Here is a 72089-nt window from a genome sequence, read left to right on the forward strand (position 1 = left end):
TTACGAAGCAATCAGGTATTGGAAAGTGTTTAATAGAAGTCACCTTTGCACGGTCAGCTAACGTGATATTGCCAACGCCAACTAGGGATCAAATGGAAGAATGGAACTACTCTTTGGTTAAAATGTTATCTTCGACTGCTTAACTACACCTACCTTTATTGAGAAAGTTGATATAGTATTGCTTTATTGGTTTTTTCCCTTTTAGGGTTCCGTACTGTCATGACCTTTTATCTCGAGAACGCGTGGAGGTATCGAGTTGAAATTAAAACCATATACTTACTCAGGTCTTCAGTCCCTTGAAGCTGTGAAAAAAAAATCAAACTTCTAACTTAACGTAAAGAAGATGCGGCCGTTTATGCCTCAAAAACGTATATTTCGACACTCTCAAGGGAATCTAAATTTATAGGGTACTTCCCCAACGGGGGGGTAGGTCAACACCTAGAAGTATGAAATTTGACAAGTAATATCGTCATATAAGTACTAAAATTATAGGAAAACTAAAAACTGTAAATAAAAAAAAAATGATAAATTTGTACGGAACCCTCGGTGGGCGAGTCCGACTTGCACTTGTCCGGTTTTTAATGTTTTGCACTTAATATACCTGCCTATGCCTATAATAAAATAAAAAAAGATTATAAAGGGGCCCACTGACTATCAGTCCGCCGGACGATATCGGCCTGTCAGTTAGAACAAAAATTTGACAGTTCCGAACAACTGACAGGCCGGTATCGTCCGGCGGACTGATAGTCTGTGGGCCCCTTTATTAGTATCGTACTTATTGCTCATTTTTGATTTATTGCACGAGAAGAATATTTTTTTCCCCTCACTAGCTCGGAAAGTTGTCGTTTATCCTTCAATAGAAGCGGGGAAAAACGCGTTTTATCCACTAGTGGGGAAAGTAATTTGACCTTGGATGGAGCATGACAGATAACAAAAAGTAAAACGCTCATGATAATGGTTCGTTCGATACTAAATATCATTAAATAAATGGTTTGAGAATCTAATGAAAAATACCAAATTTAGCTTTATTTAATGATTTTAAGTCATAAACCTTAAAATTCCATAAGAAACGTTTGTTTTTTATAATGATGTTAAATATAATCCTGAACGCACAAGTTGAGTCGATGCAATTTCAAAACGCATCGTTGACATTTCATACATCAGAAATGTCAACATTGTCAACAATTTTTTTACCTTTTCTCACCGACTCGCGTAAAAATACACAACTTTCAGAGTTTTCTGTTATAATATCGTAAAGAAATGAGTGATTACAGTGATGAAGATGATCTAACGCCTGTGGATGTTGCACTTTCCTCGCTATAGTGAGGTGAAAAGTTTTGTGTTACACACGGGCGCAAATGTATTTTACTTCTCGTGTTTCAATTCTACACTCGCGGGTAAAATACAACTTTGCACCCTTGTATAACAAATAACTATTATGATTGCACAAATTACAACACAAAATAAAACATTTTTATACTTACCTAAGTTAAATCCACGTTGAATCCTCTTTGAATTTATAAAATGAAATCTATAAAACGCTATTGTATTTTCATCACCCAGCAATGAGTGAGTTAAGTTGTTAGTTTCAGATAAGATAATAAGCATAGATATTTTTATCGAATTTGCAATAAGTGGATTCTCTGATAAGTGCTTTCTATTTCGCTGCTTAACTTTTATTATAAATACCGTTAGCAGACGATTAACTTAGTCGTGTCATGAATTGGCACTTTCACATCGGACTTAAGATAAGCAACTTCTTAAAAACTGTCTCAGCTAAGATTAATGAACGGAAGACCGCTGCTAGCAATTGTTTTATGTTTTAGTGGCTTGCTGGCTTGGCATTTTCTCGAAAAGTCTTCTAGAAATCATGTCGTCTCGGATATGGGTATATTTGGTATCAGTGCATTCGGGCGCCTGTAGGGCATGTCGCATGCCAAATAAATGGACATATATACATATATACGATCGAAAAACATTACCTTCCCTCTGATGCGGTCGGGTAAAAATACTATTTTATACATTTTTTTTACTGAAAACTTATTTTTACCATCAGAAGGAGGGTAATGTTTTTCGAGCGTGAGTATGTATATAATTATGTCCATTTACTTGGCACGCCCTACAGCCCAAACGGCTGGACGGTTTTGGACATATGTGGTTGAATTCGTCAGAATTGTGGTAGTGACATAGGCTATATAAATTTCGAAAATGGCGCCCGCAAATGAAAAAAAAAATTCTTATGATAGCAATATGGGTAAAAGGACCATTTCAAAAATATATGTAAACAGTCGGGTTTTTGTTTATTTTAATAATAGTTGCAGTTTAATGTAACAGAAAAATATACTGCTTTTCAACTTGATGTATTTACTACTTTTCTTATTTTTTGATATATCTGGTTAATTATTTTTAGAAATTATATAGAGGACATTTACAGATATTTGGTATAAAATTTGGAATAATCCATTCAGTTATTTTTAATTTAGAACAGATCAAAGTCAACACTGGATTGTGAAATTTTTTAACGTTTTCTAATAGTTTCTTAGATCAAGTAGTGAAAATGTTACAGTCTGTTATATATTTGTGATCTACTAACTTACAAAGCCCTTTAAGTGCTTAAAAGAAAAAAAAAGTTTGTACTACCAACTTTATGACGTCACAGCAACTTCCGAGATGACATGAACGAATAGTAACCTAAAACCTGTTCCGCCGCCCTACTGTTTAGTATATCATCATCTACTTAGTTATCAATTATCATCATTAGATGTAAACTACAATAGTTATTTGTTATACAAGGGTGCAAAGTTGTATTTTACCCGCGAGTGTTTTAACACACGAGAAGTAAAATACATTTGCACCCGTGTGTAACACAAAACTTTTCCCCTCACTATAGCGAGGAAAGTGCAACATCCACAGGCGTTAGAACATCTTCATCAACTGGAACCACTCATTTTTTTACGATATTATGAAAATGAAAATGAAAAATGATTTATTTGTGTACCAAAAATGCAGCTTATTACATAGTAGAATTAAATTTTTAAGAGTATTCTATTCTATTGTTAGACAGACTAGGAATAGTGTCCTGAGCCCTAAACTAGGTAAACCTGTCTTATAGGGATCAGGGAACAAACCACCCATTATAACAAAAAACTCTGGAAATTCTGTACTTTTACGTGAGAAGTTATTTAGTAAAATTTTTGTTGACAATGTTGACATTTCTGACGTATGAAATGTCAATGATGCGTTTTGAAATTGCATCGACTTAACTTGTGCGTTCAGAATTATATTTAACATAATTATTAAAAAACAAACGTTTATTATGGAATTTTAAGGTTTATGACTTAAAATCATTAAATAAGGCTAAATCTGGTATTTTTTATTAGATTCTCAAACCATTTATTTAATGATAATTAACATCGAACGAACCATTATTATGAGCGTTTTACGTTTTGTTATCTGTCAAGCTACTTAAACACGCTCCATCCAAGGTCAAATTACTTTCCCCACTAGTGGATAAAATGCGTTTTTCCCCGCTTGTTTTAAAGGATAAAAGACGGCTTTCCGAGCAAGTGAGGGGAAAAACAATTTCCAGTCAAACATAACTACTTATTGTTTAACAGGACTGTATGTAGGTATAACTACCTCGTTAATAAAAACTTTTAATTGCATATACCTACCTGAAAAATAAAATCTACTCGTGGACTAATTTAGAGGAACGCAAATAAAAGGTTTAATTACTGGATTACAGCACCTAAAGTAATTTCAAAATTAGTAATTAAACTTTTTTTGCGTGCCTCTATCCATAAGGGTACTTACCTTTATATAGGTAACAAACCAACAGACGGACTCACGCCTACTACTATTAACGAAGAACAACGCAAAGAATACTTAACAATTTTCTACTCGTGCCAGTAGTTCTAGACTTCTCTGTAAAAAGTTCCCCGATGCGCTGCCTGGTGAAATATTCAACTTGTTAGAAACTGCCCGTGGAGGCTGCTAATGAAAAGAAACCACCTAAAAGAAATCATGAATATTGAAATAAAATGTGTGGGTATTACTCCACCGCTACGGGGTGAAGTTGCGGGCTATTATAATAATATTCTGTGCTTGGTCAGCGTAGGTATTGCAGTCTACATTTTTATAAGTAGTTAAGCTGGTAAAAATGGGTCACGATATTTTATTCAACATGCATATGATGCATGTATTTAGTTTAATGCTGTGTTCCTGGTGGAGAAAGGTCTTAAGCATAGGCAGTGTTGGCTACCCTGCCACTGTTGTTGGATCCCTTGATCTAATTAAGATCTACAGCGAATCCTTTTAAAAATTACATTAAATATGTATGAATCCTTAAAAACGCTAGCAACGTGCAATGACTGCTATCTACAATTGATATTTTAATTCGGCTTGATTGACAATTACGAGTGTTCCTTTCACATCACACTATAATTATCCTACGAGTAGGCCGATAAATTCTTAGATAGATAGTGGTGTTATTTAAGTAACAGATGACCAGATGAGAAACTTCAGCACGAATATTCACCGAGCCTACATTGCCGCGTGGAACGCTCGAAGGGCGACAAACTTTGACAGGGCTACCCTTTTTATTCTCAAGTTACCTATGTGATTGAACTCATTGGTATTCTTCCCGGGTGCCCCAGTTTTATACCTAATAAAAGACACGTAGCTTCAGAAACACAGGATATTTTTACCTACGTCATTTTAGACTAGACGAAGCCATTTGTTTCATGTCTACTTTGATTTTATTTTAGAAATATAAATATATTCGTTTAAACCTTTAACAAAAAAAATAATAGTTATACATATAAATATTAACGAAGAATGCCCAATAATTCATCCAGTAAATAAAATGAGAGCTCGTTAATGAATGTTGTTTTTCGTAATGTTTGTCGTTTACAAGCACAGTGATTAATTTGGAACGTGCAAACAACTCGACGGCACATGAAAACAAAATCGGACAAACGATCTACATATTAAATCCTTAAGGTCGAGGTTATTCTCCATCGGCCATTTTTCTTAAGTAAAAGATTAGAGGTGAGTTTGCGATATAAAAATATATTATAAGGTTATTCGTTTTAGCTACAATATTAATTTTGATGAACTTTTTATCATTTGGAATTTGGTAATTTATCAAAGTTAGCATAACAAGGCTCAATTAATTTATTTCATTTAAAATATTAGTTAAAATTAAGGAATTTATTTTGAGCAATTAAGACTAAATTAAATTAACTCAAGGTCTTATCGACTATTAAATAAGTATAGGCAATACAAAAAAATTTGACTGTATGGATACGATCCACAAATCCTGATGAGTAACTAGTCTTAGTCAGGTGCCGTAAGTACTCAAATCATGCAAATCATGATGAACTACTGAAATTCAGGCACGAAAGCAAGTTTTATAATTGAGTTGTGTAATATTTATATTCATGATGTGTTATCATAATATACCGTCTTTGAACTCAAAGGGTCAAATGCGTACGTAACCACTACATGAGGTGAAATTTTAAATAGTGCTCATATATTTTTAGTTTTTATAAAGGGATTTTTGGTTTTACTTACTTAATATTGTGTGGTCTTGGTGATTTAAGTATTTATCCGTTTATAGCTGACTCCAATAAAAAAAAAAGCTATTCATTGAGAACCTTTTTTAGGGTTCTGTACCTAAAGGGTAAAAACGGGACTCTATTACTAAGACTTCTCTGACGAACCGTGATAACTAGACAGTTAAAAATTTTCACAGATGATGTATTTCTGTTGCCGCTAAAACAAAAAATAGGTACTAAAAACCAGCCAAGCTCGAGTCGGACTCGCGCACGAAGGGTTCCGTACCTTTACGCGAAAGACGGCAAAAAATCACGTTTGTTGTATGGGAGCCCCACAAATATTTATTTTATTCTGTTTTTAGTATTTGTTGTTATAGCGGCAAAAGAAATGCATTATCTGTAAAAATTTGAATTGTCTAGCTATCACGACAGACAGACAGACAGACAGCGAAGTCTTAGTAATAGGGTCCCGTTTTTATTCTTTGGGTAGGGAACCCTAGTTCGGTGGGCGAGTCCGACTCGCACTTGTCCGGTTTTTTTTCTTTGAATGGACACATTCCGAACGACCGAAACGTCGTTGTAAAAGTTCTCCTTCGAGCATACTTGTGCTTGCGAGAAATTTTCCGCCTGACTCCCACACATTCATGCAGAAATAGAATTACTGGAGCTATATAAAATTTACTACCTAGATTCTAGGTAAAATTTGTTGTAATGTTTGTTGAAATTGTTATAAATCTGTAAATTAATAAAATAAAAATTCTAGACTTCTTTTGTTTCTTTTCGGAAATGACAATTATTTGAACCCTAATCATCATACGAAATCGACAGCGACATAGCCTCATCAACGCTGCAGCAGTTACTCTGCGAATGTAACCTTAACTAATGTCAAAATTTCTGCTTTACTGGCTACTGTATAAATAAAACGCTACGTGCGTAACAGTTACACCAAGACTCCGTGATGAGTTATGAAAAATATTTACTAAAGTTTTGCCATTACCAGTGCAAAGAGAAAACAAATTCTCTACTTGCGGCATCAGGATCAACTAAACAGATTAAGACAAAATACCCTAGTTTGGTGGAATAAGGGGCAGATTTAGTGGAGCCATAAAATCAATGCGCGGCATCGACTCGCCCATCGTTCGACCCTTCCTCGCCCGATTCCATGGGAATAGGCACATGAACATAAGACGCCGTATCAATTTCCTAACTTACTAAGGCAACCCATAAACGTAAGCTGCAAAGTAAACTAACCTATTCAGTGTTTGTTTCACTGTGACTGGCATAGAATTTTAGATCGGTTAGGTGTTAGGTTAGGTAACTAAACGCCATTTCACCACGACACACCATCGCCACGCCCCATTCACTAACCCGGGGTTAACCGGTTAAACCTGGAGTTACCATGGTTAGCAGTACAATTTGACACTGGGTGAACGATTTAATCGGTTAACCCCGGGTTAGTGGGATGGTGCAAGTGGCGCTTAGAAGGAAAATACGAGTAGAATAGAAAATATAGGAATAGAGGGAATATCGTCTAAAGTTATAGTACTAATTTTTGAATGAATAAGAGAAAGTAATTTAAATTCCGATGTCCAAGTAGGTCCTGAGTTCCATCTTAAAAGTCCATTTACCTACCTACGTTTTTATACACTGGCAAATTCACATTGATCCGAATTCGTGTCATTTACCACTCACATCCCCTCGTCCCCAAGAGAGATTTCCTTGTTTCTCGAGTCTGTAATTCGAACACAGATATCTAATTGTGTATGCAGCACTGCAAACCGAGTCAAATGTTTGAAATAGGTAATCAGTCTTCGTCAAACTAATGGCAGAGAATTACCCGAACATCCAAACTTCTTAATACGATACTTGAAACTTGTACAAGGAAGATATCCTTGTTCTGTTAATTCCTTAATAATTTATTGACGAATATAATAATACATTTGAATTCTAATACTTAATAGTTTATGAGCAAAATACGTTTTATCTACTTGAAAGTTTGCCTTATATTCTACGTGAACTAGCTACTGAGTAACAAATGTATTTGCATTTGGCGTCATATTCATCATAAGCCAAGCAAGTCGCTCCACGAAATAAGTATTAGAATGAAAGCATGCCAATTTAAATTTCACGCAACATGCTCAGATTCCAGGGACACGATTTTCCTTTCTGCGAGCGTCATACAAATGCGCGTAAAAGGCAAGTACATAGTCAAGTTGCTTATACACTTTTACAGCCAAAAGATCGGGAAAATAAAGTTCTTTTATTGCCGCCAGTTTTACAACCCTGGTAATAGGTAAATTCCACGAACTCCGAGAAATTCCTGACGTTGACGCAAAGTGTGCCCTTTTGTAGCCTTTTCACTGTATAAAAACTACCGTTTCCATTAGGTACAGTAAATATTTTTTTATAAATATACCGTTTCTAAATTCCATATAATAAAATGACGGTTCGAATGTCCCCATTTAAACCATAGCCTCCGCACCCCAAGATCCTGCAGTTTCTACCGTAGGTAACTGGCAGTATTTCGTATGCTTCCAAGATATATTATTTTTAGTTAATTTGTGTAAATTATCACTTTGTCTAAGTTGAGTAGATATTATACATAATGGTTGGATAGTAGGTATATATATATACAATAATATCCGGATTTATTCCTTTACTGTAACATATAAGTAAACGTACATATTGACAAGTTCATAGAAATTAACAAATAATTAAAAAGTAACTGAGGCGTATTCTAGTTGTAACAGTTTATGTTTATGAATCATAGCTTATTAGATCATATCCATAACAAAACAAATTCATAAACTGTTATTTCAAGTAGAATACGTATAGCTAGTTTTTAGGGTTCCGTACCCAAGGCGTAAAAACGGAACCCTATTACTATTAAGACTGCTGTCTATCTGTCTGTCCGTCTGTCACCAGGCTGTATCTCACGAACCGTGATAGCTACAGTGAAAATTTTCACAGATGATGTATTTCTGTTGCCTCTATAACAACAAATACTAAAAACGAAATAAAATAAATATTTAAGTGGGGGCTCCCATACAACGCCGTTTTTTGCGTAATGGTATGGAAACCTTCGTGCGCGTGTCCGACTCGCACTTGGCCGGTTTTTTGTATATCATAAGTAAGTTAAGTAGGTACCTAAATAATTTAACAAACAATGATAGTAATATTCAAAAATAAGCGTGACAAAGCAATTTTCGTGTCGTTTAAATGCACGAACGACTATATGATAAACACGGGGCGCCGGCCGGCCAGCCGCCTTGTATGTACTATGTACCTTAATACTAATATATAGATAACACGCTAGTGTCGCGTCATCCGTGACTCCGAACGCTCGGCTGTCAGTTTTGTTAAAAGTGTACAATTTACGAAGCAAAATGGCTCTTTCCTTGCAAGATGCCGAAGTACAGTCGTACATTGTGTATTCCGCCATATTGGCGTTAAAGTTGTTAGCGCTTTCTACGATGACCGGTATGAAGAGGTTCTCTAGGAAGGCGTTCGCGAACCCAGAGGACGCGGCCTCGGGAAAAGGGAAGGTGAATCTGAACGATCCAGAGGTTGAGCGCGTACGGCGGGCGCACCTGAACGATTTGGAGAACATCCCTGCGTTCTGGCTGTTGGGCGCGCTGTACGTGACGACCGGCCCCGTGGCCGCCTGGGCTACGCTGCTGTTTCGCGTGTACACCATCAGCCGTTTCATCCACACCTTCGTCTACGCTGTCGTGCCTCTGCCCCAGCCTTCTCGCGCCATCGCTTACTTTATACCTTACCTTATCAAATGGTACATGGGGATCCAAGTGATTCTGCACTACGCTACAGCTCTTTAAATGTGTGGATAAATTGAAAATATAAGACTGTAACGTTGTTTATGTTTTTTTTTAAGGGCTCCTTACCTCAAAAGGAAAAACGGAACCCTTATAAGATCAATAGTGCGTCGGTCTGTCTGTCCCTCTGTCGCAGCCTATTTTCTCCGAAACTACTGGACCAATTAAGTTGAAATTTGGTACACATATGTAAGTTTGTGACCCAAAGACGGACAAATGTAACGTAAACAAATGAATTTTAAACACGGGGCCCAATGTTGGGGAGTAAATGACAAAATTAAAAAATAAACTTGTTAATATCGTGTTACATATCAAATGAAAGAGCTCATTGCGAAAATAAACAGTTTAGAAGTTATTTAAGAAAATAGGCAAATAATTACCATTCCCCCCTTTATCTCCGAAACCTATTAGAAATGTGCAGTCACGCGTGAGTTGGACTTAATTACTTAGTTTTTGATCCGACCCCTACGGGTTTTTAAAGACATTTCACTCACGTTCCACACAAAAAAATACATCGTTAAAAATTGTGTAATGTACGAAACTCTTGGAACGCGAGTCCGACTCGCACTTGGCCGGTTTAAAAAAAAACATTGCCTACCTCTCTAACCTTTTACGGTATGATATTATTTCGAATTTTACCCAAAGTCCTAACCTGTTATCACACCAACATAATGCAGATTAAACTTACTTACACGATGGCTATCATTTTTTTAAATAAATTACTAACCTACCTAATTAATTATCTGTGAAAAATAGACGCACAATAAAATATAAATACTTATCGAATTTCTTATCTGACAGTGTCAAAGCTGACATATACGCTAACGTCTACATAATTTACTTTCTATATACATCTCGCTCGCACTAATATGCGAGTGCGAGCGAGATGCAAAGAAAGTAAGTTACGTTGTATGGAAAAATCGGTTAATAAACGAATATTCACCGAATTTTCATACAAATAAAAACCGGCTTTTATTCTCGATAGCGTTTATGTCAGTGCCAAGCTGGTGGTTACACTTAACACTTAGCAGCATATTTTATAAATAAATGACTGCCTACTTGGCATCCAACAATGATTACTTAGCTAATGATTGCTCGCAAAATATGTAAAGGCACTTCTCAAAGGCGATAAGTAAGAGAAGTTAGCAACAGGCCAGTACGCCACTTTTGATGAAATAATGTAATACCTATTTAATTTTAACTAACTAAATAATAAATAGGTAAATAATAATATGCAGTGTCATGCCAGCTCAGATCAATGACCTTTCATTAATAACAGACGCGTGACGTTAATAGTTGACAAAACTAAAATGCAGGCAATATTTAGGAGATGATTTTGACAATCTTGACACATTGGCGTTAGCCGTACGACACTCAATATAGGTTCCGGAACCTATATTTGATGGCTCACGATCGAACGCCTGGTGCCATATCTACCTCCCTTTACTATTCAGATAACATGTGGATAAGTAACTTTTTGAATAAGAATTAGGAGTACAAGTAAGTACATTTGTACTTACATAGTTATACCTAGTCACATTTTTATGCTTTATAAGAATTGTAAGTACATAATTTTCATTCTTACATCGTTTCATCTTACTCGTAGATGCTTTGCATTCTGACTGTCAGTAACTAACAGGCAAATTCGAACAGTGCACCTGACATTAAAACGATATCTGAATATGTCAGTTAGTTATCAATATCATTGCCATTGTCATTCGCGCGTGCGTCTCGCTCGCGCTAATATATTTACCTATGGACAAGTCTGAGCGAAATGAACGCGCGAAAGATAACTGACATCATTCAGTTATCGTTTTGATGTCAGGTGCACGTTCGAATTGGCCTGAAACTTCTTTGCAAATGAAATAGACAGCTAAACCGGCTTGAATAATATTGTGCAATTCACTAGTGGTTCGACCGTCGCATTGAGCGCACCGTTGTTTGTATCGTTCATTGACTCCTTCTAATTCACGTTCATCATAATGGCGCTTTCCTTGCAAGATCCCGCAGTGCGATCGTACATTTTGTATTCAGCGATATTGGCATTGAAGTTAATAGCACTGTCTACACTGACCGGTATGAAGAGGATTACAAGGAAGGTGTTCGCGAACCCAGAGGACGCGGCCGCGTTAAAGGGGAAGGTGAATTTAAACGATCCAGAGGTTGAGCGCGTACGGCGGGCGCACTTGAACGATTTGGAGAACATCCCGGCGTTCTGGCTGTTGGGCGCGCTGTACGTGACGACAAGCCCTGTTGCCGCCTGGGCTACGCTGCTATTCCGCGTGTACACAATCAGCCGCTTGATACATACTTTTGTATACGCTGTAGTGCCCATGCCTCAGCCTGCTCGCGGCATTGCCTTCGGTATCCCTTACTTTATCAAATGGTACATGGGGATTCAAGTGATTCTGCACTACGCTGCCGCCCTTTAAATTTCGGCAGAATTTACTGTAATAAATTGTTGAGTTGAAACTGGTTTCTCATTATAATATTACTTTGTGTATAATAAGTGTTTTTAATTTCGCTTTAAACCTTGACCTCTTGCTCCGTTGTCGTGTTACGCTGCGTCTTATCATAGAGTAACTTATACTAGAGCGGTACTGTCATAGTAAATTTTGTAACCCCAGTAAATTCACTGCCATCTGTCGACATACTTTAAAACTAAAAATGAAGATTTATAAAAATACGATAGAATGTAAACTGAAATAAATATCATATACGAAGGAAAAAATGACCAAAGCCTCCAGTGTCCAGAGCTGGAAACGAACCAGCGTACCCCGTTTACCGGTTCTTAGAGTACGATAGAATGTATTTAAATATAGATAAATGATGTTTTTTATTTGCATTAATTATTTTTATGATTTTGACCCATGTTCTTTCACTGATATGCGTTAAAATTGTTAAATAACAAAAGAAACCGTCAACGCCATCTATACGACTGTAGGCCAAAACTAGTAGCGCCCTCTGAACGAGAAACAAATTTTCTTGATTTTCGAGGCACGTTTTTTCCTTAGACTGTATCCATCTATTACGGAGTTATATCTATCTTTGGTCTTATGTAAGCGAACAACTCGCGAACGCGAAGCGGCGCGGCATGGCGGGCCCAGGGCGTTGGCGTTCGCAACGAGATCGCCCACGTAGGACACTTCTATAGGTATCAAAGGATTGATTCACCCCTCGCCGCGCCGCTTCGCGTTCGCGTGTTGTTCACCTACGTAGTACGCTGCGTTATACTGTGCGATTAACTTGACAGATGGATTTTATATTGTTTATTTCAACGTTGATGATTTTAAGGTCAACAGACTCAACAGTCAAGGAATTTAATTAATGTACCTTGTCAAAGTGAAAATCATCATGAAATGCCGCTAAAAATCTCATTCAAAATTCAAAAATATCCATTTTTTTTCTGTAATTAGGCCTTACGGGATCTTTTACAATATGATAGTGACATGAAGAATAAATAACAAAATTTATAAATACAACAGCTAATAAACTGGGTAAACATTACCTATACAATAAAATCATATACCTTTGAAAGAGCAATTCTTGTATAGGTATACCTATTTCGAGGATCTCGGAAACGGCTCTAACGATTTCGATAAAATTTGCTATATGGGGGTTTTCGGGGGCGAAAAATCGATCTAGCTTGGTCTTATCTTTGGGAAAACACGCTTTTTTGACTTTTTATATGTTTTCCGAGCAAAGCTCAGTCTCCCAGATATTATTCATAAATTCAATAATTTTATTACTACACTAAAGAGATGTCACTTCACACACGCCATCGCTGTTTAATGGCAGTTAAAAGATTCCATAATTCCTATTTAAAACACCAAACGAATTCAAGTAATCAAAATACATAAGTAAAAAAAATAAACGAAAAAAGATGCGAGCACAGGTACTTGAGTTCATACCGCGAAATTTTTGAACGGCTCCTCAACATTATCTAACTCGCTCCTTGTCGAGTTTTTCTTTTTCTGAATTCGAAGTGATACCATGATTTGTTTTTAGATTTCCCTAAAAGCAAAGCTTCTAAAAAGGTGAGATTGAAGGTCAACATCCGACAAATAGGTACAAGCATGCGATATCCACAATACAGAGCCGCTCAAGCAGAAGGGGTTCAGGAGATGAAGTTTCGAGGACCGTCACCGCGGCGCGGCGTTTCGTTTTGTGAGCCAGTCAACTGGAAGCGGGTACGACAACGGAAAAATACTTCAACCCGTGCATTATTAGTATCGTAAAATGTTTTAGGGTATAATATACGAGCAACTGACAAAAATGAGTCGTCGTCGAAACTATTATGTATACTTATAAATATGATTTTCTGGCATAATCGTATATAATTTAATAAAATAAGGTTTACACGTGACACGTGAAGGTACTCAGTCTGTGTACGCCAACAGCCGATCTGAAGCTATGCTGTACTATGAATACTGTGTGTATGCTATGAAATAGTACTTACCTATTTCACATCGAGAAATTTTGTAGCTTGCTAATTAATTTTTTATTCATACTTAGATAAAAAGGTGTCTAATAAGGTGCAAACGTGTCATGTACGGTCACAGTCATAGAAAAATAAAACAAGTACATGAGTGAGTAGTTACTTTGACACAAAATTTACATTGCAATAAAATGTGACGTTTTCAACCAAAAGGTACCACATTGTCGCTTGTTGATAAGGTTGATTTCTAATTGAAGCTATATGAAAATAACGCCTTACTGACAAGCGACAATAAGTACCCTTTTGGTTGAAAATGGCACAAATAGACATATTTAAACAAAGACAATGAAATATGCGTGAATGTTAGTGTATTTCATTAAAAGAACGCAGTCAGCGTTCTACATCTACATACATACTACACATTATACCTAATAAACAAAGAGGTTGATAAAAAAAAGTTTGCCTCGAACGTTAGCAACAAATAATTTCCCATCTTTTAGGTTTAGTTTAAAGGAAAGAGGAAACGGAAACAATTGAAATACCGGAGGACTTACGAAAATAAATTAAATTATCTCGAATTGAAATAAACCTGGCTTTTGCCGCCATTTATTTGTTGACTAGCTATGCCAACAATTTGCTACCTTACGACACATTTTAGACGATAACAAAATTTAATCTTAACGGTCAAAGTTATTTTAAGTCTTAAGTAAATACAAATCTCTTAATTCCCGTGGAGTTTAAATCTCTAATCTCCCTGGACAAAATTCTGTTCAAACAACTTCCGTTAAGTAGGAACTTAGTTAAGGAGACAAGGTCAACTCTAGAAAGGGTTTACTTTGTGACTTCTCCCACTGTCACTTTAAATGTACATAGGTAATCTTTTTTCACACGTACTTAGATAACTTTTTTCTTTGGAATTAAGAGGGAGCTAATGCAAATTTGTTGTTTTTATATTACATTATTACACGTTTTAGTCGTTTAGGCGTTTTGGCATCCTTAGCTGTAAGTTTATGCATGTCACTGAAATAAAAAATATAATAAATAAATACTTAAAGGCAAATGCAATGAAAAAATTCACACGGCAACTAGACTATATTTGGAAGGACAAACTTCACACAAAACCGTAAAAAAAATTGTTTATTTAGACATAGTATATCCATGAAATAAAACTATGAAAACGGATTATATCGCGTATATTGAATTTATAACACATCCCGACGTGTCGAACCCTTTACAGCGTTCGTGGTCAACAGGTGACTGAGACACACACACACATACATACACATAGTATACATACACATACATACATACACATACATACATACACACACATGACATACACACATACATATAGTATGTCCATAAAAAAAGGTTAGAGTTGGCCCGATGGATAAAAAAAAACACGAAAACATGTCTAAGTTTCATTTATTTTCACATGTAACCTATCTATCGATACCTTGCATGCTGTACCTGACCCTATCTTCTCTAAAACTACTCTAATAAAACTTGACCAGAATTGTTTGTAAATTAAGAAAAATAGATAAATTTGGCTATGTGATCGTCTAGTCTAGTGCTAATAATACGATGCGAACCTTAGTATTAGGCACCCATCGTTTTTTATGTGCAGACTGATTAGATTTGGATTTGAAATACTATCCGTAAATATCCTATATAATTGTAAATATTGCTACTGTATTTTTTATAACACTATTGTATGATAAATAAATAGTCAATCGTATTTTTTAGAATGTATCTCCTAGCGGGCCCTACCCTGACCAGTCACCGTGAACGTAAGCCCTTTTTGTTCGTAATTTAAATTTTATATTTTCCTTTTATATGTATCCCTTCGCTAACGTAGCTAAAGAAAAATAATTATATTTATGTAATGCAAAATAGTACGTACAAACTTACTTTATCTACTAGAGTTTTGAATGATTCACGGTTAGTTTCACTAGACTTATATTGACCGGGATATAGAGCACACGCTCTGTGTGACTCGCTACATCTAAACCAGGAGCTGAATCATGTTCAGAGTGGCCTGAGGATGAATGGCTACAGAGTTAACATTGACAAGCGGGACACAAAAACCAAGCGCCTCACTCATCGCGTTGAGAGACAGCCAGCGTTTATGCCGTACGTCAAGGGTGTGACAGACAAGATATCAAAAATACTAAATAACTACTCTGTAAAAACTATCTTCACTCCACACAAGAAAATTGCACAATTTCTGCGGTCGCCTAAAGACAATTTTCCCCTGGAAAAACCTGGTGTATACAAAGTTGAGTGCAGCTGTGGTAGTTCGTACATTGGGCAGACCAAACGCACTATTGCCTGCAGAATTAAAGAACACATTGCTGCGGTCAAGAACAATGACGTTCGCAAGTCAGCTATTGCTCAGCATCTCCTTGAATCGGGTACAAATCACTGGATCGAGTTGCATAGTCCCAAGGTCATTTCGACAGAACGCCACTATATACCAAAATTGGTAAGAGAAGCCGTTGAAATTCACAAATACAAAAATTTCAATCGTGACGATGGGTTTAAACTGTCAAATGTATGGAATCCTGTGATTTGTTTGTGTAAAAAACCAGTGATATCCGAATCAAACAAGCGTAGTGACACCGTGAGTGTAGTGTGTTTGGACAGACCAACGAGTGTGAACGCGATCGGACCAACAAGTGTGAATGCGACCGTTGGTAACGTTGAAAGTGAACGCAGCCGACGCGCAAGAATGAGGGTAGACAGAGCGCTGTCTACACAACTTTGACACCCACCCGCTATCTTCAGTCACCCGTGAACATGATGCATGTAACTGCGTCGAAATATCGGGAGCTCACAAATAATACAAAAGGTAATCACGGTCTATATCCCGGTCAATATAAGTTTACTTTATCTACTGTCACGCCCGGATGTAGACGGGTCTATAGGCTAAATAATAACCATTTTATTTTATTTTTAATAGGTCCTAAGCACTATGTAATATTTACGTTACCAGCGTTACGTAATTTTAAACGAGAAGAAACGCCATAAAACATCTTAATATACTTCTAATGTATGGAATACTGAAACAAGCGACGTCTATTAAATATACCTTTACTCCAGTTATAGAAAAGTTCATTTGTCACGAAGGGTTCCGTAGCATTATCTATTGTCTTTAGTATTTGTTGTTATAAATAGCGGCAATAGAAATACATCATCTGTGAAAATTTCAACTGTCTAGCTATCACGGTTCTTGAGATACAAGCCTGGTGACAGACAGACAGACGGACAGTGGAGTCTTAGTAATAGGGTCCCGTTTTTACCCTTTGGGTACGGAACCCTAAAAATGACAATAGATAGTCGTTGGAAGATCAATGAACAACGGTAAGTTTTGAAATGTATTGAATTTACTGATTAAAACTAACACAATTTTCACTCATAATTTTAAAACTAACACGGGACTTAATCGCGTTCAAATTTACGTTTATTTATGGCCTGACGTTTCGAACGTGACGTTACGTTCGTGGTCACAGGCAGACTCTATTTGAATTTTCAAAATATCGAATGTTAACATTATTTGAGCGGATACCTTTAGATTTGAATGATGATTGAAGTTATACATTTCATTGATTTAGTTTAACAATATACAATTTTAATACAATTAATTAAAATATTATTATGTTCCATGAAAATTATATTAGGAAAATGAAGTTAGACATTAATCATAATTTTATTGGGGTCAGCGCAGCGTGTTTTTTAGGGTTCCGTACCCAAAGGGTAAAAACGGGACCCTAGCTATTACTAAGACTCCGCTGTCCGTCTGTCCGTCTGTCTGCCCGTCTGTCCGTCTGTCACCAGGCTGTATCTCATGAACCGTGATAGCTAGACAGTTGAAATTTTCACAGATGGTGTATTTCTGTTGCCGCTATAACAACAAATACTAAAAACAGAATAAAATGAATATTTAAGGGGGGCTCCCATACAACAAACGTGATTTGTTTGACGTGTTTTTGCGTAATGGTACGGAACCCTTCGTGCGCGAGTACGACTCGCACTTGGCCGGTTTTTTCCTCCATGCCTCTCTGTCGTTCATCATCTCATCCTTCACCTGCTTTCTTTTCATATTATCATCTCTCAACATTTAAAGACAGTATTAGTCTAATTATAACGAAGGAGCCTTAAAAATAAGTTCACCGTCATTCTGTTTATTTTCAGGTTGTTGCTTATGTGTATTTAATAATTTTCATTAAATCGTAATTTGAATCTTAGATATTTTATTTCAGTATGTTACTGTTGTTATAACTGTCGAAGCGGATGTATGTCAATTTTCTTAATACTGATAAACTGAAGAAACCCAGCTATCACAAGACGAACTCGAATACTAAACAAATTCACGTGATATACCTATACGAGTACCTACACCTGTCGCCCACGCGTTATGCCACCCACCTGCTATGTCTGTTCTATTCTGTGTGTGTTGCAATAGGTACTTGCATTGCAATCTTGATGTCGCGAATATCGCGAATCGGCTAATAGCTGCCAACGTCATGGAGTAGATGGCGCTCGTAGTCACGTTTAAGTGAAATAACCGCTTCTAGGTTGTTGTGATTTTTAAGGGTAAAACAAGAGGGTATACGCGCGAACGACAGTAAGAAAAGGAGGTTGTGTGCGAACAAAGCTACGGCAAGAGTGATATTTGCTTTAGGATCTATTCAAGGAGTTTCTAATGGTGTTATTAGAATAATGAGGTGTCTATTGTAGATTGTGACTAACATTCATTGTGATATCAGTATTCAGAGTGTCAACAGTGATCCGAGGGAATTGTTCATGGCTAATGTAAGTGAAGTTCAATCATAATTATACGAAGGGTTTCGTCCCAAGATATTAGTAATTTAGAATTATAGAACACATTGTATTTACGAGAAAGTGTAACCACTCATCATATGAACTTAAGGTAAACTTAGTGTGCGGAAAGGGGTCGCTATAAGGGGAGGTTGGAGGCGACTATGAAGCCCAAGTAACCAGATGGATAATCAGGTTTAACTCATGTTATACGTAGGTAACAAAGTAGGACACCAGCAATGAATTATCGTCATCTCACTAACGTCCAGGCCTCGTATAGGTATGCAGTATGTTTACATATCGTTTTTCCAGTATCAGTAAAGGCATCAGCTCATTCAGTAAAGGCATCAGCTCATTCGATAGGTTAATAAGTATAGTGAGCTTGACGACATGGTGGAGCATGCTGGGAATTTTTATGCACTCACTGTTATCATCATCAAATGTAACGTATGTTTCTCTCTAACAGATGAAAAGTCAATTTTCTTACGCATGCACAGTCAACAATACTATTAGCTTAGCACCTTTGCATACAAATTTCTATGCAGGGGGTAGTTTTTCTCTGCAGCTGACTGTAGAATTAAAGTGCGTAATTTTTTGGCTTGTTCAGTTCAATTTAATGTTTTATTTCAGGCATGAAGCCCATAATATTTATGTAATCCTTTTCTTGCAAAAAGGCGTTAAGCAGGCGATAATGTTAGTAGTTAACCGGAACACATAGGCAATTAAGTACCTACATTTTATTAAACATTCTTGCTCTTTGATCTTTGGTATACAAGAGATTGCAAATGTCAGTAGGTATAAAAAAATATAGTTTTTAAAAAAGTAAGTACCTAACAAAATACAAACACTTTCTTGGTATATTATTTAAATGCAAAATACAGTGAAACCTGGAAAACTGAGATTTCAAGGGATCTGCGAATTAGTCTCACTTTAACAGGTATTCCACTTACACAGTTTTCTCAGATATCCAGGTTGAAGAAAAAAATGTGTCTCATTTAAAGATGGTCTCAAAAATACAGGTTGGTTCAGTAATACCTGGAGGTGAGATAATTAAATGAAACAACCGTTTTTTGTAAATATTAAACAAACAGATGTAATCTTTAGATATAGGTAATCACAAAAAGGTAACAAATCAACAAAAATAATCAAGTTTCCGTTTGTTGTACACAGAAGCGAATCACTCAAAGAAATCTGTCATTTTAGTTTGTCTTTGGGAACCATCAGCACTAAGATGTTTTCAATGCAATAAATTATATCAAATATATACTTATTTCATCGCGTGGCTAGCCACTCAAAATCGGATATTGACTGTTGTATTTCACGTATTGATGAAGGCTTAAGGCTTCGTTTCGGCATATTACAAATATGTACTCATCTCATTATGCACAATAAGCCAAAGTCCGAAATTTGCGAGTAGACTGAGAACGAAACGGAAATTTATTTTCGTCCTACATAAGTCTCAGTAAAAGAGGTTAAAACCACTCACTGTCTCAGTTATAGAGGTAATTTTGACGAAAAAATCGACAGGACCGCCCAGGTCCCACTTATTCCGGTTTCACGTAGTTTCAAAAATTCTATTTGAAATACAAAATACTAAAATGCTATCTTTAATCTTTGAAAACAATATTAATCAATCAGTTCTATAGAGTGCAAATTTGAAGTTGATTCCTCGTGGTAAGCAGTAGGATAGAATTTCAAGTTATGGTTTTGAAGTTATAAACTTTTAAAAGCATTAATTTATATTTTTAACGTTTTACAGCCAGTATTTGTTACTGGTTGATTTGATAAAAATGTTTGTTTCACCAGGGCAGCAGTTTGTTCTTAACTCACGTGCCTTGAAACCCTAGCAGCGCTCAGGATTCCACTTATTCAACCACTTGTTACGCTCGTGGTCATGTGCGACATTATTATGCAGATTCAACATTTCTATGTTATAAGAATGAGAGTGGCAAAGATTGTCACATCAGAAAAGATCATCTACATACCTACTAAAAGGTATCAGGAAGCATTCGTAATTAGACATGGTGAACGACCCTGTTATGGGCGTGGCATCAGGTTTGGTATGTTTACCATGAATCCTGTAAGACAGGTGTACATCATCAGTTTTTAAGCAATAACTTGGTAATATTTCACCTTCAACACGAGCCATGGAACAGCTCAAATCTCACATTTCATTATGTTGAAACCAGTTACTATTAAAGCAGTAGAAACTTTACACTTAATCAGCAATAATTCAATATAAACGGAAATATCAAAGAAAAAGTGAAGAAGCCCTCCAATGGCAATATTTGATAAAAGCAACTTGATTTTTCCCAAAGTTGTGAATAATCAAATTTTTCTCATATGATTGGCACCGCGCGTTACCATACCTGCTCATATTACCTAACAAATTTAAGTTGAAAAGGAAGAAATTTAGGTGTTTATTATGGTCATGTTCACACGAACATGGTTTAATTTTCATATTTATGATTGATTATGTAATTGACAAGTTTCTTTGCTTGTTTAGATTTCTTTGACAAAATCCTGCACTAAATGTTTATCATTTACGACTTTTGAATTAAAATTTGCTGGTCGATTTGTGAACCAGCATGAATCCTTTCAAACAGCGACTTTATCACCTGAGCTACAAGATTCAAATTATGCAGTTGATCAACAATTTAACCTTACTAATTACATCTGTTTAGAAATAGGGTTCCTAGTGACAATTATGACTTCTATGACCTTGCAACTTTATTTGTGACGTTGCAGGAATTAAGATCTTCATATTAAAATAATAAGAATCACTATCTCACATTCATTGTTCTGTGTAGCCAAATAGTTAATAGTATCCAATTTAAAGTTTATTTATCATGCGGGTAGTTGATATTATGACTTGGCAACTGTTGTTGCTTAGCTGGCAAACCAGTTTAGGTCTGACCTCAGATCTGGTATATTTTCTATTACTTCGGGATCTAGTTAAATTGGTGATATACAATATTTTGTGAATTAGATCGCCTAATCATGATGTTCTGTGCCAAGTTCATTCTTACCGGATTGCATGCTTTTCTATAACATGCATTGCTTGCATAATACCCGCTTCATCCAAATTATCAGCTCAGCCCTGATTTAACTAGTCGTGCGCGCAAGTGTGGTGAATTCAAAAACAAAATAAATATATTGCGCGTCTTTATATGAGACGAACGTATCATGTTTAATGTGTTAGGTATAGGAACTAGATTCAACAATATATCGTTCCTTATACTTATATGATCCGTACCTACATATTCTTTTAGAAAGAAACAAAATTTGTTTTATGTACAAATATTTATGTTTAAAACAATACAGTACAAATAAACTTCATTAAACTATGGTACACAACAGGCGGTCTTATCGATAAAGAGCGATATCTTCCAGACAAACTAACCGGGCTATTATAATTGTATCTTTTGCGCATCCATATTTTCACTGAGCTAAACTCAGAACCATTTAGTTTAATTCGAAATTCGAATTTTACCCTTTCACCTCGTTTGAAGGACTAGAACAACTCATATCATAAGAGATGTTAATATGGAATTTCATGCCTCGATGTTGTTTGTTGTTACAGTTGTAATTGTACCTAACGAGTTGGTTTCTTAGAAGTTGGTATCATTTAGTTGTAGTAACCTGTAATGTGCCTGAGTAAAAATGCAGAAGCCAATTGAAATCAGATTACAATTTGATGTCATATGTACAATGCACATGGCTACCCAAACTCAAAGGACCAGAACCATCACTGGGACTCAATCAGAATCGCGCAGCCATTCCGACTAATGGCACCAGCAAACTGCCAAAAATGGATTTAACAGTAGTAACATAGGTACTCAATTGGCATGCATGATATTTCTGCTCTGAAAGAATAAATGGTTGAAGCATGACGCACTAATTATTTTTAAATAATATTCACTTTATGGATTGCGTTTAATCAGCGTTACATTAAGGTTCCAAAAGGTTTTCTCTTGATGTAGCACAGCACAGTATCTCGATTTATTCCCAATTAACATTCCAATCTAGAGATTGTTATAAGAGAATCAGTAATATCAACTTGGATAAAACAGTAAATGACAAAGGCAAATCTGTGGTATAAATAAGCGACCGCTAATATGTTTGCAGCGAAGCAATACACTTTACCCTAAGGTATAATGACTTCCCATTATTATTGAACCATTGATTCTTGATTCTTAGTATGGAAAGTCCATAGATTAGCGATTAGATAAAGATTAACTAAACTTCTGAATTGTGTAAAATGGAAATGAAAATATTTATTGATAACAATTGTTACATGTTGTTGTTGTTGTTGTATGTACCTATGTACATGCGATGACCCAAACGTAAAGGGTTAAAAATGCTAAACTAAATAATTATTGAGAAGGTTTCAAATGGAAGGCATACTGATTGAATGGGCTAGTGATTTCTATATTATCTGCTAAATGATTTAGATACTTCTAAGTACACAATACATACTTTAATCTAATTTAAGGTGGTAGATATTTGTTAAATGAATTGCGAGTAATACATAAATGAATTAATGTCGCCTACCCAATCGAGTATACTTGTCGTAGATGTACATAGGAGTATACGAACCTATATAGGTATTCATAATAATTAAAGAGACGGTAGCAAGACCATGGTGGAAAAGTTTCTGAATTAGAGAGGAAATTCTCAAGTATTCGGTTATTTTAATAAACGGGATAACAGAAGGAATTCAGATAGTATTTATTTAATCGTATGGCATGTTATACATTGAGGCCAATCACAGTGTAGCCTTGAGGGTGCCAAGCCAAGCAACCAAGTCAGGTGTCAGGGTGTTCAGGTCCTCAGCAGGCTCAAGGCTCAGGCTGATTCTCAGCCTGTTCAGGCGGCGTCAGATTTTCCGTGGAAGCTCAAACCCTTATGGTTTTTTAGTCGGGTCAGATATATGACTTTGCCGAAGCAGACCATTCCGCTTTCCACCTATCCGAAATGTTAAAGCTGCTCAGGCTCTCAGCTGCAGCACAGGTTCAGATAGTACCTATGTTGTATAATATTATGTTTGGAAACATTAAAAAGGACCTTTAGTGAAATTAATCTAACTAAGTAAATATTATACATTATTATTAATTATTTTACTATGCAAAAGTCTCAGACCATTAAACCTATAAAAGTATTATGATGGTACCTACCACATTGCAAACTAATTAATATGATAACGTATTTTTAACAATGATAGTAATTATTGTCTCAGTCCGTGCAAGTAGTTCTGAAATTAAATAATGGCCTAATGACAAAGATACAAGAGTAATGTTTCAGAGTATTTACCTATGTCTTACGAAAAGGAACACTAGGTATTCGATGCATGTAAAGCGAATGGTGGGGGAAGCCGAAACGATCGCAGCGCTTGATGTGGCCAAAAATGACAAGTTTGCAAGCAGTGTCAATTCCCATACTTTTCAGTTAATTTGTTCACGTTTTTTGCTTAAAAATCATATTTACGATAAAAATGGGTCACGATAGGTGTTGTGTAGTAAACTGCAATAATACTAGAGCTAGACGAAACAGTAACAGTATATTTTCAACACTTAGCTAGAAATTAGCATTTTATCTATCTCAACACAGAGTTCTGCTTAGATGTCAATACAATAGTATGGCTAATACAGTATGTACCAACATTAGGTGATTGTAATATTAGTTATAATGCCTGTTATTGAAAACCAGTCAAAAGCATACTTTTGGCACGTAGGGTTGTCTGTCGTCTTTCACAACAGACATTGTGATGCAAGTGAACATTATTTTTAACATATAATGTTTCGATTTAAACCTGTGAAGAAGGGCTATAGGTAACTTCAATTAAGTATTAAACTTTTTATGTTATAGTAAAAGGAAGATAATATTTTAATCATGGGCCAAATAAGTATTGGCGTATGAACGTGACATCAACTGTTCGCTTGTTTATCAGATTTAATCAGATTGATATATAAAATGCAGGCTGGAGCTACACATAAATCAGGATCACAATTAAAATCAGATGTCATATTACTCATATTATAAGGAAGTACGATATCCTTCTTCATTAATTTTAATATTATAATATTGCCCTAAAATATCGTATTGTTCAGGACGTGGTAATTGTTTTATGTACGACTACTACAGCAGCAATGATCACAAGACTGATTTATCAGTATTATTCGTTGCCGTATGTGTCACTGTGAACAGTTGGACACCTGTACTGTGTGGTTCTTCACCAGTGCTCTTTAAGCCGCTCTTTCTTGGGCTCGGTGTAGGTATGCTAGCCTGTAATGTGACTTTGTCTTTAATATTATCTGTTCGCCCAACGTGTGGCCATACGTCCATCCCTACGCTTCCTTGCCATGTGGCCAGTGATTATGAGCTTCTGCAGACTACATGGTCCTGTTTTGCCTCGATAGCCGCAGAAACTAAGTACGCGATGGGTACAAACAGTGGATAACCTCGGTTTGACGTTGAGTTCATCGAAAGTTGGTGCAATTGCACTTAGTGCGTTCAAGCATTCATCGCCAGCACCACATCTCAAATGCATCTTTCCTATGATGGGTTTCAGTTTGTAATGGTCTAGGTTTCGGACATGTACTTACAGAAAGTACGAGAGAATAAGGCGTCCGCATTAGTCTTATCCTTGTTTTATGTTCTCTGTCGAGTCGTTTCACTGCAGAAATCAGAAATTATTTATATGCACTGATACAGTTTGGGGATGTTACAATACATTTGTTTTACAGTTCATGTATTTAGCTTGCATGCAAGCGTGCAAATTTAATATCAATAAAGTTACACACAATAAATCTAAATTAATATAAAATGTCAAATAGAAATACTTAATTGAAAAAGTTAACATAATGGGCATATCACAATACAATTGTATTACAATTATATAACTACTTATGACTAATTTGAATACTGCTGGTATTCGAGATACGACTGCCCATCCCAGCCATCTACAGCTTTGGCCATCTGAGCTCTTCTGGCCATGCTTTGGTCGCAGGCGCCATCGTCGCTTATTTAAAATCCCAAGTAAACCAACCTCAATTATCCTCAAGCCTCAAGAATAAAATAAAATTCTGGATCGACATTCATCAACTTCGTCTTATTTCTATTGATCCTAGGGTATGGATCTGGTCTGAATCCTGAGTATGGACTAATTACTGACATGCTTAATTTTTGAAGCAGAACCGCAAGTTATTTTCCACAGACACTTAACCTAATATAGTCATGTCATCTGCAAAACGGAGGTTATTGGTTAGCTGACCACCAACTCAGACATAGACACCACCCTCACAGCCTTCCTACTCATTATGTACACACCGATGTTAGTGAACAGTTGATCAACTATAAAAAGATAACGTGAGGTGGTCTCCTCATTTCGCTCATAACCCTGAACATTTTACTCCAGTTAAGGAAATCAAAAGCCTTTGCGAAGTCAATAAAGCACATGTCCATAAAGAGTATACAGACGCTGCGCCAAAATTGCCACACGTTGAGTATTTGCTACCGAGTTGTGATGTGAAAATTCGTGAATAAAGGAAACAAAGTGGATCAGTTTGATAGACACAGCAGTTAAAATACCGTAGTACGGGAAGTTGGCGATTATTACACTTAATTTAAGATCTGATCGATTACATCAATTAAGGAATAGGCATGTAAAGTCGTAATTAATAGGCACCTCGGATGTACAGTATATGTATTACTATTGCTATGCTGTTTCTACGGTCCTTAGCATGACTGATTATGTACACGGGGATGTAACGCAGTAAAAAAGAGTTGTTTACAGGTTTTGTAATTAATTAAAAATAATGTAGGTACTTAGTTTAAATTATTTGAGTGTAGCTTAGGTTAAATGCATTGATGGCTTTTAGACCTAATAGAGGCTGACGATTTGACTGTACCAACTTATTTAAACCAGATTATCTCACACCAGGCGAAAAATAAAAGCACCAGAAAATGATTAGAGAAATGAAAACCGCAGTTATTTTGGCCACAATAAATCAGAATGAACTGACATCACATCACTTGTTTTGGATTTGACAGTCCGAAATAACAGCCTGATTTGGCAAGTCGGTTGATAATCCTTAGCTTAGCTTAATAAAAAAAAAAAAGAATGTGGCTCTTGTGAGTTGTAGATAGGTTCTATTTTACATTCTGATTTGTGATCATATGAGAATAGCGTGTTTCTTCCTTGGATTGGGAGGGCTACCGGATATTAAGTAGGTACACCCAGAGATGGATATGTCAATTACTTAGGTATAATAGATAAGCGAATAGATTAAAATACTTGACATAGTAGATTACTGCCAGTAGTATTCAGTAAAGAGAAGTGGGAACTTAGGTTACATACACTTCCCGGTCGGATAAGACGGTCGCATTTGTCTGTGTAATAACTATCAGTGCTTATAAAAACGTGGGTTCAGTTCGATCACGCGATTGACGCGGTGTTTAATAAAGTTGCAGTTGTTTAATTATACACGCAAATTATGCTGGTCATTATGTTTACGTCTGCTGTAGTAAAAGTTGTGACACTTGAAGTAGTGAAATAAGATGTTAACGATATCATAAGAGCAAAGCAGCATATTACATCACAGATGGTAGTCATAGATAAAATATATCGCGAACGGAGTTCTCACAGTCTAACAACACCGATGATTGATATCAAATTGCGTGGCCACTCTCTGACATATTAGGTCGCATGACGCTGTATCTTTCTCGTGAACTAGATTGTAACTAAGGACTGCTCGAAGCAATCTGGAACAGAACGCGCTAGAGTGTGAGTAATACCATTGGTCATAGGTAGACCAGTAACGGATCAGAGATGACAAACCGCAGCCGTGATCCTACTCAGCTCAACTCAGACATCAATAAACGCTCACACCAATCTCAGAATTCTGCTTTCAATCAGTTTAACACTATTAATGAATGCTCAAACCAGTCCCAGGATCATATTATTAATCAGCTCAGCACAAAACATTGATGAATGCTCAGACCAGTCCCAGTATCCTGTTATTAATCAGCTCAGCACAAACATTGATGAATGCTCAGACCAGTCTCAGGGATTCTTTATCAGCTCAGCAAAAATACAGATGAACAATCAGATCAGTCTCAGAAACGGCGTGCCTCAGCGCATTTCTACAACGTCATCAGAAATTATACGAAATCTCAGGCCATACCAATTCACAGCGCAAAAGCCGAGAGAGGCAGTTCGAGATTGAACGGCTAAAATACATTATAATTCACATTAGTGTTCTTATCATCAACTCAATCTTATTGGTGTTTCAATTATCATCTAATTGTTGATTTATTTACATGTTTGCCTATTGGCATCTAACTTCAATTAAAAGAGTAGCTTTTTCCTGCGGGGCGCGAGTGTCGCGAATATCGCGAATCGGCTAATAGCTGCCAACGTCATGGAGTAGATGGCGCTCGTAGTCACGTTTAAGTGAAATAACCGCTTCTAGGTTGTTGTGATTTTTAAGGGTAAAACAAGAGGGTATACGCGCGAACGACAGTAAGAAAAGGAGGTTGTGTGCGAACAAAGCTACGGCAAGAGTGATATTTGCTTTAGGATCTATTCAAGGAGTTTCTAATGGTGTTATTAGAATAATGAGGTGTCTATTGTAGATTGTGACTAACATTCATTGTGATATCAGTATTCAGAGTGTCAACAGTGATCCGAGGGAATTGTTCATGGCTAATGTAAGTGAAGTTCAATCATAATTATACGAAGGGTTTCGTCCCAAGATATTAGTAATTTAGAATTATAGAACACATTGTATTTACGAGAAAGTGTAACCACTCATCATATGAACTTAAGGTAAACTTAGTGTGCGGAAAGGGGTCGCTATAAGGGGAGGTTGGAGGCGACTATGAAGCCCAAGTAACCAGATGGATAATCAGGTTTAACTCATGTTATACGTAGGTAACAAAGTAGGACACCAGCAATGAATTATCGTCATCTCACTAACGTCCAGGCCTCGTATAGGTATGCAGTATGTTTACATATCGTTTTTCCAGTATCAGTAAAGGCATCAGCTCATTCAGTAAAGGCATCAGCTCATTCGATAGGTTAATAAGTATAGTGAGCTTGACGACACTTGAGTGTCCAAAACTAAGACTGGTCAGGACATCCAGGAACCCCAAGTGAAACCACCCTTATCATGCTTACGAACCCAAAACGCTGTTACCTTGGATTAGTAAAAGGAGCCTGAATAAGTATCGGGATGTAAATAATGTCCCACCAAAAACATTTCATGTAAAGTGTTGCCAAGACTAGGCGCATAAAGCTTTTACACTCAAAAGCAATCAGATCCTGTAGTAGGTACCAAGACTTACTCTGCAAGTCCTAACTTTATAAGCTCTAACTGTATAAAGCCAACATCTTGGTCAAACGTACAGTACGGCTTGGCTGTTTCGTTGCAGTCCTCCTCATTCCGCAAATCCTCATTCATTTTTGTAAGAGTTGATATACCAGCTAGAAATGACAATTATCGTTTATAGAATCTACGATAATACAGGATCATGTAAACAGGCATAATTTAAAATATTTTAACATTAGATTTTTATAAAACTTACGTATTGCTAGCGCTATATATGTAGGGCCTATATAAATTATAAGTCAGGATTTTTATGTATTATAAATTGTATGTTTCTAGAAATTTTAAAGCATTTTTACCATAATCGGAATTGTTTTTAATGAAGTAAGCGTTAGTGAAGGTCTCCGATTCAGCTCACTCAATCGATTTTTGTGAATTTTGTGTTCATGTTTACAACTAAGTACATATTCCATTTTTGGAAAATATACAAAATCACGGAGTCACTGTAGATCAGCGCCTAAAGAAGTAGCGGTTTCGATATCATTAAGCATTTTTTTTCTTTTTGAGACGTGTTCTATCTACATGCAAACATCTAATGCAGAAATTTTATCTATTTAGATATTTAATTCTTAATGGAGAATAAGTAGCCAAATTTCACCTAGGGATCTAGATACCTTGGTGTGTAGGTACATACCTACGTGTTATCGTGGTGCTGTTGGAAAACCGCGGCTTTGTAGTGCGACGATTAGAGGTTGACATGTATTTTTTAAATAAATTTGATTTTAGCGAGTGCGAAGTGCGCGCCGTACCATTAATCAACTTATTTTCGCGAAATTTTGTAAGCAGAATTTATTGAAAAAATATTAAAATCGCTCACTTATCACACGCAAGTCAAGAGGTAAAAAATCTGGTATATAAATTAGCTCTCCGAATATGCATACATTGTTACGGATCTTACGGCTGCGTTACTCTGGTGTTTCGAGATCTCTACACGGCGCGAGTTGCCAATCGTTGGGAACTGTTTGATGGTACTGTGACATCCGAAAACAAAAAGTACAGTTTTATGTTTTTCTCTAATAGGCTACACTTATTTAGGCTATGTTCGCGAGGTTCTACAGCTCACAGAACCTCCCTTGTGTTTAAAGTTCACCATCTCGCGTCACCGCGTTATCCCGGCATTTTTAGCCACGACACGGCTAATGGGAGCCTGGGGTCCGCTTGGCAACTAATTCCAAGAATAGGTAATAAGCGTAGGCACGAATTTTTACGAAAGCGATTGCCATTATTAGGATTAGTCCCGCTTCCTCACGATGTTTTCTTTCACGGAAACGCGACTGATAAATATCATTTCGTACATAAGTTTCGAAAAACTCATTGGTACGAGCCGGGGTTTGAACCCGCGACCTCCGGATTGAAAGTCGCACGCTCTTACCGCTAGGCCACCAGGTCGTTATTCTTTATATTTGTCTAAAATATTCGATATCCTAAATGTCAAATAACTTACGCTTCTCAAATGCTACTGCGAACGGTAAATGCCATATCATGATAGGAAGCTTACATTCAAATATGACCTTTTATTTTCGGACGTCACTGCCGTCACTGGTGTGTCAGACAGAGTACTCAACAGCTGGCTACTCGTAGGCGTGTAGATATCTCGGACCCACCAGTGTAACCTGACCGTAAGCTCCGTAACAAAATAAGCGTAATCTTACTCATACCGGTTTGTTTAGCCCTTCACTCGCGTGTGATAAGTAAGCGATTTTAATATATTTTTTAAAGTTTATTACGGCGCCATCTAGTGTTGAGTAGCTGTATTAGATTAGTGTTATGCAAGCTATTTTGAAATAATTAAAGAACATTATGTTTCATAACTTTGACATTATATTTTAGACCGTGGTATATGTTACCTACAGTTGATATTCATTCTAAAAATGCCAACCGGTAAAACCCTATTGGAATGGAAAGTTGCTATTAATGTATGCCGCTAAAAAGCTGTCATTTCATATTCACTAGTTTATTAATTCGTGCAAGAAACAGTGCCAATATAGAGGGCGCTACCTGGCTGGTTTTTGTGAACCTGGTTCAAATCTGCACTTTGAAAACTTTTTGCCTTTTTTATCGTTGTTTTTTTATTAGCATTCCGATCACTGCTACCACACAAAATTTCACGATTCTAGGACTTCAGGAACGAATGTTTCCAGGTTTATGGGTGTTTTCAGGTACCCCCATTTTAAGGGGTTGCAGGGCGACAGTTACAGATTTCTGGTCACCATATGTGATTGCATACCGAACCATCTCTACATGCCAAATTTCAGCATTCTAAGACTTCAGGAAGTAGTCTGTATTTTCTATGACGCCAATTTCATATGTTTCGGGCAGTGAAAATTAAGGTACTATAAAATTTTAAGTATAATAGGTAGCCTAATAAAACTTGGTGTTTTTGATAAGTCTACTGAGTACATAGTATACAAAAAATTTCAGCTCTAGCATTGTCCAAGCCGAAACTACGAGGGTTCGAAAATACGGCGAAACGTGCCGAGAAAAGATATGCACTGCCTTTTGCCCTTTGTCTCGTCTTGGCGGGGGCACGGCCGTGCCCCCAGATTTATGCCTTTCGAAGCACATGCATACCTACCTTTATTCAGCAAACAAGTGCGGGAAATGCATCAAAATTGATGCAAAAAACATGACAATCAAGCCACAATAGGTACCATAATGAAATGCTGCGTCGAATGAACTGGAGATATTCAAATGTAGTGATTAATTTGTCAATTAAATTGTTTCATTCGGTTAGCACAGAATTTTCGTACTTACATAAAAAATGAAGGGCAAGTATGAGCTAATATTTTAAAGAAGGTAAACTGGCTCGACGCTGATTTCCCTGGAGCGCCGCACCTGTCGGCTGTTGCCTGACGGTCCCTAGCCACCGTCAGATTAATTCGCTTCTAATCTATCCTGATTTTTATTCCACTTTGGATAATCTGACCAAATATTGAGAACATAGAATATGTTTGTTGGAATATCCTGTGAGCTTACTACTTAATCGGTGTGAGGGATATAATTTCGGATAAAGCGCAAGGATTCTTACGGGGCAATTAAACAATGATCTAGATATCAACTAGATATGAAACAGAAACAATAACGAGATATTTAAGAGTCATGTCAAATTTGACATTTCCGCGATTCCGCATGTCCTCTTGAACGATCTCTTTAAGATTTGCTTAAAATATTACTTAGACACCCAATGGATATCTAATGGATATCCCAAAATGTCACAATAATTGTAGCGTGAAATGACAATTGGTTTCTCGAATCGAACTGCAAAAGATAACTAGTTGAGAACTAAACTATAACGTATCCATTAGATCTCGTATTGTTCTCGTATCTAGTAATTATCACGTTGTTCAAGTTGACCGGTTTGACCCATTTAAAAGAAAACAATATGCCCCAAGAAACACAACGACACTAATTTAGATAGGTAGTAACAAAAACCCATGAAAGTAATACTCTTTTGAACTCTTGGAATAAATGGGAAAACCTTATATATGTTTTCTTAAATACATATTTAGTTAGAAGCAGTTTTATTGTACACATACCAAATTAGTATAGCAGAATGCTGGTCATTTTCAAAAATTACCAATATTTCTAGTATTCTCATTGCAAAACTCGAATACTTGTGTTATATTAGGACAAGGATATGATCTTACATATTTACTTACTTGTTGCTTCAGGTTTGCACTTCCTCTGGGAAGTAATAAGTAAATACTTTTCACGCAAAATAGGAACGATGGATGCCTACTTGCGGGAAATACCCAGGAAAGCTAACTAACAAAGCCAGGGTATTATTCTTCAAGTACCCTGGTAATTATTATGTCCAACACTAAACAAAAGCAGCTATGAGCATTGCGCGCAATGCGGGAGTAAATAAAATTCCTTGTGTACTCCCAGACATTGTCAGGGACAAAGGAAAGATGTAAAACTTTCGCTTCACAAATTATACTTCCATAAAATAGAATTAGTTATTCAAATAAAACTTACCGTTCGAAATAAATTAAAAGTGGAAAAATTAACTGTCTTGGGTGGCACTTGAACCCACGACCACTATGACTTGGAACTCCGGTAGCCGTTTAAGAAGTGTTAACGTTAACACTCTTACGGTAGATGTCGTTAGAGCCTCTCTAGTGGCTCATATATGCTGCATTGGGTACGGTCTTGGTAGCTCAGATGGTAGAGCACTGTACTAGTGATCCAGTGGTCGTGGGTTCAAGTCGCACCCAAGACAGTGAATTTTTCCACTTTTAATTCATTTCTAAGCTTAACGCGCAGACGTTCCTGCTTAATACAAAATTATTTTTTTACCGTTCGGTCGGAGTCCGAGTAACTGTTAATACGTTAGTGACTAGTGACCCGTTTTAAAATAATTTTATAAGAAAAATATTTTGAGGAAACCGGATTAATCCCAATATCACCTATTTCTCCTTGCAGTTGGAAGACCAATATCAGATGACAGTCGCTATCATAAAAACTAGTTAGTGCTTGCTCTAACTCTTGTGATTAGGTTGCAAACCGAACCCCTGGTTTCCCTAGTGAAGATGGCAATGTCAATCTGTAATCGATTTGTTCTCTATATTATATAATATTTATTTATAATATTAACAAAATTTTATTTGTGTTGGTTTAACGAGTTCTCACGTCTCACTCACGTCATTTGGTAAGTGGATATAAATCATATAATAACTTCAAAAACAAAACGAATTCCAAAATTATGGAGCTCCCCACTCTACCTACGTAAACGATGCCTTTGTTGATTTAGTGGCACGTGCTTGTTTTCGCAACCGACCTGAGTATGCCCCTTTGCGTTGGGTCGAATGGGTCGGGTATAATTTCATGTTATCTAAAGGGTCAAATTCCTTACCTTTGTCAAATGATTTAATCCACTATCCAACGAACACTCTACAGCTAACTTTAAAACTAAAGGTCAGGTCGCGGTCGTCTTGTCGCGAAGGTCTCTGTACCCTACCCTACTATTAATACGCAAATTGCACCTACACCTACAATACCTAAATATGTCTACGATGACTACGTGTAACGGGTATAAGGTATCTATAATGTATGATATATTTACTAATCCATCAATTAGGTACCATTAAGTTGTTGGTAGAAGCGTAGAAGTGAAGTGGATTGGACTATCCTTCTAATATAAATTATCATATGATCACATATACACAGTGAATCATCATACTCGTATTCCGTTTTGATGGAACAAGAAAGTGTTATATTTAACACAAAGTATCTTGAAATGTTTTTATGCTATTAACGAAGAAGTTAAGCACTAGCAGACTACGCGGTAGTCGTCAAAGTGTGAGTGACTTTGGTCTAAATAATATCAATGCAATCGGTCGGTCTTTCAATTATTTTAACTTGAGAGAACTCATTAATGCACATGCCTGAAACTGAAATAATCTCTGAAGCTATTCAACCAGCTTCTGATTTGCAAGCATTCCTAGGTTGGAACCGCTTTCACCGACACAGAAGGCGTCAATTATGAGCTGTCTCCACAATCAGCGTAATTGCGGACCGCGTGTTAGCGGCAGCGGCATCAGTGTTGATTAGAGATTAGGTATTTAGAATTGACAATGACAATTGACATTACTAAAGCTTTGGAGGGTTGATATGATCCTTTTCTGAAAACAATTACTTCTAAAGACTACTATAACTAGAAGCCCCTAGAGGGGCTAATGAACTAAGTGTTCAAAACTTAGGATTATTGTAAGGCTTCTATTGCCATTAATTTTCAATTAGGTATCCTTTTTTTTTCTTCTCCTTTTTGTACGCATGTGTGTGTGTGCGTAAGTGCTAGCATAAGTTTAAAATTGAATACTTTGTAACTACCTGTGAGTTCCTGTAATTGGCTTCCTGTTTTAATCTTGTTGTTTATAGTAAGTGTATAGCTGTTGGTTCTCCTTAACATAAATAAATAAATAAATAAAGTAGGTAAGTACGTTTTATAAGGAGTCATGACAATGAGACCAATGGGTTTTATAAAAAATGTGTTTCGGATGAGTGCGTGATTTAGAATTTCAGAGCCTTGGCACATATATGTCACTTGCCGCCAGAGTGGCAACAGTATCCTTAGAAAATCCGGATACGTTTGTTTTGTAAGCAATTACTTCCCGTGTGAAACACCCTGTTGCCGCCTGTGCGTAAAGCTCCTAATATTATATAGTTATTCATGAGGCTTCTTAATTTCATACTTTGTGCACTCTTTGACTCAGTAGGATACTCGCTACTCGCAGTACAGAAACATAAATCTGGGGGCGAAAAAGCCAGAAGGGATCGGCTATTTTACTCTCAACTTACTTACTTTTACGCTAAAGTGTAAGTACCGCGTGACTGAAAGGGATGCATATATATCAGTGGCGGCAAAAAATATATCATATTGCTATTTTTATGCAGGCATTTATTCGAAAATTCGTCAAATTAGACTTTATATCATATAAACTTAACTTGTATTTAAAAGTGCTTGTGCTAGGCCTATTTGAATAAAGAATATTTTGACTTTCTGACTTGACTTTTGAAACAATGATTGTATCATTAATATCATCATCACGACCATATATATGCATACTTACGCCCTACTGCACGTGGCAACAGGCAGCCACGTTAGCACCATGCGGATTGGGGACTTCACACTCACCAATTAATGTATGTTATAAATATTGAATTTCTTATTTGAAAACACTCAAAAGCGAATCTTACCAACAATAAAACCTTGATAGATCGATGTTTCGCCCTCGTTAGCCTCTGGTTTGAAAATTTAATCGAATCATTACAATTTAATACCCACCACAGACTACCGCGAACACTCGGGTAAACTAATTATTTTAAAAATGTACCCTAGGTTGATCGAATTGTCGTTTTCATACGTCCCTACATTGTAAAGCCACATTAGGGCGCACGCTAGACAACATCCATAATTTTAATCTGGAGTCGCCATCATCGAAAACGATGAGGAGGACTATATATTTAAATACATTGTAAATCTCATCGAAATCGCTAAATACGATGCAACTGTATCTGAAAAAATATAAGAGATTATTTGCCGCTACTGTATTATAAACATTTTATCCGATGGTTGTTCAAACTCCCAGTGTTTGTTCTATAATTTCTTATAGAACAAACTACTCGCTCTGAAAAAAAAACCACCATTGCTTTTTCAGTGGGACAGCTGCCTAATACTTAAGACAGTTAAGACGCTCGAAGCTATATAAGGTGCAAAAATTGTGCAAATAGGCTCTACACTCGCGGTTAACAGGTTCGCGCGTGGTTCACGTAGGTATACTAAGTTGAGAAACTATCTCTACGCTGTCGAAAAAAAATATAGCCTTGCAATATCCAAAATGTTATTACATCCCAGGTTGCATCCTTGTACTGCATCCGCGGCGCTTAACGATCGTTTGCCCAAATTGGCTTACAGCTGTTATGCAGAAGCGCTCTTGCGGTAACTTTAAACTGCCCCATTTTCAACTTTTAATTGATGCCCATTACAATGCTGGTTATGGGATGAACATCTTAACTGTAGTTTCCGAGGCAGTAAAAGTACCTAATGGGGTAGCCGCTTTGTTCTAATAATAGGTATTAATTAATATGAAAGGCGGAAGCGGTATAACTAGCGAACGCAATGAATTACTGTTTGTTCACTACGCTTGTTAAAACAGAAAATTCTACTGAAGTTGAATTTCCACTGAAATTTCTACTATATATATTTATATTTTACTATTTCTATTTAATTGGGTAGCTAGTCAAATACTATGTAATTAAAAAGATTATTTGCGGTCCAGACACTTCCAGTGATTACCTTTAAATACCTACCCAATAAAATTACTAGCAAAAATGTTATTATTGAAATTAAGAAAATGAAAAAAAAAGGAATGACAATATTATTTTTACCCGACGGCGTCAGAAGGAGGGGAATGTTTTTCTACTTCAGCGCTTCAAATTGTCAATTAAATTACTGTCAGTGATATCTAAATTAACTTCATTTTAATGGTGGCGCTGAAGTCTATATAGGATCACGAGACAACTGCTTTATGGCATTTGCCTTTGTAAATTTGTGTTTTTGGTAGAATTAGAACAAGAAAAGTCTGCAACGATTTTGATAACGCACGCAGTGCAAATGTTATTTTAAACGTCATACTTCTATGAAATTATGACGTATAAATTTAATAACAGTTGCACTGCGTATGCTATCAAAATCGTTGCAGACCTTTTTGGTCTAACTCTAGTCACCTATTAATTCAGTGGTATTTTTAATATTTATGGGGCCTATTTGGAAAGAATGACAGATTATGACATAGGTAATGAGAATAATCAGAAGATAGCCGGGTCAACAATTACTGCAACGACTCAAATATGCGCTTGTTGTAGGTACCTACCTAATCATAATAATATTCATGAAGATGAAAAATACCTAAAGATACTCCTTGGAGCCGATTGCATAATAACTTGTAACTAATAATATTAGCGGAAGGAATTGGAAAGAGACTTCCGATAATATTATTAGTTAAGTACAAGTTGTTACACCACAACAAGTGTTAGTGTGAGGTGTTAGTGTGTTGTTGTTGTTGTGTTGTTGTTGTATCACTGTGTGGTTTGGCAGAAGAAAATATGTATTTAGTTGTAAGTAAGATCTTTGAATAAACGTTTATTTATTTATTTATTTATTTTTTATGCAATCGGCCCCTGGCCGCAATATTGCACGGCTACTTTATGAATGAATTCTTTTGTATTGTTTTCATGTAATTTGCCGATCGCTGACCACTCCTCAATCATTTCGCACTGGAAATATTTTTGTATTTTACAAACAAACTTTTAAATGAGTAAACGACGGGTTAATTTCAATAGAATTTGTCTTTTTATAGCAGAGCAAAAATCTTTGTTCCCATGCCCATTTTCTAGGCAGTAAAAATTGTTACAGCGGCATTTCCGTTAGACTCGTAAATTCCCGGGCCATAAATAATAGTTCCCGTTTTATGGGGCAAATCGCGGCTTTTAACGCGACCACGTGTTCTAAAGGCAGTTTTCTGTTATGTAACCGTAAAACATAATGCCTTCCGACAACTACCTACAAGTGTGGAAGGAATGCAATTACTACCCGAACAATCTACGGGGCGTGAAGTTATCATCAGTAAAAGTTACTCAGTATAATCCCAAAACCTCCCTGGCAAGGGGAATGCACCATGTATACCTATTATAAGTTTTATTAAATATATTAATAACGGGTCACTCACGTATTTTAAGCCGAAAAACGACATGTTTCACTTCGTACCGAGAAGTGTCATCAGGAGCTTGCGTTGACGGTGACGGACCGGCGCAGACTGGTTCTGTGTTTCACGGAAGTTTTGTTATTAAAATATTATAAGTTTTATTTACAATAATAATATACATTTTAACAGTTTTCTTCTATAAAACCTAATAGTTGCCCGGGGCATCGTAACTGTATTAAAAAGTAAGTACCTTCCTAGAGTTAGACCAAGAAAAGTCGCAGAGATCTTGACAGCACACGCAGTGCCACTGTTATTTAATACGTCATAATTTCATAGAAGCTTGACGTTTAAAATAACACCTGCACTGCGTGGACTGTCAAAATCTCTGCAGAGTTTTCTTGGTTTAAATCTATACTCTTGTCCGTCGCCAAAGTTGTAAATTGTCAAGGATTTTAAAATCCTAAATTCGAAAAGAAACCTTAACTTGCGAATGACATCGCAAAAACGTTAAAACAAAAAGTAATTATGTATGGATCAAAATGAACATCAGAAAACTGCCAACGCTGTGATTTGATCTCGGTTAAAAGTCCTGGGATTCCTCGGGGTTTATTCTCAAACCATATTCATCGAATTGATAGAAACTCGAACTACAAGTTTCTTTAGTCTTGCTTCCGCTCATAAGTAACGAAATCAGCAAGAGCGAGAAGCACTGATAAATATAATGAAGAAGAATAATGTCCCAGAATGGAAGTTTTGCTTGTTTTGGTTTTAAAAGACGCGCTTCAAAACCGCATTCCTGAAATGACTTTTTCTCGGAACGTTACCTTCCAAATACCAACCTATACTTATACTTAACCGTTTTAATAATAATATGTATTTTTACCACCACAGCTGGTAAAGGCATTCTTGATTATTGAAAAACTGATGAGAAAGTTGCATTTTATCCACATGTGGGGCAAAGCTGGCAAAGTAATCTGATGCAAATTTTGAGTTGTTTACTTTTGTTGGCTAGTAGAATTGACATTTAAATGATGATTTTGAATGATACATATTTAATAACGTTAATTTGGATTTGATTTGCTTTGATATTTTACAGTGAGTAAGTATTTTCCTCGCGTTGGTGTGGTGAAATTTTTTGTGTTTCACTCGGTGGCGAAATTTGTTTAACCCTCGTGTCTTGAAACCCTCGCAACGCTCGAGATTCCACTATTTTTGGGATCTTTTGCTTGTTCGGGCAATATTAGGACGAGCGGTTAAACAACAACTTTGCCCCCTTGTAAAACTTTGCTTTGGAATTCGAAAATATGGATAACTAGCTTTTGCCCTAATGATCCTTGCTTAAAACTAGGTTTAAATTTAAATGCGAGAACTGCGTGGGCAGTAACGCGAAATATTATAAGTTAATGAGCCTCGGGTTGCCATGGTTAGGAGCCTCAACGAGACGTCAACACTCAACTCGTATAACGAGATTATTATTGCTTATTATCAGTTCACGGAGCTTCATGTCTAAAAATACTAGCAAATCTAGCAATAATATATGAAGTCAATTTCAGATAAGTGAAGGGTATTTCTTTACAGCTCATGTTCGGAAATAGCTATTTACGATACAAGCGCGGAAAGTAGGAAATTTTACCTATTCGCAACTGATGTCGATATAAAAGATATAATACCTAGGGTGTTAAAACTTGAACTCTCATTAAGCTCAGGTTTTTATTTCTTTACTTGCAAAGTTCTTTGTATATATTCTATCTTCGTAATACAATTACACAGTAACTTAAGAGCGTGCGACTTGGAGGTCGCGGGTTCAAACCCCGGCTCGTGCCAATGAGTTTTTCGGAACTTATGTACGAAATATGATTTGATATATATTTACCAGTCGCTTTTCGGTGAAGGAAAACATCGTGAGGAAACCGGACTAATCCAAATAAGATCTAGTTTACCCTCTGGGTTGGAAGATCAGATGGCAGTCGCTTTCGTAAAAACTAGTGCCTCCGCTAATTCTCGGGATTAGTTGCCAAGCGGACCCCAGGCTCCCATGAACCATGGCAAAAATGCCGAACGCGAGGAATATGATGATGACAATTACAGAATACTTACAATCTACATACCTACTACCTACTACGACCATTTTCAGAAGCAATCGCGATACCGTTACAGTGGAAAAAATATAAAAATATACGTTTCAGGCAAACTATAAAAATGTGATTAACTCCACAAGATACTTATCAGAAAGCTATCAACATTAATTTCACGATAGCCTATCTATAAGCTCGCCTCAGACGTCTGGTCGCTCACACAGTGTCTGAAAGGCGCTGAATCATTGTCGAATATCGGCGTTCTCGCTTCATCATCCTATTCATACAAAGTCGTATCTCACTTAGAATCGCATAGACAATTACGTCTCTTTATTATAGGGTTATCTCGCCCGTTGCGTAGCAGAGGACGTGCGTAACGGCGAACCACGCCCCCTCAGCGTCTTTCTGTGAACGCAACTGAAAGATGCGCGCGCAGTCGCCCCCGAGTAGGGCGAGCATACATGGAGCTAAGAGAGTTAGAGTATTTTATAAACAACAGAAATATTTGCATTTATATTTCAAAGTGGGCAAGTATCACCACAGAATAACTAATAGTACTATCGTAGTATCACATTTTATTACCGAAGGGATCCCGTAAGTGCTCCGTGAACAAAGTTTTGTATGGAGCACTTTTTTTACCACTACAAAAGATTTGAATAACAACATGCATACAGCCTAGTAGAATACAACAGTAAGTTAATAATACAATAAGTTATACAACCTAGGTTCAATCAATATACACATATGCAGTAATTCATTCCATTCCGCGTTGAACATTACATAGGTACTTACATAATGAACCTACGCACAATGTTATTCTACATAATTCCTAACCTACCCAAACATGAAATGAAATCAGGTTACTTCTAATACTGATGTTCAGCGAAAAAAAATATATTTTTAGAGCCAATTAAATGCAAAGTTAGCCACCTAACAAAGTAGGCACTGCAAAGTGCACACCTGGTAGATAGGTAATTATTAAATACTATTATCGTCACGTATAGGTTTACCAATAACGTACAGAATGTACAACTTGAAGACAAACGCGCTTGTTATTCTCTGGACAACTTACCGGTTGAAGAAAATATGAAAATGTGCCTCAATAAATCGGTAAAAATAGTGTTTTATGGACTACGGTATCTCACTGGTATATCTGTATACTTGGTACCTATCTACTTTCTACTTATTTTACCAAGTCAAAATAAACTGCTGAATGCTCACCCTTCCTTTCTATCATCGTCACTTTTTATTATTAGTAAAAACTTAGGTAGGTATCTGATAGGTAGATAGGTTAATTGCATTAATTATTATATTGAAATCATTACAGTAATAAGCGGATGCGGTTTTAACAAGGATAATCGTAAAATTAATCCCCGCAAGCGGAAAGTAATTCACTTTTGATTTCTGTGAAATAAGTTGATAATGATAACGTATACTATATTATATATTATGCTCTGCCGTCAGTAGGAAGAAGGGCGCGCAACTGTGTTATTTCTTATTTATATTGCCGTGATCACCAGAAAAGCGCATTTACGAGTATTTTTTAATTTATTTTATATCGTATAAAAACAAGTTACCAGAAGGGAAAAGGACTAATGTATATACTTTTAATATAATACGGGCCTTTGTATCATTAATATATTAATAGACGAGGATTTAATTAAATAAATTTTTATCCTAATCATTATATACAAGTCATTGAAATTGGACGAAGTATCTTCACAGTGCACATACAAGAAATCAGTATATTTTTTAACCGCCCTCAAAAGAAAGGTTCTCTGTTTGACCCGTATGTTTGTGTGTGTCTGCGATTATCTCGCGTTTGGCTGAACCGATTTTGATGCGGTTTTCAGAAAAGTGTTTGTTACATTCTTGAGAAGCTTTTAGTATGTACATGGATTGTTTGAAAAAACCAATTGAACCCGGTAGGTAGCGCTGCTTTCGGTATATCGTCCAATTTGATTTGTTGAAACCGATTTAGATGCAATTTTGTGTTTAGATGAAAGTTTGGGATTGGGAGTGGGAGTGGGAACGAGAACGGGACGGGAGTGGGAGTGGAGTGAAAGTTAGGTCTATCATTTACATGCTAGACCTAAGGATGGTTATTAATTTTCGGATTATTAGGTATTAATTAGTTTTTGGTACAAATTTGCTTTACAACGGGATAGGGACTGGAGAAGGATAGGGGTATATTAAAATTATTTTGTGTTTTGCAGTGGATTGGTTTATTGATTTCGAAAATTCTTTTTTTTATGTAAGTATATATATACAGATTAGTCCCGTTTTTGTCAAAACGCAGTTCTGATGATGGGATCCATGAGGAATCGAGGGAACTCCTCAAATGTTAAAGGCATTCATATAGTGATTTTAGTATTTTCATCAACAAATCAAGCTTTTACATTAAAAAAAGTGACATTTGATGAAGTGGAGCTGCTGATGATGATCAGAACGGAACTCTTCAATGACGCATAGTTCAAGTTTGGCGAGTTGTCCTCTTCGTTATGTTTGTTAAGCAAGTTAGGTTTTCAAGACAAATTTTTGTCAAGCTCGAGTTCTGATGATGGGATCCATGAGGAACCGAGGGAACTCCTCAAATGTCAAAAGCATACATATAGTGATTTTTGTATTTTTATCAACAAATCCAGCATTTACATTTAATAAAGTAACATTTGATGAAATGGAACTGCTGATGATGATCAGAATGGAACTCTTTAACGACACATAGTTAACATTTGGCGATTTATTCTCTTTATTATGGATCCAGAACCAAACTTGGATCCGTCTCGGATCCGGGTCTGGACATGGACCCCAACTCGGACCCGGACCCGGACCCGGACCCGGACCGAAGTCGGACCCGGACCCCGACTCGAAACCGGCCCCTGACCGAACTCGGACCCAAACTTGGACCCGGACAGCCGGTCACGGACCCGGACTCGGATCTGGACATGGTCTTGGACCGGAACCTGAACTTGGACGAGGACTAAGACCCGGACCCGGATCCGAACCCAGACCCGGACCCGGAAATGCTACTAGAAAAGTGGGTTAGGTGGGAGGGTTTGAACTGCGATCCTCACAGAACCGAACTGCTATGAGAAAAGTGGGTTAGGTTAGGTTAGAACTGTGACCCTTACAGAAACGAAATGCTATCAGAAAATTGGGTTAGGTTAGGGTAGAACTGCGACCCTTACAGAAACGAAATCCTACTAGAAAAGCGGGTGGTTTTACCTCCTTTTCTACATAATTACGAAAAGATGCTGTCTTTTTCATTTCATTGTCTGCATGGAATCTAAGAGTGCACAATCAACAATAAGTAACCTTTCAACGAAATCCCCCATTGAAGTCGGTTTTTTTTTCTTAAAAATTATTAAAGATGTTATTTTGGTTGTTTTTTTTTATCTTTGAAATCACACTTGCAATTGAACTTACGGAAGTTTGAACATAAACGATTGGAGAGCCCTCTTCGCACGTTTATCCTCATTGTCAGTATATTGTACACATGTAAACGCTCCCTTATTCTGTCTCGTACGTAGGATGCGTTGGAAAAATCTCTAGCTAGAATCAGCAGCGCCGCGCCACGGTTCAGTCGCCGAAACTAACCGAACGTTACGTGAGCGCGCTCAATCCCCACGCCATCTAGCGGCATATCGCGCGCCCCGCTCGCACCTGCCTGCTGCCCGCCAGCCGACATTCTCTGTCGCGCTTGCACCAGGGGCACGTAAAAATAACCTCAAAAACCTAACTCCTAACCATAATATTGCTCTTTCGCACATAACTAACAGTGACAACAACTATTGAGACAAATAACAGTGTTATACCCGTGATACACTATAGCCCAGCTGCTGTGAATGTTTCAAAAGTGTACGTTATAGTGATTTTTGGCCAAACGAAAGTTTCCTGAGGACGTTACTCGTATCGGTGGGCTGTCATTGACAGCCCCCCCAAAATATTGTGCCAATATGTGGTGGTTAATTTTATTATGTGTTATAAATGTACAGACTTATGGAGTTAAAGCCGATATTGGATTGATTTCATCAAACAGTAAGTATTGTTTGTTTATTTATTTAATTTACATACGATTTTTATTAAAAATATCACCTGATCGTACACAAACGAGTCAAGCGTTCTATGTTTCTTAACACTTCTATTTACCAAACAACGTCTTCAAAAATATCTGAACATGCACTTCAACGCCTGGATAATAAAAACGTTCAGATATAAATGAGCATCTTGTTTGCTTCTTAATGACGACTGTTACAACCAGGTAGATGTTACGCTCACGTCTGTAACGAGCCTACACACCTTTTATTTTAACGACGGATTTATTGCCATAGTTTTTATTTACACTGGATGACTGGTTTACCTGTGGTCATGCACGTGGTGTTGGTATAGTAATTATCGTCATTAGTGTAACATTTGCATTCTCACTTGTTTGTTTATCGCCTTGGCGGAGATGGAACGTTCACTGCGTAATTCGACATTGATAAACTAGTCCCTTGGAATCTGATAAAAAGATACGCGTGAGAGCGTTAGATCCTGATAAAACATTTACAGCGTCTTGCAACTTGTTTTTAGATTAAAATATGTTGTTAAGTTCTAGACAATTTAAACGCAATGAAACAGTTGAAATAAGTAGGGTAACAAACAGTCCCTAATTCCCTATTATCAGCCACCTAGGCGTTTTTCTGACTTTAACCGCTAATAATGTCTTCATCTGTAGTACCAAGTATTTAAAGTGGTGTTTTTTTACTTAATGTAAAGTTTATTTGGCAATCGTAGAATTCAATTTAAATCGCCAGAAATGCCGCCATTTATTTTTAATGATTTATTTTCTGAAGTGAGGATCAAATGCTCTAATATCAGCCACTTTTATTTAAATCCAGGCTCCAGCCACCACATGCCCTAATACCGGCCACAGTGTTCCTGAAGTAAAATCAGTAACGGACAAAAACAGGGAAATAGGTTGGTTATTGTCATGAAAAATAAAACATCATTTCTCCGTAATTTTCAAAAAAAGACACGACAAGATTGTTTTAGCAAGTCAAAAACAGCAAGTGAAAAAAAACCCACCATGTCCTCAAATGTATCATTACGGCCCACCACTGTGCATGATTAAGGTAAGCGTGTGAGTAAAATACCCTTGTAAATACCACCTCCACTACCCTGGCTGATATTAGAATTTATTTTCGTGTCAAAAATTCCGTGTATTTTTGGAATTGGACGTACCTATTAAAAGTTATTCAACGATTAATATAGGTGGCTGGTATTAGGGGGATGGCTGGAATTAGGGCACTTTACCCTACTAAAAGTAAAGAATCTTATGGGATGCCTAATTGATCTAGCCTCCTCGGACCCCGCGTACAATTTTCTGTACATAATATAAATTCTGAACTTTTATGGGTAGAGTAACAAGAGTTCCAAATTTAAAAACAAAACAATTGCTTCTGGATCTCAGATTAGACGTAATTAATATAGTTAAAGAATCGCATCTTTCATCTATTTCCTCTGGAATCTTTTTAAGTTTATTAAATTAATAACAGAAACTTCCAACTTTTTTAACAAACAGATCCTAATCTTCTTTATATTAAAATTAAACGTCTATTTACGTTTTAGGGATTCATTTAAAATAAACGGGAATAAACGAATAAATTAATGATTGTACCAGAGTTAAGAAATTTACTGTTTAAGTTTTCGAAGGTAAAGGCTTATTACGAGACGCCCGCGGTCTAGTTCTAGGTAGTGCAATCTATATATGTATATCCATGGATAAAATGAATCTAGTTTCACATTAAGTAACGTGTTATGTTCTAGAACATTGTATCTTGTTTGCTACATGCTACATAGGTAAGACAATCTATGGCATTGTGTATTAACAACCTATGTAGGCAATTGGCGATTAAGATATGTACATGGAAGGTATGTATGTATCTACTGTATGTGGGTATGTATTATAGTTGCCTTATAATAACAGTGGAATAAGGCGCAAAACATTTCTGACTCCGACAGTCACATAGAAGTACCTACATGTGTAATTTGCAAAACACTAGCCACATAAGGCGAAGGTGTCAAATAAAAGCAAAAGCGTGCGATGTTCCTATTCAAGGCCTCGTGTGGTTTGAGTCAACAGGACGTGGTATCGTTTTGCACTTAACTGAAAAAGGAAGTACCTTACTACCACTAGACCACTATATTTCTGCGTTTTACCTTATTAAAGAGTTATGACTACTACGTAAGACAGTTGTGACAACGACAACAGTTGTCAGTATTATGCTGTCTGGATTACGTCATACCTAGCAGTAGCTGTCATTATTAGTTAGTTGCATCAACGGTCAACGTCATCTGAATATACTCGTATATTTTGCACATTTATCTTTGTTACTCCTCAATTACCTACCTATTTTTTAAGGTTTCAAATCGCTGTAATAGGTACGTTGTACATAACATATAGACCAGCGGTGGAACAAAAATGGGTTTTGATAATATTAAAGTTTTTTCTTTTTCGATATGTCATTGTTAGCATGTTAAATAAGACTTTCGTAAAAAGTTAGAAATTTTTAGGGTGAGCGTTGGGATATATTGAAATATTTTAATTTCTGCTAATAACTTTGTAAATATAGAATTAAAGTTACAAAAAACTTTAACATATTCAATACCACTTTAATTTATACACAATATTCGGTTTTTAGAAATCTGGAACATGTGCTTTCTGGTGAACTTAAAAACATGAATTATTTTGTAAATAAATAATTAGAGTAGCTTATATTGCAAAATTACGATATTATGGATCAGCTTATTATACTTGTAAAAAATTAGAAATGTAGACAATGTGCTTCTCTAGATATTGATATCTGGTTAAGCAGTATAGCCAATATTGAATTAAAGTTTGTAGAGTTAATATTAAACGGTCATGACAATGATCTTAGTTCCCACACAAAAGATTAGAAATATAAAATTTGTGCGTCACTAAATACTGATACGTATGCATTCCGTGCTTATATTTACGTTACATTTCAAACGCGCGGCATGGTTGCGCGCGCCGCCGAGGCAGCGATCAAACGGTATTGATATATATAGGTAGGTAGATCAACGGGCTAGCGGGTAACCTAACCTTGCTAGACGCGTGCAAAATAATATTTCACAAAATTCAAAAAAATGTTCTAAAAGCAATCTGTATTTTTAACAGGTTAAAATTAAGTATCTAAATAGTCATAAAAATAATAAACCAGAACATTTGGTCGTGTCGTGTCTTTAACCTTGCCAGGCGATCTAAAAAGTATGGCACTTACTTGCACGCAGAATTAAGTTTGTTTACTATACAAATTGTATGCATTACAAAGTTATCTTTGCACACAAAATTAAGTTTCTCTACTATACAAAGCGTATGCATCGCAGTTATTTTTGCACTCAAAATTATGTTTGTCTACTAAACAAAGTGTATGCATTACAAAGTTATTTTTGTAGTAAATTAAAGACCACTAGGTAGGATGTACAGTCAGCAATACTATTCGCTTAGCACCTTTGCATACAAACCTATACAGGGGTGGTATCTTTTCTCTGCAGCTAACTGTACAATGTGATTGTAACTATGAGGATGGTGTATATTTATGATGTATGAGGACATTTCTATTAAAAGTTATGTTAGATTTTGAAATTTTTATATTGAGTATATCTACTTATATAAAAATTTGAATTTTGGTTATAGAATTTTATATTATATAACATACAAAAAAAACAACAATAAACAAAAAAATATATATAGGGCTGTAGCTCCTAAACCGTCCGTCGCAGCGCAAAAATAAAAAAAAATTCGTTCCCCTCTTTCAATATACAAAAAACACAATAAATAAATAAATGAATATTATAGGACATTCTTACACAGATTGACAGTCCCACAGTAAGCTCAAGAAGGCTTGTGTTATGGGTACTCAGACAACGATATATATAATATACAAATACATAGAAAACACCCATGACTCAGGAACAAATATCTGTGTTCATCACACAAATAAATGCCCTTACCGGAATTCGAACCCAGGACCATCGGCTTCACAGGCAGGGTCACCCACTAGGCCAGACCGGTCGTACAATGAAACACAAAAAGAAAAAAAAAATCTTTACACGGCTGTATCTCCTAAACCGCGCGTCGTAGCACAAAAACAATCATCAAATTTTCGATCCACTTTAAGAAACCCTCAATTAATATTAAAAAAAAAAAAAAACAAAAAAAAACGAAAAAATCTTTATAAGGCTCTATCTCCTGAACCGTGCGTCGTAGCGCAACATAATAAAATTTTCGTTCAACTGCAGTGGACCCTTAATTAACATTAAAAAAAAAGAAAAAAGGAAAGAAAATTCTTTAGAGGGCTGTATCTCCTAAACAGTGCGTTGTAGAGCAAAAATCGTGCGACGGAGCGCAAAAATAATCAAATTTTCGTTCCACTTTAAGATACCCTTAATTAATATAGGTATATAAAAAACACAAAAAATCCGTATAAGGCTTAATCTCCTAAACCGTGCGCCGTAGCGCAAAATAATAACATTTTCGTCCGCCTGCAGTGGACCCTTAATAAACATTTAAAAAAAAAAACAGAAAAAAAACAGAAAAAATATTTACAGGGCTGTATCTCCTAAACCATTCGTTATAGCGCAAAAATAATCAAATTTTCGTTCCCCTATCAGAAGCCCCTAAGTAACATACAAAAAACACAATGAAAACATAAAAGAAAAAAACAAAGAAAACAATCTTTTTATAGGGCTGTATCTCCTAAACCGTGCGTCGGAGCGCAAAAAAAGTAAAATGTTCGTTCCCCTCTAAAAAAGATAGATATAACTCCGTAATAGATGGATACAGTCTAAGGAAAAAACGTGCCTCGAAAATCACGAAAATTTGATTCTCGATCAGAGGGCGCCACTAGTTTTGGCTTACTCTCGTATAGATGGCGTTGACGGTTTCGTTTGTTATTTATAATTTTAACGCATATCAGTGAAAGAACATGGGTCAAAATCATATAAAAATAATTAATGCAAATAAAAAAATCATTTATCCATATTTAAATACATTTTAACGTATTTTTATAAATCTTCATTTTTAGTTTTAAAGTATGTCGATAGATGGCAGTGAATTTAAAGCGGTTACAAAATTTACTATGACAGTACCACTCTATCTTATTATATCCTCTTTGCCTCTAAGAAACCCTTTTTTAATATGAGAAAAAACAAAAAAAAAACGAAAAAAATATTTACACGGCTGTAACTCCTAAACCGTGCGTCGTAGCGCAAAAATAATCAAAATTTCATTCCACTTTAAGAAACCCTTAATTTATATTAAAAAAAAAAAAAATCTTTATAAGGCTGTATCTCCTAAACCGTGCATCGTAGCGCAAAATAATAAAATTTTCGTTCCATTGCAGTGGACCCTTAGTTAACATTAAAAAAAAAAAACAAAAAAAAAACAGAAAAATATCTTTACAGCGCTGTCTCTCCTAAACCGTGCGTTGAAGCGCAAAAATAATCTAATTTTCGTTCTCGTTTGAGAAACCCGTAAGTAACATTCAAAAAATACAATGAAAAACAAAAAAGAAAACAAAAAATTAAAACATCTTTATAGGGTTGTATCTTTTAAATATTAATAAGGGTTTCTTAAAGTGGAACGAAAATTTAATTATTTTTGCTCTTCGCTCCGACGCACGGTTTAGGAGATACAACCCTATAAACATTTTTTTCTTTGTTTGTTTTCTTTTTAGTTTTTCATTGTGTGTTTTGTATGTTACTTAGGGGCTTTTCAAAGGGGAACGAAAATTAGATTATTTTTGCGCTACAACGCACGGTTTAGGAGATACAACCCTATAAAGATTTTTTATTTTTTTGTTTTCTTCTTTGTTGTTCGATTATGTTTTTTGAATGTTACTTACGGGTTTCTCAAAGGGGAACGAAAATTAGATTAGTTTTGCGCTACAACGCACGGTTTACGAGATACAGCCCTGTCATAGGACATTTCGATGCTAGTGCGGAAAGTGTGTCATTATTAGACATTTCCGCACGTGTATCGAACGACGTTTTTCAATACAGTTGCGAAAAAATAAGAAAAACAACAAGTAAGGAATTCGAAACTTTTATATTATTAATTCTGTGACATCATTGACATTGACATTATGAAGAGGTGTTTTTTTAGCTGGGTGTTATTATTATTGAACCCACTTTAATGAAAGTTTTTTTTTTAAATGCATGTTCTATAAGACAATTTTACATATAAAACATTGTACTATTATTACCCAAATATCGTTAATTACGATTATTTGTGTATCGTACATTTATAAAAACAATATCGAATGTTGCCTTTGGAAATTTAAAGCAGAAATAAAAAACGCCTCTCCTTTGACAGGCGTTCCGTTCTATTCAGACAACTTATTAAGAACGGTTTTTCAATATTCAATATATAAAAAAATAGACGTGTTATAATGATGAAGACGAAGAGGTAAGTAATAAAATATGAAATATGTATATTTTTCGTATTCTTACTTTAACAGTAGGTTTTTATGTTGATTACTGAGTATTGAGTATTGAAATAATCGTTAATAACGATATTTAGGTAATAATAGTACAATGTTTTATATTTGTAAAACAATACAATGTGTATAATGTTGTATGTAGTGGGTTCAATAATAATAACAAAATCCATTCTAGTCGAATAAAAGCTATAAAAACACCTCTTCATAATGTCAATGTCAATAATTAGAGTTTTGAATGATTCACGGTGGTTTTGAAATATCGGGAGCTCACAAATAATACAAAAGGTAATCACGGTCTATATCCCGGTCAATATAAGTCTAATGTCAATAATGTCACAGAATTAATAATATAAAAGTTTCGAATTCCTTACTTGTTGTTTTTCGCAACGGTATTAAAAAACGTCGTTCGATACACGTGCGGAAATGTCATTCTTCGAAAGTATGTAAAGTATGACATACTTTCCGCACTAGCATCGAAATGTACTATTTCTGTTTTTTTTTTTCTTTTTTTTTAATGTTAACTAAGGGTCCACTGCAATGGAACGAAAATTTTATTATTTTGCGCTACGATGCACGGTTTAGGAGATACAGCCTTATAAAGATTTTCTGTGTTTTTTTTTAAATATATTACTTAAGGGATTCTTAGTGGAATGAAAATTTGATTATTTTTGCGCTCCGTCGCACGGTTTAGGAGATACAACCCTATAAAGATTTTTTCTTTGTTTTTCTTTTTAGTTTTTCATTGTGTTTTCTGTATGTTACTTAGGGGTTTCTCAAAGGGGAACGAAAATTAGATTATTTTTGCGCTACAACGCACGGTTTAGGAGATACAGCCCTCTAAAAAAAAATTTCTGTTTTTTTTTTCTTTTCTTTTTAAATGTTAATTAAGTTGAAAGAAAATTTTATTATTTTACTCTACGACCCACGGTTCAGAGATACAGCCTTATAAAGACTTTTTTGGTATTTTTTTTTATATTACGTACGACGCTCGGCTTAGGAGATACAGCCGTGTAGAGTTTTTTTTCTTATTGTGTTTCATTGTGTTTTTTGTATATTAAAAGTGTTTTTAAAGGGGAACGAAAATTTTATTATTTTTGCGCTACGACGGACGGGTTAGGAGATACAGCCCTATATTTCTTTTTTTGTATATTTATATAATATAAAATTCAATAACCAAACTTCAACTTTATATATAAGTAGATATATTTAATATAAAAATTTCAAAATCTAACATAATTTAATAATAGCGTTGTAGCGTAAAATAATAAAATTTTCGTTCAACTTAATTAACATTTAAAAAGAAAAGAAAAAAAAACAAAAATTTTTTTAGAGGGCTGTATCTCCTAAACCGTGCGACGGAGCGCAAAAATAATCAAATTTTCGTTCCACTAAGAAACCCTTAATTAATATATTTAAAAAAAACCACAAAAAACCTTTTTAATTCTGTATCTCCTAAACCGTGTGCCGTAGCGCAAAATAATAAACATTTTCGTTCGCCATTAGGGTCATTTAGGGTCGTTCGCCTGCAGTGGAACCTTAATAAACATTTAAAAAAAAACAAATAGAAAAAAAAACAGAAAAAAATATTTACAGGGCTTAAATAATCAAATTTTCGTTCCCTTAACAGAAGCCCTTAAGTAACATACAAAAAACACAATAAATAACATACATCATAAATATACACCATCGTCATAGTTACAATCACATTGTACAGTCAGCTGCAGAGAAAAGATACCACCCCTGTAAAGAAGTTTGTATGCAACGGTGCTAAGCGAATAGTATTGCTGACTGTACATCCTACCCAGTAGTCTTTAATTTACTGTACTACAAAAATAACTTTGTAATGCATACAATTACTATAGTAGACAAACTTAATTTTACGTACGAGTAAGTGCCATACGTTACTTTTTAGCTCTTCTGGCAAGGTCAAAGACCCGACCAAATGTTCAGGCTTATTTTTTTGTGACTATTTAGATACTTAACTTCAACCTGTAAAAATTACAGATTGCCTCACGAACTTTTTTGGAGCCCTAAAAAATCTTAAAAAATATAAGGGTTGATTTAGCCCCGCTACCCTGCAGCCAGACCTCCAGTGCTGAGTTAGGGTATGATAGGAGAAGTATCAGGCAAATTTTCAGCTTGCCTCAAGGACCTACTCCAAAATGTCTACCAGCTCTCGGACCACCAAGTAACTACAAATAATCAGTCCACATAACAAACATTTTGTACTCATTTTGAAGTCATAATTACATTAATTTCACGTAATATCGGCATCTAATTTATGTGCACGGTAAACAAACTAATGAATGACAAGAAAAGTACGAAGTACTTACGAAGCTGAGCGGGGGGTGGGGCGACCGGGCGAGGTACCTATAGGTATAGATAGATACGAATGCTACGATAGGCTCCCGCGTGCCGCGCCGGCACCTTGACGGACCAGCGCGGCGTATGTATGAATTTCGCGCCTTTTTAAATAGATTTGGCTATAACAATGGAAGCTACACACAGAAATTTCTTACTTTTCATAATATGGTTGCATATATTATTTTATAGTATGAAACTTATCTTTATAGACTTTAATTCAATATTGGACCTTACAGGACAAAAAACGCATATTAAAATTTAAGCAGCAATCCTATTTTTCTAATTTTTCGGCTTTGTCTATTAACTTAAGAATTTAGAGATATTATTGTGGATTTTTAAAACTTTAATTCAATATCGACAAAATAATAAGCTAATTTTAGTTTGACAAAGAAGCACGTTGAATTTTTTTCTAAAAATGTAACAGTTTAAAGAGTCATACATAATTTAAACGATGAAGCTTAAACTTTGCACTTTAATTCAATATTCAAAAAGCATCAATCAAAATATATAAATACCTAATTGATACCTAACGCTCGTTCTAACTTTTCCTCTTAAATTACAAATATGCTTAAAAACATGTCCCCTGCCATATAAGCATCACTTTTCCTTCTTTAGAATTATCATAACTTTAAGGTCAAAAATATGGTCCCACTATCGGTCTAATAGTACAAACCTATATACGATGACGTCGATAGCCCAAAAATACGTTGACAAATAATTTTTAGGAATATTTTTATTACTTACACATTTTTTACATAACATCATTAATAAAAACTCATTTAACTACACAACGTGTTATCTTCAAAACATACTTATTTTACTTTGTAACATAAACGCTAACGTCATACAAAACATTTTACGTATGTATTGGCCCACCTGTAGTCGGCGCAACTTAAGAACCAATATTTGACAGTTACTAATGATATGATAATACTATTACTTATTCTGTGGTATTGTATAATTATGAAGCTGAAGACATACCCCCTTATTCATAAACGTCTACTAAAGTTGACAAGCCGCTAATAATCGTTTGTCCCTTTCTGACGTATTGGTATGATGGAAAGGGACAAACGATTATTAGCGGCTTGTCAACTTTAGTAGACGTTTATGAATAAGGGGGGCTACTGTTTAACTGGTAGCCCTGCTTCATATAGGTACCTATAATACTTAAGGGTCAATTCATAACTGTCAAATATTGGTTCTTACGTTGCGCCGACTAGACCTGTAAGTGTACCTACTACAAAGGATGTAAGAAATATAAAAAATACTTAACTTTTTTAAATGTCGATGTCCCTTAGCAATAAAATACAGATTTTGATATTAAGATATCTATGAATTCTGGACAATTCCATGTTTTATTGCAATGTATTCATGGTGCAGACGCTGTTCTGCCGTGCCAAGTTTCTAAAATAGCAACAACTGAAAGGGACTGAATGGCATGATATTTTCCTGAATCAGTACAAAGTTCAACAGTTGTGGCGGAAAGCCAATTTTTGAGACGGGGCTATTCTGGTAACTTTGTTTACTTTTGCCTCGGACAATTTTATTTTACAATCCATTGGAGCTGAATGAGTAGGTACCGAGGTTGTCATCCCGCCTTAATCGGAAAAGCAGGAAGAAGCAGGAAGCGAGCGAGCCTATTATTATACAATGACATCTTCAAATTATGCATGTCAGTGGTAACTTGGTAAGGATTCATGATCATCATCTTCCTCGCGTTATCCCGGCATTTTTGCCACGGCTCATGGGAGCCTGGGGTCCGCTTGGCAACTAACCCCGAGAATTGGCGTAGACACTAGTTTTTACGAAAGCGACTGCCATCTGACCTTTCAACCCAGAGGGTAAACTAGACCTTATTGGGATTAGGGTCCGGTTTCCTCACGATGTTTTCCTTCACATCATCTTTGATAATACCTCCTCTCTCGAAGGTTGTCTTTAAGAAACCCCCTTAGGGGGATAGTTCATAACGAAATATATTTTCTCGTGTGTTTTATCGATACTCGAATAGTTGTCCTTTGTAAAATAGATATAAGTATACCCTAAGAAGATTTTATTTGGCATTCGCCATTGTGGCGGGTTTTCAGTGGTACGAGTACTAATTTATTTTACTGGCAAGGAGACTCCTTGACAGCAGAGTTGAAAGTCATCGAATGTCACCAATGTAAAAAAGAACAATAGATTTTGCAATTATAAACGATTTTACCACAAAATGCCAAATAAGTTTATTAAAAATGCAAGAAAAAATTGTTTTGAATAAGTACCAAAAATAAAACATTTACGTCAATAGGTGAAAAAGACGAAGACGTAACAATCCAATAAACAACATGACCAGGAAATTAGTTGTTGACATGACCAGGTATTGACACATTTGACTATTACGTGACGTACGCACGTCGTAAATTATTGCCATAATATGTAAGCAGAAGATTGTACCGACACTATATTAGGGGCAAACAGAATCTTGTCAAGCTTTACACTTTACTACATAAATCCTAACGTAAATGGATATCTAATTTACAAAATAGAAAAAAAACATATAGGTATAAGAAAGTCAAAGATGTAACTGAGAATACCTACAAAAGATAACACTGATATCAAGAAACATGTAAAAGATAAAAAAACACGTGGTTTTTAGGGATCCGTACCCAAAGGGTAAAAACGGGACCCTATTAATAAGGCTCCGCTGTCCGTCTGTCTGTCTGTCACCAGGCTGTATCTAAAGAATCGTGATAGCTAGACAGTTGAAAATTTCACAGATGAAGTATTTCTGTTGCCGCTATAACAACAGTTAACAACACATACTAAAAAGTACGGAACCCTCGGTAGGGAGTCCGACGCGCACTTGTCCGGTGTTTTATTATCTTATTAAGTTTCATGACGCGCGTTTGTTTATTTTCGCTGCATCTAATCTAATCGAACATATCGCATTCGGTGAAATAAAGAAAGAGATAATAAGAATGCAGCGGCTTTGGGTGGTCGTTCGCTTACCGAATAATCCACTCGTAGTTTTAACTGTCTCAATTATGGCGGCCCACAGCTGACGCGGCGGCCATAAAAGTACCGCTGATGAAAGAGCACAATCCCATTGTGATCCCAATAAAACGGGCTTTATGTCCGAAGGGGGCGTCATTATGTGAAAAATGAAAAACGAATCGCACTTATACACCGAATATTACTTATCGTAGATACTGCTAATGTTGAAGGTGATTTTGTGAAATTGACTGTTGATTGATTGCGTTTTGACGTCGCGCGTCGCACGTCTCCTCGGCGACCTCTGTGGAACTGTCGTGTATTTCTTCATGAATGACAGCTCAAATTGGAATCAACCTAGCTCCAATATATTTTTACTTGTAACATTGTTAACAAATATGCATTTTTTTATTTGTACGTATTTTTCATAGTACCTACCTAATTGCGTTAACTCAGCGAAAGATGCAAAGTTTTTGCAAAATTTTTAAGATGAAAAATGACGTCGTTTTTGGAGGCACCAGCTGCGTAGTCCTGGCCGGAGGGTCAACTCTGTAGATTAGATAAGGGCGTCTGACTTTTTGTCCCCAATTGTAATAAAGGACACGAATCAGAATAACAAAGCCTGTATAAACAAAAAAGTTTCATCTTTTTTGTATTCAGGCTGCTCACAGTTTCAATTTAATTCAATTTGTTTATCTTATTATCCGTTGTTATATTATAACATCGTCTATACTGTGTTTGTTTTTTTTTTTGTTTCTTAGACTACGTACTCGTTGACTCGTTGTTTAACTTCGACAAGATTGTGATATCAGTAAATGTTTGACTATAGTTAGCTTAGCGTTATTTCATTGTTCACAAAAATGCGCCGAAAACAATGTTCATTTGGTCTTCCGTGAAAACGCTTATTGAATACGTCTGGATGCACGTTTTGTCAAATATTTTTCTTTTCTCGTCGGTATCCAATATCATCACAGCAGTCAGCCCACTGCCATCCATTACTTCGGTGACGCACGGATGAGGGTCCCAAAATTGCTTATTTCTGGATCCGCAATAAAGGTGGCATAAGAAATTAAATACGAAACATACATGTATCATGAGTCGTTGGTCGTATAATAAAGAATTGTATTGCATACCGCAAAAGTAAAAAAAAAAACAGGTATGTACGAAAACTGAAACATGTTTTTATCTATAAATCATTTTTGATACAAGGTTTTACCACCAACTGTTACTTGTCTACTCTACAATTACTACTTCTACTACTTAACAAAACTATTCTATTGAGCCTATTAACCAGTAAAGGCACAGAATATCTAAGATAGGTACAAATGTACACCGACCTGATTTTGACGGTTAGCTTAATAAGTAACTTAATAATCTATTAATAGATAATTATAAACTTAATCGTAGGTGACGCGCGGTGCGAGAAACATAACAATTTGGATGTGACCTTACTATAAATAAAGATATAGTTAGGTCGCACTAAGGTTTTGACTTGACTGTAAAATGTAATACAAATCTTCAATAAAAAAAGCAAAAGATGATTTGAAAGCTTGTTTTATACTGTTCAAAACGTGATATAATTAATTTAAAATTTTGACTTCATTTACTACTTGTTTACTTTGGGATGTCTTTAGACAAAATTACGTGGCTGGATTGTAAAAAATTATACTTCACAAAAGGGATTAAAAATCAGTGTCACAATAATATTTAAAATAGGCACAATTGTTTATTTATATGAATCTACTTTATTAGAACGTTATTTTATCACCAGCATTTAGTTCTCCGACAAGTCTGTACTTTAGCTAATACCTTAAAAATTAGGGTACTTTTCGGCAACACATACGCTTATTTTTCACTGGCATCCAACGAGTAGGTTTGGTACAAGTAAAACATGAACAGTTGCAATTTTCGTAGTCCAATACACATGAATTATATAACTAAAGAAATATAAAATATCCAGCTTTTGTTTTATGTAAGATACAACCATGTAAAAAAGAAAAAAATATAGGGATCAAAATCACGTTGAACAGGCCGCGTATTTTTTGCATGTTTTTTATAACTTTTTTCTGAATATTACATAGAATTATGCAAAAATACGTTGCGTACGTTAAATTATATTGTACTGTAATTTTGCATTAACTACGCTTTCAACTCATGTATATGAATAATAAGGGACTTGTACCTATAACTTTTTTTTCAGTAAAAATATTTGTGACAACTTATGACCTGACTAACTTATGACCAGGCATCGTAAACTGCGAGCGAAATCCATTGAAATGACGTACTTTGACTTGACAACAACCCTAGTACTTCAATGTATTTCGCTCGCAGTTTACGATGCCTGCTTATGACCTATATGCAGTGAGCCACACCTGGTACGACGAATAATGGAAATAAATAAAAATATAATGTATTAGATAATAGATAATTTATAGCGTTTATCACTTCGTTGTTGTCAATTTCGCTTTTTGGGGCGAGGTCATAAACTTTGTCTTTATGGTGTGTAAATAATCATTAGCAAGTCCTATCGTTTCTTACATCTCGTATATAGAAACTCGAAAGTATATTAATTTTGTACATTAAACAAGTACTTACCTACATATATCAACACAACATAAGTTCATTATTCACGAAATCCAGCTTATATGTAAACTTTTGTAAATATTTGTGTAAGTATATAGGACAAAAGCTATTCGTTAATTTGAGTAACCGCGGAACTTGAAACCAATTGTGAGAATGTAGTACAGTTGCGTTTCAAGTCCTTAATTAATTGCACCCGGGTTCGGTAGTTCGACTGCGTAGAGGATCCAATTTACTTGCAAACTTACTCGGTGTTATATTAAGTGAAATGGAACTTAATTTATCATGATACTGATACCCTTGTATTTTCTTGATGTTTCAAGCAAATATGATACATTGCACAAATGACATGATACAACTCGTTAGGTATTTTTGAAGTGGTTACGCTTGATTATAAAAATAGGTACAACAAATACGTTATATCAGATACTGACGATTGTGTTTATTTCAGTTGCTAGAGTATCGAAATAAAGTGCAAACCTCTCTGCCGGTCTACAATGTTTTCTAACGGCATTATAGAATTCATCGCAATCTTTTTTGTCAACTTACTATAATTTTCCGCGTTTATTTAAAACTTGTTTGTGATTACGATTGACGTTGACATATTACGCAAGACAAGAAAAGTTTCCAGTCTTGTCAACGATGTCTCAGTTTTGGCAGTTTTGTTCATAATATGCGATGGGTTTGAGTACTATCCGACTGCCGAAGGAGGTTAATTTACTGATTGATGCAAGAAACATGTATTAGGAAAAAAATAACGTTTTCCACACTATACGTATCTACAGAATTTATTTTATTTTATTTATAGAGTTAAACCAAGAAAAGTCTGCAACGATTTTGATAGCAAACGCAGTGCAAGTGTTATTTTAAACGTCAAACTTCTATGAAATTATGACGTATAAAAACACTTGTACTGCGTGTGCTATCAAAATCGTTGAAGACTTTTCTTGGTCTCACTCTTACAAATCAAAACTACTAACTATTGTTGCTGTACAGTTGTACACACAGTTCTTCTCACTTCTTTACGTACATCTTTTTTTTGTTTAATGAAATAGGAGGCAAACGAGCAGACGGATCACCTGATGGTAAGCGATTACCGCCGCCCATGGACACCCGCAACACCAGAGGGGTTGTAAGTGCGTTGCCGGCCTTTAAGATGGGAATACGCTCTTTTCTTGAAGGTTTGAATACCCCAGGCGACAGTTCATTACACAGTTTAGCTGTGCGAGGCAGGAAGTTTCTAGAGAAACGCATAGTTGAGGACTGCCAACCATCTAAGTGGTGAGGATGGTAATGTTGTCGCGTAGTACCTACGGGTCTCTTAATTCATCATCATTTTATAATCATTTTATCTAACAGGCTAATCTTTATAATTTTCCAAAAAAAAATGCTTAGGTATCTGATGGTAACACTGAAGGTTGTAAAGATACCGTCTGATAACATAGGATGATAGCACGCTAAATTGTTCAATTGAAGTGCTTTAATACACAGAGATTATTGTACGGTGTACCAAATCGTATAGTATGATAAGCGCTCAATTGAGGTCCGCTGCCAAGTCCAATGCGACACTTAGCGCTGACCTCGATCCTGGTCTAATTCACTAACCATTTAGTTTCAATTGCCGAACCAAATCTAGCATCACTAGAGGCGGCAATCCGTAACAACTATGCCTAATCGGAGATCATTCAAATACTGGTTCGTCAGGCGTTGCGCTATCTAGGTTCTCGAAATAACAAACACTGTATTGGACCGTTGTCATTAAGCCTGACTGTCACTGTCCTACTGATGATATAGATAGACAGTGGTTCGATCAATGAGGGTGGGATAGGGAACATTGGGCGAAATATAGCCATCTGTTATTTGACTTTGAAGCTTTTGATGGCATGTTAAGTTTGCTTTTTGCATGTGCCTGTCGGACATGTGCAGCGATAACGGGTGATTGGTTTCGATCCTGTATTAATTGTTGGCGCTGATATTGGAATCGTTATAGTACCTATGGTTGTATTCATATTGTCAGTTATAATTCTACATACATACGTATAGGATCTTGGCCAGCTTCTAACGAAAATTTATGAGATAAGGCCGAAATATTGACATTGACACTGACATTGTAGATCCTGTAAAACTGATGATGATGATACTTCCGAGTTCCGGCCGACTTCGACCATGGCGACCACTTCGACTCCTAGTAACTAAGAGCTAAGGGCTTACTATTAGCTCGGCGCTCGTGCGCCCGAATATGGCTGACGTAGCCTATAGCCGATATTCGAGGCGAACCCCCGCGCACATGAGGACACCAGCCACATAGTGGTAGTGAATGGAAGCAGGCTGGCGTGCTTTCAGCTCGTCGCGTTAAGCCTGTAAAACTACTATTTATATATAGGACTGTGTAAGATTACAAATTGAGCCGACTCAAACAAGTGGTAATATTAATACAAGCCGTTATTAATAATGTGCAAGTTAATAGCATAACATAAACTACGGTGTTTTCACATCATCAGCTGGGCCGCAAACTACTCTTCCACAGTTTCGGAATTTAAGAGACCCGTAGGTACTATTGCTACAAAGTTACATGCAAATTGAATCACTTTTACACTTCAGTATGTAGTTAATCAGATATAAATATGCAGGTAAACTTGCTGAAGAGCGCCGAGTTACCTACAAGTCGCTGAATTCGCGTCCGAACTACACTATTCGTCTTTATTCGTAATATATTTTCGTATATAAATAAGAATTCGCCCAAACTACGCAATAAATATTTTGATTTCCCTTAACTTTCTGTCTCCATCCAAACCGATCCTCTTGATTGATTGAATTTTAAAATTGTATTTATTTAAACGTCACTGTAGAATCATGAAAAACATAAACAACAATTTCGTTAAATAAACATTTGGAACACGAAAACTAAATGTGCCCTCTAGTTTATCCTAGGACATCGCTTTGCTGCTTAGTCGAATATCTGAGAGGTTGTAATGAAGGTTGGATATGTCACAGCCACTGCTCAAGACCTCCTATGATCCCTGAAATTTAAAAAAGCTATGTTTTCGTATTTTTTGTTATATCACCACAATTTTCGCCCGTTTCCACTGTCCAAAGCCAAACACCCAAAACAGTTCAATCGTCCTAATCCATTAAATAATTTCACGGTTTAGACTCACTTGTTAATTTTTTTAATGTAAACCGTGAAATTATTTAATGTTTGTATGTCTCACAACAGTTTAAATTCGTCCTAATCCAGTTGGCGGACTTCCTTCATTTAAAATTAAAAAGCATGACCGAAGCCTACCGTCGCCTATTTATGAGTAATAATTTCAAGTTGGATCCGTCAACGTTGCAGCCATGTTTACAGTTTAGCATCCTAGTCCGTTGGAATAAGGCGAAAAATGTATGCATAATTGCATATAGGTAAGTATCTGACTTGGGGAGTTTTATATAAAATTTTAAGCACGTCCCTGCGCAGTGGCGGGCGTGTAAATCGGGCGGGAAGTTTGCGCATTAGCAACGCGGGAAATAGCCAGAGATGAGAAAAGTTGACGACAACATGGCATTGAAGATTTTCATTGTGTACCGTCAAGTGAGATTTAATTGAGGCTTCCGTTGCGGACATTGCGGTTCAAAAAAATCTGGGTAAAAATTCTGAACTTATTGACAATTCGATAAATGACGGTAATTTTTGCATGAAATGTTTGAGTTGAAGAGTGAAGGGAGGGAAAATTTGTGGCGGAAACAAAGTGGTACCTACACTACCTACCACCATATAGTTAATACCTATTATGCAAAAGATGCTGATAAGCAATAATATGTCAACCCACAAAAACAAAAAATAATAATTTTAATGCCATATTGTACCTGAAGGTTGTCTGGAAGAGATCGCTTTTTAGCGATAAGACCGCATGTTGTTGCTTAGTTCGCTATGTTAATTATAATGTATCTTATTTTGTTTTAATTATGCACAATAAAGAATATATTATTATTATTATTTTCTCTAGGATTTATCTTTCTCATTATCATTATTATTATTGTAGCTGGCCCGCTCGACTTCGTTTTGCAAAAATGACCTTAGTGATTTGAAATTTATAAATATTCCAATAGAAGGAAAAAAGGTTAACACAGGTCCGTTAACACGTGTTGTCTGTTTTGTATTAATGCGTTTAGTACCTTAACTTATTGCAGTAATGGCTAGAACGCATACTAAAATGTCAATAATGTCTTAAGAGAGAGTAACTCGTTATTGCGGAAATCATTCCATTAATTCTGTTTTACCATATGCGCTATGAAGGTAAATATTGCTAAAAATGGTGTTAATAATAAGTAATTTTACGAATTTAGTGCACAAATCTGTTAATTGTTGCGGTTTTCAAGAGGTAATACTAATGCTAATCGAAATAAGGTATTTATAAAGCGTAATCACACTAGTTTATAAGCGTTTTATTTTTTAGGTAAGTTTGCCAAAATAAATTAAACAAAACCGCAAAATGCTGTAGTTTTTCTTAGCAATTCATTTTTAGTGCCTAAATCGCACTTTTTTTATTTAATAGACCGCACGACTAGCGACGCGAAGTGAACTGAAGCGGAGGGGCAGATAAACATGGCGTCTTGACAAGTGTTGCCAGCGTAGAAATTGCTTCCAGTGTAGTAAAAATGTGTGATTTTCGACTTATCCCCATTTTCGAATTTACCCCAAAGCACCCTACTCCATTTTTGTAACATAACTTTTATTGTAATCATAGTGGTTTATTTAGGTGAAAATAGCGCATTAAATAGCTGTTCAAGATTTGGTGATCATTAATTACGACTTTACGAGTACCTATATTTGGTGTTACAATACAATTTGAACATATGCAGATTCGTAAAATAATGTATTTTTTATAATTATAATGATTTTAAATAACTTGTTACAGTTGAATCTCCAACAAACCGTTCGATCACCCCGCCAAGGAACAATTTAAGACCCATAAGATATTAACACTGCCAGCCGTTTATATATTAGAAGCATGCAAATACGTTAGAGCAAACCAAGATGCATATAAAAAAATCTGTACCCGCGACGCAGACAGCCGCAGAATGCCCATGCTAATCGCTCCTACCCAACGACTCGCGAAGGCCCGAAAGTCTCTCAGTGTTATCGGGCCAAAAATATACAACAAAATTCCTAATTTTTAACAGAAAGCGATTCAATATTTAATGAAAAACTTAAATGTCTACTCCTTGACCAAGCATGTTACTCTATTGATGATTTTATGAAAGAGATTATTTAAAATATTATTGTATTGACAACTATTGCACGATGATTATTTAAGAAATTGAAAACTTTGACCAATGTATTTTATCAATCATATTGAATTGTATATAACTGTCGTATTTCAAATGTACCTGTGTGACCTGTAAAATATGTTTTATCAATAAATAAACTGAACAGAACTGAACTGAATCATTCTTGCAAATCGGAAATAATATCATATCAATGCATTATGAGGCTTGATTGATTATTACAAAACAAAATTTAAGTTATACTTATATTAGGTTAGTATTTAACAACAACAAGTTATGTGCTTATAACATGTTGATTATAAGTTCAAAGGCAGATTTTCACAATTAGAAAAACTGTGTTAAGTATAATGACACATTCTTGAGAAATTTTCACGTCATCATGCAATTCGCAATAAACAAAAAGGGGATTATTGCGACAAAATTATTTTTTTTTCGAATATTATAATTATAAATCACTAGTATTCATTGTATTAAAACTGACAAATACAACAGTTTGGAGAAAATCTTGAATATTCAGAATAAACACTCAAAAACTACGAAAAATCTTTAGACGCCATTTTCTCAAAATGCTGCTTATGTGGGTTAACACATTATTGCTTATCAGCATCCTAAATGTCGACACAGTGCCATACAAATGTCGTCAGGGTCTTACAAAGGCCACAAAAATAATAAATAGTGCCATAACAATTTTGATATTCAATAAATCAATCGTTTATTTGTAGATAAAAACATAGATACAATGCATGCAAATACATTTATATTAAACATTACACCACCCGGTAATGTCAAATCAAAAGAATAAAAATCCATTACAATTAAAAGTATAGAAAAAAAAACAATTATATGTACCTATTGCCATAGAATGTCGAAAAAATGCCGTTTACATGTCAAAAGCGCCTAAAGGGGCCTACTGACTATCAGTCCGCCGGACGATATCGGCCCGTCAAAAATTTGACAGTTGTTTGGAACTGTCAAATTTTTGTTCTGACAGGCCGATATCGTCCGGCGGACTGATAGTCAGTGGGCCCCGTTACTAATGGCTGATTAGTAACTGTAAAAAGTAGTGCCTCGTACAGCATATTTTTTGTTGTTAAAAACCCTTCCTAAAACGATGATTATAAATCTGATTTTCCTAAAACAAAAATAAACCGGCCAAGTGCGAGTCGGACTCGCGCACCGAGGGTTCCGTACATTACATAATTTATCAATGTATTTTTTATGCGAAACGTGAGTGAAAGGTAAATTGCCGTTTACGATTTATGACGAATTAAAAAAAAAACTACTTACCAGATCTCGTGTAAACCAATTTTCGGTGGAAGTTTGCATGGTAATGTACATCATATATTTTTTTCAGTTTTATCATTCTCCTATTTTAGAAGTTACAGCGAGGGGGGGGGGGGGGGGAGACACATTTTACCACTTTGGAAGTGTCTCTCGCGCAAACTATTCAGTTTAGAAAATAATTATATTAGAAACCTCAATATCATTTTTGAAGACCTATCTATAGATACCCCACTCGTATAAGTTTGATGAAAAAAAAAATTTTTTGAGTTTCAGTTCCAAGTATCCCCCCCCATCCATGTAGTTGGAGCCCCCAATTTTTTTTGTTTTTTTTTTATTTACTTTTGTGTGAAAATCTTAATGCGGTTCACAGAAGTCATCTACTTACCAAGTTTCAACAGTATAGTTCTTATACTTTCAGAGAAAAGTGGCTGTGACATACGGACGGATAGACAGACAGACAGACAGACAGACATGACGAATCTATAAGGAAAAAACGGAATTTTTGCCATTTGGCTACGGTTGCCATACAAATGTCGAAAAACAACCTTTTCAAAAATTTACCCTAGAATATCTACGATAATACCTACTATTATCTATATACTATAACTACGAGTCACAGAGACTACTTAAAGGTCTTAAAGCGATAACGAGATCAGGAGCTCGAACAAACAAAAATCGATAAATTGAAAAGATTCCAAATTAAACGAACTGATAATCCGGGGGTTCTGAAAATGAGCAACTAACGAGAATAGTTAAACGAACCCGTAATTTGCATACAAATTGGCTTTCAGGGATAAACGCTTCATTTGTATTCAAACGCAGGGTCTCAGTTCAGTGGCTGAAGATCATTTATCCAGTTTCGGATTTGAATCAACCACGATATCAGTGGCTACAACCTTACAACTTGATCGCTAGTTAAAAAATTTTTAAACTGTTTATTTCAAAAAAATTAATTACTAATTTTACTACAGACTTAGCCTCTACACTAACTAGCAATACATGAAATGTCATTTTAGTCTACGGAATAATAAAACAGACTATAGTTAGGACATTCTTTAGGGTTCCGTACCCAAAGGGTAAAAACGGGACCCTATTACTAAGACTCCGCTGTCCGTCTGTCTGTCTGTCACCACGCTGTATCTCATGAACCGTGATAGCTAGACAGTTGAAATTTTCATAGATGATGTATTTCTGTTGCCGCTATAACAACAAATACTAAAAAGTACGGAACCCTCGGTGGGCGAGTCCGACTCGCACTCGGCCGGTTTTTTCAGTGATTTTGGACTAATGATATAAAATAAAATATCGTGTCGAATTCCACTTATGCCTCCATCTTATTTTACAATAGATAGTTACAACATAGTTAGTATAGGGTAACATGTTGTAATGGAACTATTGTACTTAGAGTAAGACCTCTACACCAACATGAGAGCAATAAATATTCTATTCTATCCTATTCTAAATAGTATTTTATACAATCGTGATATAATAGAGAGCTTTTCAGTCGAGTACCGTGTTTAAGCAACGAAGCTTGCTGAGTTGCTTAAGTAAGCTACGAGATTGAAAAGCTTGATTCTTGACCGCGGCGAGCTGTGATTGGCCAACCAAGAGGCGAGTAGATGGAAATATGACAGATGCCGCGACGAAATTACGTTCTGAAATGCCACCGTTGGCTAATTTGCATTGAATCGAGTCTCTTTAAACAAGAAATATTTTATAAAAATGTGTGAAGTTTTATTATCAATTTTTTTATAATTACTAAACCGTATCGAAAAAATTCTTATGCTCGAGTCGGAAGTGCCATAGACTATACAACGTTGAAAAGAGTAAGGTTGTAGTGTAGCATAATAAGTTGTAATACACAGATTATAGTCGACGAGTAGAAAAAACATTTTTCTACTCATTATTATTCGCGGTTGTGCTAGATGGAGACTATAAAATGTGCTCGAGGTGAATGACTTGGACCGGGAGAGAAATAGGCGAGGGGAAGTCGGTCCATAAACAAACTCATTTGGAACCATTCGCACTGGTTTCATTGTGTTTCTGGACATTAACAGTTAGATTTCTTATGTTAATACACAGTTGTTATGGTAAAATGTCCCTATAAACTTTTTAATTCATTTTCCTCTTCTTTTAGTTTTTAGTAGCGGGAACTGTTAAACTCGCTCTGTGCATTGTTTTAAACAAATAACACATTTTATGTGGTACGTGACCAGGAAGACTGGAAATGGAATTGAAACTAGTGTCCTTAACCTTAATTGATATAATTGAGCAGAATCCCAGATTCTTTATTTTTCTCCTGCTTCAAAAATTTTTACGCGATATACTTACCGATAGATTTTTTTATTGTGTGATTAAATTTTGACATGTACTTACTGATTATTTTTTCTTGCATTATATATGACGTTCTGTGGTAATAATAGCATGTTTTTCTGATACATACAAATATATAAATACATTTTTGGCTTCGAAATTTAAGAAAATTACAATTGCATAATAGCGATAATAGTGCCTATTTACTTGTAGACCTTATTTACACTACTTTTCTTACAATCTCACATTGTCAGTTTTAATTTTGCCACTAATGGCACCAATATTCTGATCAATAATTATATTTTTAAAATATTTTAACAAGCATCTATTTTCATATACTCGCCTACGTTAACTGATTAAAGAAATACGAAATATATATATTCACCCCATTACCAGTTGCACGCATACATGCCTTTTTTTATATATATATATACTTACTTTCTTCTGATTTCTAAAATGTACTAGTTTGTATTTAAAACGAAAGGAGTCGTCTACATTATTGCTGCTGAACCCGCTCCAATAAGAGGCTACGAGCTGAACCTAGCCATATCCATGCGCGTACATAAAGTTTGGTAGAATAGCATAGAAATAATAAATATTTTAACAGTGTTAATGGAGAATTACCGAATTTACGTAACAAATTAATTTTGACTCAGTAGGTGGAACGATCCTAAAATTACTTGGAACTTCAAAACGCTCAGTTGTTCGTTCTTATATTGTGTTGCCAGGCTTCAACAGTCTTTACCAAGTTCCGCCATAACACACAAAACTCCGCTTTAATTACCCAGTAATTTAATATCTCGAGTTTCACTTATAATTTGATTATAAGTCCCTAATAAGGAAATAATTGAGACGTCTACCTCACAGGTTTTCAAAGATAATAAAATCATAAATGGAAAGATTTGCAAGGTTCTGGTAGGCTTCCGTAGCTCAATTGGTTAAGAGCAACGCACGGATTGCGGAGGTTGCGGGTTCAAATCCTGCCGGAAGTGTAACTTTTTCCATTTTTTCCTTTAATATAAAATTTATAAATGGAATAATTGAATAATAAAGGAATATCTAATCAATTTCCTTATACTGGGTGTATTCTTTTAGGTGATAAATGATATAGGTATGTACGTAATTGTACTCATGTACTCATCGCTATGATCAACTTTTACTACAGCAATAACTGAAATCACAAAAAAAAATGTCACAAACCAACGACAATATGTTGGAAACAGTGTGATATTTATTAAGTAAATGAATATAATGTAAATATAGGCACAGTCCAAACTTAAACTAATTAAAAACTAAAAATCTATATCTAAAGAAAATCTATACCCTGGGGCAAAGTGCCAAAGATACTGGCAGCATTTCCTCGCTGAATCGCAATGCTTATTCTTTGAGCGAGGAAGCTGCCAGCTCTTTAATACCCACTGACATCGACCAGCCGTTTGGCCAAAGCCGCAAACAAGCTCTTAGCTCCCGGGCCCCACGGACCGAGGGCACAGGGCGGACACGCTATACATCAAAAATCACTTGCGTTTCTATGTGCGAACGGCACGTCTCGTCTGTACACGCGTCATGCGTCATAGTGTGAGTAAGTTGCTTAAAAATAGTACTGAGCGGCCGGCAAACGGCCGTCAATCTGCTGTCGCGGGGCGAGGTAATTCGAGTCGGGGCGGGGCGGTGCGTGGCCGTTCTGTATGATAATACTATTACTTATTCTGTGCCGAGGGTCTCGACACTGAAAGGAACAAAGTTGTAATTGGCGTCGGGACCCCCGTATTTCCGAGTTTTGAGGGTCTCGGCAGCTCCGGTAGCCCGCACCCGCTTTTTTAGGGTTCCGTAGCCAAATGGCAAAAAACGGAACCCTTATAGATTCGTCATGTCTGTCTGTCTGTCTGTCTGTCTGTCCGTATGTCACAGCCATTTTTTTCTGAAACTATAAGAGCTATACTGTTGAAACTTGGTAAGTAGATGTATTCTGTGAACCGCATTAAGATTTTCACACAAAAATAGAAAAAAAACAATAAATTTTGGGGGTTCCCCATACTTGGAACTGAAACTCAAATTTTTTATTTATTAAACCCATACGTCTGGCGTATCTATGGATAGGTCTTCAAAAATTATATTGAGGTATCTAATATCATTTTTTTCTAAACTGAATAGTTTGCGCGAGAGACACTTCCAATGTGGTAAAATGTGTCCCCCCCTCCCCCCCTGTAACTTCTAAAATAAGAGAATGATAAAACTGGAAAAAATATATGATGTACATTACCATGCAAACTTCAACCGAAAATTGGTTTGAACTAGATCTAGTAAGTAGTTTTTTTTTAATACGTCATAAATCGTAAACCGCAATTTACCTTTCACTCACGTTTCACATAAAAAATACATTGTTAAAATTATGTAATGTACGGAACCCTCGGTGCGCGAGTTCGACTCGCACTTGGCAGGTTTTTTATTTGTGGTAGGTACCGTGAAAGTGAGACAGTGTCAGTGTGTCCATACAGGTCGCGTCCCACACCAACACTCGTCCCATCCTCCACGGAATCAGCGATATACCATCAGGTCTTTTGCCATCGTCCCGGGCTATACCGGCCGGCTTGAGTATCGCAGGCACGTTGACAGTGACAAGAGACCGGCAGATAATGTCATTGAGCGACGATATTTGAAGTACCTATACGAAACTGACCGAAAAAAAATTGTTCACTATGCCTGTCACGTTCTAACAAATGAGTAAGTGCGAAAGTGACGCATGGCATGACAGGTGATAAAAATGCGACCATGATACCGCTGCTGCTGTCACCTGTATGACTTAATGAATAAACCAGTAACAATGACTTAATTAAAGATGACATGTACTGGGACACAGTGACGAACACTCGGACGTCTACCTTATAAGAAGACAATGATCTGCATTGGGGCAGTGTTGATACTATAACAATTCAAAATATCTCGTTTTAAAATACAACAGTGATAATGCGTAAAAAAAGCAAAAAAAGCAGACAAATTATTTGATAGATATATGTATATGTATTTAGAAAACAAAAGTTTAGCATGTTCAGCGAACTCTACTCTTCAAAAGCTGATATTACAATGTAATCAACTAACATTAGTGAGTCCGAGTCATTATAATATATACCAACATTTGATATGTAACATATAACACACGTTAGGAATACTAACAAAAAATATATGTTTATAACATATATGGTAGAAATTGTCTAACATACTTCGTATATACTAATATAATATAAAGTTTGTATTGGCTAATTATTTTTTATATAACATACATAACTTATAGTAATTATTACAAATAAAAATATTTGAAATATCTTATATATAGTTAACATAATTATTACGTGACAGAAATACATTCTAAACTATACATTTGATCGTACATTTAACAAACTAAATTAGTAGCTTCTGTCGGTTGTTCTATACTAATGCAGGTCTCCGTTAGGTACCACGACGAGCGAAGCGAGGAGTGTTAGGTTGAACTGCGAACAAAAAGCGCGCGAGCCGAGTGAGCGAAGCGAGCGTGCCGCGGCAGCGGTCGGCAAAGCGCCAGAACGAAATTGTTTAACGGTTAACTAACTTAAGGGAATTTATGAGTGGTTGAAATAAAAAAATATAAATATAGTATGTATGTTCTTAGACCTACTAACTAATGTTGTTTTTTGATCGTTTGACTATAGATTTTTTATGAAATATAACTTATCCAATATGAAATTATCTAGATATATTGAATGTTATTTAAAAACAAATGAGACATTTTGACATTATACAATTCGAGTTTTTATACAATGCAAATCTTATATTATTCAAAATTATACATAGTGAGCGTATATCTTGTGAATTTTATATTAATAATTGGTATATATATTATATTACTTACCCGAGTCATTACGCACGTTCTCTCTAATTGTGTTATTAAATTATTAATCACGAGTAATTGAATGAGCTCGCAATTCTAGTCAATTATTCGTAACCCGAATCTCGTAATAGATATAGGTCAGATATTAGCTTTATTATACAATTCAGCCAGCATGTGTAAGTCCATGTACGTCGTGGGCGTACATTTGAAACAGTGTGCATTGTGCAAGTCCAATGTCTGATTGTGCAGTAGTAGTTGTGGAATGTTAGAGACACATACGTCTATGATATCTTCATAACATCACTGTAATTTGGATTTGTCATATGTTATGGTAGTGACCATTTTATCAAGGAAATTGACCATAACAGCGCCCGCGTCGCAGCAGTTATAAAGTCGCCACAGTGATGCAGCTCAAGTTGCCATCCGATTGTATGGACGGAGCTCACGCTCATTTTTTCTTTGTATGAACTTACACAGCCCCGATAAGTCCCTAATGTAACCTAATCTACCACGAACAGGCACAAATCGTTTTTGGCACAAAACGGGCAACCTAAAACACAGAGGACTTTCTATCGTATAAATGATTCTACATGAAGTGTATATATTCGTTCGGCTTTT

At 35.9% G+C, this 72089-nt stretch overlaps 1 protein-coding gene and 1 pseudogene across 7 annotated transcripts in view; both read left to right on the forward strand.

The window, feature by feature from the left end:
- The first annotated feature begins 8863 nt into the window (after positions 1 to 8863).
- On the forward strand, positions 8864 to 11843 carry LOC134755956 (uncharacterized; annotated as a pseudogene).
- Positions 11844 to 43879: 32036 nt separating this feature from the next.
- The window catches only part of LOC134755982 (very low-density lipoprotein receptor), a 255498-nt gene continuing 227288 nt past the window's right edge, over positions 43880 to 72089 (forward strand). For 3 of the 7 annotated variants that reach the window (XR_010129093.1, XM_063692726.1, XM_063692722.1), the window contains exon 1: positions 43884 to 44357. Coding sequence is in view for 6 of the 7 variants with exons in the window: in XM_063692726.1 (XP_063548796.1) it covers positions 44276 to 44357 (82 nt within the window). In the remaining variant the exon portion in view is untranslated. Of the gene's footprint in view, positions 44358 to 72089 lie in introns of all 7 variants that reach the window. The other 4 variants (XM_063692719.1, XM_063692718.1, XM_063692720.1 and 1 more) reach the window with 2 other exon arrangements.

This window comes from Cydia strobilella, chromosome 3, assembly GCF_947568885.1.
Source record: "Cydia strobilella chromosome 3, ilCydStro3.1, whole genome shotgun sequence".
In the NCBI taxonomy this organism is placed as follows: domain Eukaryota; kingdom Metazoa; phylum Arthropoda; class Insecta; order Lepidoptera; family Tortricidae; genus Cydia; species Cydia strobilella.